The sequence below is a fragment of the Oncorhynchus mykiss genome, chromosome 23 (assembly GCF_057628025.1).
Source record: "Oncorhynchus mykiss isolate SJ-2025 chromosome 23, ASM5762802v1, whole genome shotgun sequence".
NCBI classification, from domain to species: Eukaryota; Metazoa; Chordata; class Actinopteri; order Salmoniformes; family Salmonidae; genus Oncorhynchus; species Oncorhynchus mykiss.
The window spans coordinates 54,431,408-54,503,247 of record NC_143044.1 but is presented as its reverse complement, the minus strand read 5'-3'; the positions used below and the strand labels follow the sequence as shown (position 1 = coordinate 54,503,247).

The 71,840-nt window shown below is 45.6% G+C and overlaps 3 protein-coding genes across 12 annotated transcripts in view; 2 read left to right on the top strand and 1 right to left on the bottom strand.

Moving 5' to 3' along the window:
- The first annotated feature begins 23,242 nt into the window (after positions 1–23,242).
- Positions 23,243–31,598, top strand: pex13 (peroxisomal biogenesis factor 13). The gene is made up of 4 exons (XM_036959994.2): positions 23,243–23,679; positions 24,183–24,946; positions 25,224–25,346; positions 29,909–31,598. Exons 1-4 carry the CDS (start codon positions 23,603–23,605, stop codon positions 30,313–30,315), a joined length of 1,371 nt encoding a protein of 456 aa, XP_036815889.2. The 5' UTR covers positions 23,243–23,602; the 3' UTR covers positions 30,316–31,598.
- A 547-nt stretch (positions 31,599–32,145) lies between these two features.
- On the top strand, positions 32,146–55,629 carry sanbr (SANT and BTB domain regulator of CSR). 2 transcript variants are annotated; one of them, XM_090217709.1, is made up of 22 exons: positions 32,148–32,494; positions 32,643–32,719; positions 33,857–34,008; positions 34,643–34,820; positions 37,877–37,967; positions 38,431–38,672; positions 38,913–38,971; positions 40,409–40,569; positions 40,647–40,733; positions 40,930–41,040; positions 44,169–44,292; positions 44,389–44,541; positions 45,190–45,344; positions 47,552–47,660; positions 48,237–48,269; positions 48,537–48,636; positions 53,520–53,608; positions 53,690–53,718; positions 53,795–53,868; positions 54,093–54,181; positions 54,603–54,694; positions 54,846–55,629. In XM_090217709.1, the coding sequence occupies exons 1-22, from the start codon at positions 32,424–32,426 to the stop codon at positions 54,880–54,882; spliced, it is 2,313 nt and encodes a 770-aa protein (XP_090073835.1). In that variant the 5' UTR covers positions 32,148–32,423; the 3' UTR covers positions 54,883–55,629. The 2 variants fall into 2 exon arrangements, with proteins under 2 accessions (XP_090073836.1, XP_090073835.1); XM_090217710.1 differs by lacking the exon at positions 32,643–32,719 and having other exon boundaries at positions 32,146–32,494.
- An 11,072-nt stretch (positions 55,630–66,701) lies between these two features.
- Positions 66,702–71,840, bottom strand: part of xpo1b (exportin 1 (CRM1 homolog, yeast) b) — a 75,624-nt gene continuing 70,485 nt past the window's right edge. For 8 of the 9 annotated variants that reach the window (XM_090217702.1, XM_090217699.1, XM_090217701.1 and 5 more), the window contains 3 exons: positions 70,992–71,151; positions 69,193–69,289; positions 66,702–68,270 (listed from right to left, as the gene is read on the bottom strand). In XM_090217702.1, the coding sequence (XP_090073828.1) occupies positions 68,124–68,270; positions 69,193–69,289; positions 70,992–71,151 (404 nt within the window). In that variant the 3' untranslated portion in view covers positions 66,702–68,123. Of the gene's footprint in view, positions 68,271–68,361; positions 68,437–69,192; positions 69,290–70,991; positions 71,152–71,840 lie in introns of those variants that run through there. The other variant, XM_090217705.1, reaches the window with a different exon arrangement.

Here is a 71,840-nt window from a genome sequence, read left to right as displayed (position 1 = left end):
GGCTTTCGGAGCCATCATCGACTCAGTGGGTTTTGTCCAACATGTCTCTGGACCCACTCACTGTCACAGTCATACGCTGGACCTAGTTTTGTCCCATGGAATAAATGTTGTGGATCTTAATGTTTTTCCTCATAATCCTGGACTATCGGACCACCATTTTATTACGTTTGCAATTGCAACAAATAATCTGCTCAGACCCCAACCAAGGATCATCAAAAGTCGTGCTATAAATTCACAGACAACACAAAGATTCCTTGATGTCCTTCCAGACTCCTTCTGCCTACCCAAGGACGCCAGAGGACAAAAATCAGTTAACCACCTAACTGAGGAACTCAACTTAACCTTGCGCAATACCCTAGATGCAGTTGCACCCCTAAAAACTAAAAACATTTCTCATAAGAAACTAGCTCCCTGGTACACAGAAAATACCCGAGCTCTGAAGCAAGCTTCTAGAAAATTGGAACGGAAATGGCGCCACACCAAACTGGAAGTCTTCCGACTAGCTTGGAAAGACAGTACTGTGCAGTACCGAAGAGCCCTTACTGCTGCTCGATCATCCTATTTTTCTAACTTAATTGAGGAAAATAAGAACAATCCGAAATTCCTTTTTGATACTGTCGCAAAGCTAACTAAAAAGCAGCATTCCCCAAGAGAGGATGACTTTCACTTTAGCAGTGATAAATTCATGAACTTCTTTGAGGAAAAGATTATGATTATTAGAAAGCAAATTACGGACTCTTCCTTAAATCTGCGTATTCCTTCAAAGCTCAGTTGTCCTGAGTCTGCACAACTCTGCCAGGACCTAGGATCAAGAGAGACACTCAAGTGTTTTAGTACTATATCTCTTGACACAATGATGAAAATAATCATGGCCTCTAAACCTTCAAGCTGCATACTGGACCCTATTCCAACTAAACTACTGAAAGAGCTGCTTCCTGTGCTTGGCCCTACTATGTTGAACATAATAAACGGCTCTCTATCCACCGGATGTGTACCAAACTCATTAAAAGTGGCAGTAATAAAGCCTCTCTTGAAAAAGCCAAACCTTGACCCAGAAAATATAAAAAACTATCGGCCTATATCGAATCTTCCATTCCTCTCAAAAATTTTAGAAAAGGCTGTTGCGCAACAACTCACTGCCTTCCTGAAGACAAACAATGTATACGAAATGCTTCAGTCTGGTTTTAGACCCCATCATAGCACTGAGACGGCACTTGTGAAGGTGGTAAATTACATTTTAATGGCATCGGACCGAGGCTCTGCATCTGTCCTCGTGCTCCTAGACCTTAGTGCTGCTTTTGATACCATCGATCACCACATTCTTTTGGAGAGATTGGAAACCCAAATTGGTCTACACGGACAAGTTCTGGCCTGGTTTAGATCTTATCTGTCGGAAAGATATCAGTTTGTCTCTGTGAATGGTCTGTCCTCTGACAAATCAACTGTAAATTTCGGTGTTCCTCAAGGTTCCGTTTTAGGACCACTTTTGTTTTCACTATATATTTTACCTCTTGGGGATGTTATTCGAAAACATAATGTTAACTTTCACTGCTATGCAGATGACACACAGCTGTACATTTCAATTAAACATGGTGAAGCCCCAAAATTGCCCTTGCTAGAAGAATGTGTTTCAGACATAAGGAAGTGGATGGCTGCAAACTTTCTACTTTTAAACTCGGACAAAACAGAGATGCTTGTTCTAGGTCCCAAGAAACAAAGAGATCTTCTGTTGAATCTGACAATTAATCTTAATGGTTGTACAGTCGTCTCAAATAAAACTGTGAAGGACCTCGGCGTTACTCTGGACCCTGATCTCTCTTTTGAAGAACATATCAAGACCATTTCAAGGACAGCTTTTTTCCATCTACGAAACATTGCAAAAATCAGGAACTTTCTGTCCAAAAATGATGCAGAAAAATTAATCCATGCTTTTGTCACTTCCAGGTTAGACTACTGCAATGCTCTACTTTCCGGCTACCCGGATAAAGCACTAAATAAACTTCAGTTAGTGCTAAATACGGCTGCTAGAATCCTGACTAGAACCAAAAAATTTGATCATATTACTCCAGTGCTAGCCTCTCTACACTGGCTTCCTGTCAAAGCAAGGGCTGATTTCAAGGTTTTACTGCTAACCTACAAAGCATTACATGGGCTTGCTCCTATCTATCTCTCTGATTTGGTCCTGCCGTACATACCTACACGTACGCTACGGTCACAAGACGCAGGCCTCCTAATTGTCCCTAGAATTTTTAAGCAAACAGCTGGAGGCAGGGCTTTCTCCTATAGAGCTCCATTTTTATGGAACGGTCTGCCTACCCATGTCAGAGACGCAAACTCGGTCTCAACCTTTAAGTCTCTACTGAAGACTCATCTCTTCAGTGGGTCATATGATTGAGTGTAGTCTGGCCCAGGAGTGGGAGGGTGAACGGAAAGGCTCTGGAGCAACGAACCACCCTTGCTGTCTCTGCCTGGCCGGTTCCCCTCTTTCCACTGGGATTCTCTGCCTCTAACCCTATTACAGGGGCTGAGTCACTGGCTTTACTGGGGCTCTCTCATGCCGTCCCTGGAGGAGGTGCGTCACCTGAGTGGGTTGAGTCACTGATGTGGTCATCCTGTCTGGGTTGGCGCCCCCCCCCCCCCCTTAAGTTGTGCCGTGGCGGAGGTCTTTGTGGGCTATACTCAGCCTTGTCTCAGGATGGTAAGTTGGTGGTTGAAGATATCCCTCTAGTGGTGTGGGGGCTGTGCTTTGGCAAAGTGGGTGGGGTTATATCCTTCCTGTTTGGCCCTGTCCGGGGGTGTCCTCGGAGTGGGCCACAGTGTCTCCTGACCCCTCCTGTCTCAGCCTCCAGTATTTATGCTGCAGTAGTTTATGTGTCGGGGGGCTAGGGTCAGTTTGTTATATCTGGAGTACTTCTCCTGTCCTATTCGGTGTCCTGTGTGAATCTAAGTGTGCGTTCTCTAATTCTCTCCTTCTCTCTTTCTCTCTCTCGGAGGACCTGAGCCCTAGGACCATGCCCCAGGACTACCTGACATGATGACTCCTTGCTGTCCCCAGTCCACCTGGCTGTGCTGCTGCTCCAGTTTCAACTGTTCTGCCTTATTATTATTCGACCATGCTGATCATTTATGAACATTTGAACATCTTGGCCATGTTCTGTTATAATCTCCACCCGGCACAGCCAGAAGAGGACTGGCCATCCCACATATGCTCTCTCTAATTCTCTCTTTCTTTCTCTCTCTCGGAGGACCTGAGCCCTAGGACCATGCCCCAGGAATACCTGACATGATGACTCCTTGCTGTCCCCAGTCCACCTGGCTGTGCTGCTGCTCCAGTTTCAACTGTTCTGCCTTATTATTATTCGACCATGCTGATCATTTATGAACATTTGAACATCTTGGCCATGTTCTGTTATAATCTCCACCCGGCACAGCCAGAAGAGGACTGGCCATCCCACATATGCTCTCTCTAATTCTCTCTTTCTTTCTCTCTCTCGGAGGACCTGAGCCCTAGGACCATGCCCCAGGAATACCTGACATGATGACTCCTTGCTGTCCCCAGTCCACCTGACTGTGCTGCTGCTCCAGTTTCAACTATTCTGCCTTATTATTATTCGACCATGCTGGTCATTTATGAACATCTTGACCATGTTTTGTTATAATCTCCACCCGGCACAGCCAGAAGAGGACTGGCCACCCCACATAGCCTGGTTCCTCTCTAGGTTTCTTCCTAGGTTTTGGCCTTTCTAGGGAGTTTTTCCTAGCCACCGTGCTTCTTCACCTGCATTGCTTGCTGTTTGGGGTTTTAGGCTGGGTTTCTGTACAGCACTTTGAGATATCAGCTGATGTACGAAGGGCTATATAAAATAAATTTGATTGATTGATTGATTGAGCAGGACTAATGACTACTACTAGTATTACTAGTATGAATATATAGACTAGAGCAGACTAATGACTACTACTAGTATGAATATATAGACTAGAGCAGGACTAATGACTACTACTAGTATGAATATATAGACTAGAGCAGGACTAATGACTACTACTAGTATGAATATATAGATTAGAGCAGGACTAATGACTACTACTAGTATGAATATATAGATTAGAGCAGGACTAATGACCACTACTAGTATGAATATATAGACTAGAGCAGGACTAATGAGTACTACTAGTATGAATATATAGACTAGAGCAGGACTAATGACAACTACTAGTATTACTAGTATGAATATATAGACTAGAGCAGGACTAATGACTACTACTAGTATTACTAGTATGAATATATAGACTAGAGCAGGACTAATGACTACTACTAGTGTGAATATATAGACTAGAGCAGGACTAATGACTACTACTAGTATTACTAGTATGAATATATAGACTAAAGCAGGACTAATGACTACTACTAGTATTACTAGTATGAATATATAGACTAGAGCAGGACTAATGACTACTACTAGTATTACTAGTATGAATATATAGACTAGAGCAGGACTAATGACTACTACTAGTATGAATATATAGACTAGAGCAGACTAATGACTACTACTAGTATTACTAGTATGAATATATAGACTAGAGCAGGACTAATGACTACTACTAGTATGAATACATAAACTAGAGCAGGACTAATGACTACTACTAGTATTACTAGTATGAATATATAGACTAGAGCAGGACTAATGACTACTACTAGTATGAATATATAGACTAGAGCAGACTAATGACTACTACTAGTATTACTAGTATGAATATATAGACTAGAGCAGGACTAATGACTACTACTAGTATGAATATATAGACTAGAGCAGACTAATGACTACTACTAGTATTACTAGTATGAATATATAGACTAGAGCAGACTAATGACTACTGGTAGTATGAATATATAGACTAGAGCAGGACTAATGACTACTACTAGTATGAATATATAGACTAGAGTAGACTAATGACTACTGCTAGTATGAATATATAGACTAGAGCAGGACTAATGAATACTACTAGTATTAATATATAGACTAGAGCAGGACTAATGACTACTACTAGTATGCGTTTGTACTTGCCTTTAACCAAAGCTAAAGTGTCAAATCCTTACATCTCTGAAGTTTACAAGCAATGTTATTCAATTCAACATGTATTGATATTTCAACTCTGTACGGCAGCGTGAATGTCTGACTGAACGTATATGAATGAGTCTGCTTTGAGCCACAGCTCGTAGCTTCGTTACAATCTAATCACAACATCGCGAGACATCGTGGTATCAAGACTCATCACGTCCAAGTGAAGATTCTTGTAGTATGTGCCCGCCGTCTGTGTCACATCGTTTAGTGTGCGCACCACTACGTTGGCAACAACACAGCAAACTACAGGAAAGACGTTAGTTTAAAGTGAGACGCTCAGTAATGTTTAAGATTTTTTTAAGTTGTGTCGTGTCCACCCGGTTTTAGAGACTGCTGCCCGTTGTACATAGCTATGGAACACTGGTCATTTTAATAATGTTTACATATTGATTTACCCACTTTATATGTATATATGCTGTATTCTAGTCAAGGTTCATCCTGTACAACTACTGCTGTACACATCTGTTCTATTCATATACTGTTCATACTGTCTATACACACCATCATCATACATATATATATTTAAATTCTGGACTCTGACGTTGCTCTTTCTGATATTTCTTAATTCCTTTCTTTTTATTTTGGGCATTTTTGTGTATTGTTAGGTATTGTTGCACTGTTGGAGCTAGAAACACCAGCATTTAGTTAGGTATTGTTGCACTGTTGGAGCTAGAAACACCAGCATTTAGTTAGGTATTGTTGCACTGTTGGAGCTAGAAACACCAGCATTTAGTTAGGTATTGTTGCACTGTTGGAGCTAGAAACACCAGCATTTAGTTAGGTATTATTGTACTGTTGGAGCTAGAAACACCAGCATTTAGTTAGGTATTGTTGCACTGTTGGAGCTAGAAACACCAGCATTTAGTTAGGTATTTGTTGCACTGTTGGAGCTAGAAACACAAACATTTAGTTAGGTATTGTTGCACTGTTGGAGCTAGAAACACCAGCATTTAGTTAGGTATTGTTGCACTGTTGGAGCTAGAAACACCAGCATTTAGTTAGGTATTGTTGCACTGTTGGAGCTAGAAACACCAGCATTTAGTTAGGTATTGTTGTACTGTTGGAGCTAGAAACACCAGCATTTAGTTAGGTATTGTTGCACTGTTGGAGCTAGAAACACCAGCATTTAGTTAGGTATTGTTGCACTGTTGGAGCTAGAAACACGCACATTTAGTTAGGTATTATTGTACTGTTGGAGCTAGAAACACCAGCATTTAGTTGGGTATTGTTGCACTGTTGGAGCTAGAAACACCAGCATTTAGTTAGGTATTGTTGCACTGTTGGAGCTAGAAACACGCACATTTAGTTAGGTATTATTGTACTGTTGGAGCTAGAAACACCAGCATTTAGTTGGGTATTGTTGCACTGTTGGAGCTAGAAACACCAGCATTTAGTTAGGTATTGTTGCACTGTTGGAGCTAGAAACACCAGCATTTAGTTAGGTATTGTTGCACTGTTGGAGCTAGAAACACCGGCATTTAGTTAGGTATTGTTGCACTGTTGGAGCTAGAAACACCAGCATTTAGTTAGGTATTATTGCACTGTTGGAGCTAGAAACACCAGCATTTAGTTAGGTATTTTTATTGACTTGACCAGATATATTGATATGGTGGACCATTCCATTCTTGTGGGCCGGCTCAGGAGTATTGGTGTCTCTGAGGGTCTTTGGCCTGGTTTGCTAAATACCTCTCTCAAAGAGTGTTGTTTATAAAGTCAGAACATCTGCTGTCTCAGCCACTGCCTGTCACCAAAGGAGTACCCCAACTCTCCAACCCTAGGCTCCACGCTCTTCTCAATTTAAATCAATAACATAGCTCAAGCAGTAGGAAGCTCTCTCACCCATTTATATGCAGATGATACAGTCTCAGCTGGCCCCACCCCAAATTTTATGTTAAACGCTCTACAACAAAACGTTGTTAGTGTCCAACAAGCTTTCTCTGCCCTTAACCTTGTTCTGAACACCTCCAAAACAAAGATCATGTGATTTGGTAAGAATAATGCCCCTCTCCCCACAGGTGTTATTACTACCTCTGAGGGTTTAGAGCTTGAGGTCACCTCATACAAGTACTTGGGAGTATGGCTAGACAGTACACTGTCCTTCTCTCAGCACATACTGTACCAAAGCTGCAGGCTAAGGTTAAATCTAGACTTAGTTTCCTCTATCGTAATCTCTCCTCTTTCATCACAGCTGTCAAACTAACCCTGATTCAGATGACCATGCTAGTTTACGGAGACATAATTTATACATAGGCAAGTAAGGGTGCTCTCGAGCGGCTAGATGTTCTTTACCATTCTGCCATCAGATTTGCCACCAATGCTCCCTTAGGAGACACATCACTGCACTCTACTCTATATTCCTCTGTAAACTGCTCATGCAAGACTCACTGGTTGATGCTTATTTATAAAACCCTCTTAGGCCTCACTTCCCTCTATCTGGGATATGTACTGCAGCCCTCATCCTCCACATACAACACCCGTTCTGCCAGTCACATTCTGTTAAAGGTCCCTGAAGCACACACATCCCTGGTTCGCTCCTCTTCTCAGTTCACTGCAGCTAGCGACTGGAACGAGCTGCAACAAACACTCAAACTGGACAGTTTTATCTCCATCTCGTCATTTAACGACTCAATCATGGACACTCTTACTGACAGTTGTGGCTGCTTCAGGTGAGGTATTGTTGTCTCTACCTTCTTGCCCTTTGTACTGTTGTCTGTGCCCAATAATGTTTGTACCATGCTGGTGCTGGTAGCTGGTGCTACCATGTTGTGTTGCTACTGTAACGGATGTGAAACGGCTAACTAGTTAGCGGTGGTGCAGCGCTAAATAGTGTTTCAATCGGTTACGTCACTTGCTCTGAGACCTTGAAGTAGTGGTTCCCCTTGCTCTGCAAGGGCCGCGGCTTTTGTGGAGCGATGGATAACGATGCTTCGAGGGGTGACTGTTGATGTGTGCAGAGGGTCCCTGGTTCGCGCCCGGGTATGGGCGGTCTAAAGTTATACTGTTACACTACCATGGTGTTGTCATGTGTTGCTGCCATGCTATATTGTTGTCTTAGGTCTCTCTTTATGTAGTGTTGTCTCTCTTTATGTAGTGTTGTGGTGTCTCTCTTTATGTAGTGTTGTGGTGTCTCTTTTGTCTTGATATGTATTTTGTCCTATATTTTTTATATATTTTTTTTTATCCCAGCCCCCGTCCCCGCAGGAGGCCTTTTGGTAGGCCGTCATTGTAAATAAGAATTTGTTCTTAACTGACTTGCCTAGTTAAATAAAGGTTAAATAAAAATATCAGCATTTAGCTAGGTATTACTGCACTGTTGGAGCTAGGAACACAAACATTTAGCTAGGTATTACTGCACTGTTGGAGCTAGAAACACAAGCATTTAGCTAGGTGTTATTGGACTGTTGGAGATAGAAACACCAGCATTTAGCTAGGTATTACTGCACTGTTGGAGCTAGAAACACAAACATTTAGCTAGGTATTACTGCACTGTTGGAGCTAGGAACACAAACATTTAGTTAGGTATTACTGCACTGTTGGAGCTAGAAACACCAGCATTTAGCTAGGTATTACTGCACTGTTGGAGCTAGGAACACAAACATTTAGCTAGGTATTACTGCACTGTTGGAGCTAGAAACACAAACATTTAGTTAGGTATTACTGCACTGTTGGAGCTAGAAACACAAACATTTAGCTAGGTATTACTGCACTGTTGGAGCTAGGAACACAAACATTTAGCTAGGTATTACTGCACTGTTGGAGCTAGAAACACAAACATTTAGTTAGGTATTACTGCACTGTTGGAGCTAGAAACACCAGCATTTAGTTAGATACTACTGCACTGTTGGAGCTAGAAACACCAGCATTTAGCTAGGTATTACTGCACTGTTGGAGCTAGGAACACAAACATTTAGCTAGGTATTACTGCACTGTTGGAGCTAGAAACACAAACATTTAGCTAGGTATTACTGCACTGCTGGAGCTAGAAACACAAACATTTAGCTAGGTATTACTGCACTGTTGGAGCTAGAAACACCAGCATTTAGCTAGGTATTACTGCACTGCTGGAGCTAGAAACACAAACATTTAGCTAGGTATTACTGCACTGCTGGAGCTAGAAACACAAACATTTAGCTAGGTATTACTGCACTGTTGGAGCTAGAAACACCAGCATTTAGCTAGGTATTACTGCACTGCTGGAGCTAGAAACACAAACATTTAGCTAGGTATTACTGCACTGCTGGAGCTAGAAACACAAACATTTAGCTAGGTATTACTGCACTGTTGGAGCTAGAAACACAAACATTTAGCTAGGTACTATTGGAGCTAGGACCACAAACATTTAGCTAGGTATTACTGCACTGTTGGAGCTAGAAACACAAACATTTAGCTAGGTATTACTGCACTGGTGGAGCTAGAAACACAAACATTTAGCTAGGTATTACTGCACTGTTGGAGCTAGAAACACAAACATTTAGCTAGGTACTATTGGAGCTAGGACCACAAACATTTAGCTAGGTATTACTGCACTGTTGGAGCTAGAAACACAAACATTTAGCTAGGTATTACTGCACTGTTGGAGCTAGAAACACAAACATTTAGCTAGGTATTACTGCACAGTTGGAGCTAGAAACACAAACATTTAGCTAGGTATTACTGCACTGTTGGAGCTAGGAACACAAACATTTAGCTAGGTATTACTGCACTGTTGGAGCTAGAAACACAAACATTTAGCTAGGTATTACTGCACTGGTGGAGCTAGAAACAAACATTTAGCTAGGTATTACTGCACTGTTGGAGCTAGAAACACAAACATTTAGCTAGGTATTACTGCACTGTTGGAGCTAGAAACACAAACATTTAGCTAGGTATTACTGCACTGTTGGAGCTAGAAACACAAACATTTAGCTAGGTATTACTGCACTGTTGGAGCTAGAAACACAAACATTTAGCTAGGTATTACTGCACTGTTGGAGCTAGAAACAAACATTTAGCTAGGTATTACTGCACTGTTGGAGCTAGAAACACAAACATTTAGCTAGGTATTACTGCACAGTTGGAGCTAGAAACACAAATATTTAGCTAGGTATTACTGCACTGGTGGAGCTAGAAACAAACATTTAGCTAGGTATTACTGCACTGTTGGAGCTAGAAACACAAACATTTAGCTAGGTATTACTGCACTGGTGGAGCTAGAAACACAAACATTTAGCTAGGTATTACTGCACTGTTGGAGCTAGAAACACAAACATTTAGTTAGGTATTACTGCACTGGTGGAGCTAGAAACACAAACATTTAGCTAGGTATTACTGCACTGGTGGAGCTAGAAACACAAACATTTAGCTAGGTATTACTGCACTGTTGGAGCTAGAAACACAAACATTTAGCTAGGTATTACTGCACTGTTGGAGCTAGAAACACAAACATTTAGCTAGGTATTACTGCACTGGTGGAGCTAGAAACACAAACATTTAGCAAGGTACTATTGGAGCTAGGACCACAAACATTTAGCTAGGTATTACTGCACTGGTGGAGCTAGAAACACAAACATTTAGCTAGGTACTATTGGAGCTAGGACCACAAACATTTAGCTAGGTATTACTGCACTGTTGGAGCTAGGACCACAAACATCCTGCTGCACCTGCAATAACATCTGCTAATATGTGTACGTGACCAATAAAATGTTATTTGATTTTGACATTACACGGCACCTGCTAAAACCACACATGACACATCATCATACGTCTCGCCAGGCTGTAAAGAAGAGCCGTGCTTCTTTCTTTGAGGTTACAGCGTCAGTCACTCCTCTTCACAATAGTCAAGCAGACCTCATGCACCACACACACACTGCATGGCTCACTTCTGCTTTTACTTCTACGGGAGCACTGTTAAAGGGGAACTACTGTACACACCACCATGGCTCTTCTGCACAACGACTAAAACACTTCTCTGGACAGTATTGTCTTGATTTTGCTTACAGCAAACTAAGTCAAATCGCAGTGTGACATTCAGAATACCATAAATAATACAATGATCTATGTTTTTTTTTTTTTTTAAATAGACCTCGTTTTATAGAAACAGGATGGAGATAATTTGACATGAACAATAAATCTGCTAAATGTTGATCAAATGTTTTGAATTGGGTCGTCTTAGTATTGATTCTGTCAGTCAAATACACCAATGGTTATTCTATCTAAATTGTGTATTTTCTCTCCCAGTTGAAAAAACTCCCCCACCTTTGATACTTCAGTATAATTTCCATCAGCCTCAGGGCGACCTCTACTGGCTGAAATGGAATAATGCAATGGAACCACATCCTTGATGGAACTGACATCCTCAAGAAAAGAAAAAAGAGAATCACTTCAGTGATTTTCAACTGGGAGAGACATTTTCTCAAGTACGTTGTACATTTTCAGAACTCTAAGGGCAAGAATCTAAGTAGATTATCAAAATGGCTCACATTTCAAAACTCCAAAGCACATTTTCAATTGACTGAGTAACAACAAACTAATTCACAATATCACTTGTTCACTGCACCAAATCACTCTTTCAATTTGAAAACACATTTGCACTTTTCAAAATGCAATATTCTTTTGACTTTTGATATGATTTTCTTGTCATTTGTTAATAATACATTTAACTGTCACTTAATTGATCTGCTCCAAATGGATACGCTACTGAACCAGGATTATGTATTTATTTTATTTAACCTTTATTTAACTAGTCAAGTCAGTTAACAAGTTCTCATTTACAATGACGACCTACCAAAAGGCCTCCTGCGGGGACGGGGGCCTGGGATTAAAAATTACAAATAAATACAATTTAAATATAGGATAAAACACACATCACAACAAGAGAGACAACACAACACTGCATAAAGAGAGACCTAAAGGCAACAACACATAGCAAGGCAGCAACACAACATAACACCAACATGGTAGCAACACAATATGGTAGGCAGCACAACATGGTAGCAGCACAAAACATGTTACAAACATTATTGGGTACAGACAACAACACAAAGGGCGACACAACGAGACAACAATACATCACACAAAGCAGGTAATCACAAGGTGAAGGGCAGAGAAAGCTTGTTGGACACATAGAAAGCTTTGTTGTAGAGTGTTTAACATAACATCCTGGGAGGGGCCAGCTGAGTATATAATCTGCATATTCATGGATGAGAGTGTGTAATCTGCATATTCATGGCTGAGAGTGTGTAATCTGCATATTCATGGCTGAGAGTGTGTAATCTGCATATTCGTGGCTGAGAGTGTGTAATCTGCATATTCATGGCTGAGAGTGTGTAATCTGCATATTCATGGCTGAGAGTGTGTAATCTGCATATTCGTGGCTGAGAGTGTGTAATCTGCATATTCATGGCTGAGAGTGTGTAATCTGCATATTCGTGGCTGAGAGTGTGTAATCTGCATATTCATGGCTGAGAGTGTGTAATCTGCATATTCATGGCTGAGAGTGTGTAATCTGCATATTCATGGCTGAGAGTGTGTAATCTGCATATTCATGGATTGAGCGTGTGTAATCTGCATATTCATGGCTGAGAGTGTGTAATCTGCATATTCATGGGTGAGAGTGTGTAATCTGCATATTCATGGCTGAGAGTGTGTAATCTGCATATTCATGGATGGGAGTGCCTAGTTTACGTATATAGTTTGATAACTGCTGAACACTGTAACGTTCAATATTTTTATATTTACATCAATTTATGTTAGAACTTTTCATACTAAATCATATATATTCCACACATTATCTGAATGTCATTGATACTCTATAAGCTGATTGATGTAGCCAAGCAGAGAGACAGCTGATACTCTATAAGCTGATTGATGTTGCCAAGCAGAGAGACAGCTGATCCTCTATAAGCTGATTCATGTTGCCAAGCAGAGAGACAGCTGATACTCTGTAAACTGATTCATGTTGCCAAGCAGAGAGACAGCTGATACTCTATAAGCTGATTGATGTTGCCAAGCAGAGAGACAGCTGATACTCTATAAGCTGATTCATGTTGCCAAGCAGAGAGACAGCTGATACTCTATAAGCTGATTCATGTTGCCAAGCAGAGAGACAGCTGATACTGTATTAGCTGTCAAGTCACATAGGAAAGATGATCTTGAACGATGGAATAGACACACCGTGCTACTCCAATGCTACACCAATACGTTACCCAACTGCTTTACAATACCCCCACAAACCCCCTTTATCTGACGGTTCTATGTATGTCCGTTATCATCATAATGAAACTGGAAGACTGACATACAACATGCTCATGATATGCCATCAGATACTAAAAATATGTTCTGCGTTTCAAGTTATAGCTAAATACTGACTAAACGATGTTCAACTCGAATGAATGACTCAGGGGTGAAATATGTGTTCAACTCTTCATGAATGACTCAGGGGTGAAATATGTGTTCAACTCTTCATGAATGACTCAGGGGTGAAATATGTGTTCAACTCTTCATGAATGACTCAGGGGTGAAATATGTGTTCAACTCTTCATGAATGACTCAGGGGTGAAATATGTGTTCAACTCTTCATGAATGACTCAGGGGTGAAATATGTGTTCAACTCTTCATGAATGACTCAGGGGTGAAATATGTGTTCAACTCTTCATGAATGACTCAGGGGTGAAATATGTGTTCAACTCTTCATGAATGACTCAGGGGTGAAATATGTGTTCAACTCTTCATGAATGACTCAGGGGTGAAATATGTGTTCAACTCTTCATGAATGACTCAGGGGTGAAATATGTGTTCAACTCGAATGAATGACTCAGGGGTGAAATATGTGTTCAACTCGAATGAATGACTCAGGGGTGAAATATGTGTTCAACTCTTCATGAATGACTCAGGGGTGAAATATGTGTTCAACTCTTCATGATTGACTCAGGGGTGAAATATGTGTTCAACTCTTCATGAATGACTCAGGGGTGAAATATGTGTTCAACTCTTCATGATTGACTCAGGGGTGAAATATGTGTTCAACTCTTCATGAATGACTCAGGGGTGAAATATGTGTTCAACTCTTCATGAATGACTCAGGGGTGAAATATGTGTTCAACTCTTCATGAATGACTCAGGGGTGAAATATGTGTTCAACTCTTCATGAATGACTCAGGGGTGAAATATGTGTTCAACTCGAGTGAATGCACAATCAAAGATTCTGAACATAAGACAAGGGGCTTTACAAGTGTTCTCAGTTTAGAGTTTTGTACTTACAGTTTTGAAAATATACTACTATACATCTGAAAAACGCCCTGAAGCGATTTAAATAAAACTGTTATTGACACCAAAATACTACAGCCAATGTTAATGTCAGAGAAGTGAAGCTTGCTCAGATGGATTACAAATACATTATCAGTGCTTTATTAAAGAATCCCTCCATGGCTTTGAGTAGGGAGATGGATCAACTGAAGTTGAGGATCCCTGGTGTCTGATACACGCCGTTTGGTGAGAAGCAGATCCTGTGGTGAGCACGAGACTGAGTAGACCATGTCTATTCTTTTGAATTTTGATTGAGTGTTTGCCTAATAAAGTCATGCTAGGAGATGTTAGTTATCTCATGAGACCGTTTGTTCCGTACCCCATATTGTGTTTCAGGTGCCAATGGTTATGGCCACTCATGTTGCAGCAGTGTGTAGGAGGGAGATTCCTAGATGTGAGAAGTGTGCCAGAGGGCATGGGACAAATGAGTGTGTAATTTCTGAGGAGAAAGTAGTTTGTTGCAATCGTGGTGGCAGACCATTTTGCTGAGTATCAGAAATGTCCTGTGCGAGTGAGACAGGTATTGGTTGCCTAGGCTATGAGACAGGTTGAGGTTGCCAGGGTTTGAGCAGAGCAGAACGTGACAGGGGTGATGGGCCAAGGGTGAGGGATCATGAGAGGATACCAGTAAGTAGTAGGCCAGGACTGAGTGACCCAGACAGTTTGTGTTTTAGCAAGGTTGGTTTAATTTTTATGATAATTAACTGTAGCCTACTGCACAGATGCAGGAAGTCACAGAAGATAAAAGTAGCAGCAGTAAAAAAGGTTATTGTGAGTGAAAGATTTTACGCAGGGCAGGCTACAGGCATAAGCGACATAAGCTGTCGCATAGGGCCCCCCCCCCCCGAAAATATATACACTGAGTGTACAAAACATTAAGAACACCCCCCTTTTTGCCCTCAGAACAGCCTCAATTTGTTGGTGTTGAAGGCATTCCACAATTTTGCTGGCCCATGTTGACTCCAGTGCTTCCCACAGTTGTGTAAAGTTGGCTGGATGTCCTTTGGGTGGTGGACCATTCTTGATACACACAGGAAACTGTTGCGTGTGAAAAACCCAGCAGAGTAGCAGTTCTTGACACAAACCGGGTCCCCCAACCAAATGATGGTATAATGCCAACAATGAAACACGGGTTTACAACCCTTATACCTAATGTCATGTACTGTCATGTTGTGTCTTGTCTCTGTCCTTTCCCTTCACCCTGTCTCCCTCTGCTGGTCGTTGTTAGGTTACCTTTTCTCCCCCGCTTTCCCCCAGCTGTTCCTTGTCTCCTCTAACTACCCATTCACCCCGTTTCCCACCTGTTCCCTTTTTCCCTCTGATTAGGTCCCTATATCTCTCTCTGTTTCTGTTCCTGTCCTTGTCGGATTCTTGTTTGTTGTGTTTCATGCCTGAGCCAGACTATCGTCATGTTTGCTGTAACCTTGTCCTGTCCTGTCGGAATCTGCCGGTCTATCTGAGCCTACCTATGTTTGGTTATTAAAGAAGCTCTGTTTAAGTTAGTTCGCTTTTGGGTCCTCATTCACTCACCGTAACAGAAGAATCCGACCAAGAATGGACCCAGCGACTTCGGATCCTCTCCACTCAGCCGTCGAGATCCAGGGAGCGATGCTAGGCAGACACGAGCAGGAATTGTCTGCTGCTCGACATGCCGTTGAGACCCTGGCCACCCAAGTCTCCAACCTCACAGAACAGGTTCACCATCTCCGCCTCGATCCACCGGCCACTTCCAGGGCTTTCGAATCTCCGGAGCCCAGAATCAATAACCCGCCGTGTTACTCTGGGGAGCCCACTGAATGCCGCTCGTTCCTCACCCAGTGTGATATTGTGTTTTCTCTCCAGCCCAACACTTACGCCAGGAGCACTGCTCGTGTCGCCTACGTCATATCTCTCCTTACTGGACGGGCTCGTGAGTGGGGCACGGCAATCTGGGAGGCAAGGGCTGAGTGTACTAACCAGTATCAGGACTTTAAGGAGGAGATGATACGGGTTTTTGATCGATCTGTTTTTGGGGAGGAGGCTTCCAGGGCCCTTTCTTCCCTATGTCAAGGCAATCGATCCATAACAGACTACTCTATTGAGTTTCGCACTCTTGCTGCCTCCAGTGGCTGGAACGAGCCGGCTTTGCTCGCTCGTCTTCTGGAGGGTCTCCGCGCAGAGGTAAAGGATGAAATTCTCTCCCGGGAGGTCCCTTCCAGCGTGGATTCCTTGATTGAACTCGCTATTCGCATTGAGCGGCGGGTTGATCTTCGTCACCGAGCTCGTGGAAAGGAGCTCGCGTTCTCCGTTGCCCCCCTCTCCGCATCACTACCATCTTCCTCTGCCGGCTCGGGAGCTGAGCCTATGCAGCTGGGAGGTATCCGCATCTCGACTAAGGAGAGGGAACGGAGAATCACCAACCGCCTCTGTCTCTATTGCGGTTCTGCTGGTCATTTTGTCACTTCATGTCCAGTAAAAGGCCAGAGCTCATCAGTAAGCGGAGGGCTACTGGTGAGCGCTACTACTCCTGTCTCTCCTTCAAGATCCTGCACTACCTTGTCGGTCCATCTACGCTGGACCGGTTCGTCAGCTTCCTGCAGTGCCTTAATAGACTCTGGGGCGGAGGGCTGTTTTATGGACGAGACCTGGGCTCGGGAACATGACATTCCTCTCAGACAGTTAAGGGAGTCCACGGCCTTGTTCGCCCTGGATGGTAGTCCTCTCCCCAGGATTCAGCGTGAGACGCTACCTTTAACCCTCACTGTTTCTGGTAATCATAGCGAAACCATTTCTTTTTTGATTTTTCGTTCACCTTTTACACCTGTTGTTTTGGGCCATCCCTGGCTAGTTTGTCATAATCCTTCCATTAATTGGTCTAGTAATTCTATCCTCTCCTGGAACGTCTCTTGTCATGTGAAATGTTTAATGTCTGCTATCCCTCCTGTTTCCTCTGTCTCTTCTTCACAGGAGGAGCCTGGTGATTTGACAGGGGTGCCGGAGGAATATCACGATCTGCGCACGGTGTTCAGTCGGTCCAGGGCCACCTCTCTTCCTCCACACCGGTCGTATGATTGTAGTATTGATCTCCTTCCGGGAACCACTCCCCCCCGGGGTAGACTATACTCTCTGTCGGCTCCCGAACGTAAGGCTCTCGAGGATTATTTGTCTGTAGCTCTTGACGCCGGTACCATAGTCCCCTCCTCCTCTCCCGCCGGAGCGGGGTTTTTTTTTGTCAAGAAGAAGGACGGGTCTCTGCGCCCCTGCATAGATTATCGAGGGCTGAATGACATAACAGTTAAGAATCGTTATCCGCTTCCTCTTATGTCTTCAGCCTTCGAGATCCTGCAGGGAGCCAGGTTTTTCACTAAGTTGGACCTTCGTAACGCTTACCATCTCGTGCGCATCAGGGAGGGGGACGAGTGGAAGACGGCGTTTAACACTCCGTTAGGGCACTTTGAATACCGGGTTCTTCCTTTCGGCCTCGCTAACGCTCCAGCTGTCTTTCAGGCATTAGTCAATGATGTCCTGAGAGACATGCTGAACATCTTTGTTTTCGTTTACCTTGACGATATCCTGATTTTTTCACCGTCACTCCAGATTCATCTTCAGCACGTTCGACGTGTCCTCCAGCGCCTTTTAGAGAATTGTCTTTTTGTGAAGGCTGAGAAGTGCACTTTTCATGCCTCCTCCGTCACATTTCTCGGTTCTGTTATTTCCGCTGAAGGCATTAAGATGGATCCCGCTAAGGTCCAAGCTGTCATTGATTGGCCCGCCCCTAAGTCACGCGTCGAGCTGCAGCGCTTTCTCGGCTTCGCGAACTTCTATCGTCGTTTCATCCGTAATTTCGGTCAGGTGGCAGCTCCTCTCACAGCCCTTACTTCTGTCAAGACGTGCTTTAAGTGGTCCGTTTCCGCCCAGGGAGCTTTTGATCTCCTCAAGAATCGTTTTACATCCGCTCCTATCCTTGTTACACCTGACGTCTCTAGACAGTTCGTTGTCGAGGTTGACGCGTCAGAGGTGGGCGTGGGAGCCATTCTTTCTCAGCGCTCCCTCTCTGACGACAAGGTCCACCCATGCGCGTATTTTTCTCATCGCCTGTCCCCGTCGGAACGTAACTATGATGTGGGAAACCGCGAACTGCTCGCCATCCGGTTAGCCCTAGGCGAATGGCGACAGTGGTTGGAGGGGGCGACCGTTCCTTTTGTCGTTTGGACTGACCATAGGAACCTTGAGTACATCCGTTCTGCCAAACGACTTAATGCGCGTCAGGCGCGTTGGGCGCTGTTTTTCGCTCGTTTCGAGTTCGTGATTTCTTATCGTCCGGGCTCTAAGAACACCAAGCCTGATGCTTTATCTCGTCTCTTCAGTTCTTCAGTAGCCTCCACTGACCCCGAGGGGATTCTCCCTGAGGGGCGTGTTGTCGGGTTGACTGTCTGGGGAATTGAGAGGCAGGTAAAGCAAGCGCTCACTCACACTCCGTCGCCGCGCGCTTGTCCTAGGAACCTTCTTTTCGTTCCCGTTCCTACTCGTCTGGCCGTTCTTCAGTGGGCTCACTCTGCCAAGTTAGCCGGCCACCCTGGCGTTCGGGGTACGCTTGCTTCCATTCGCCAGCGTTTTTGGTGGCCCACCCGGGAGCATGACACGCGTCGTTTCGTGGCTGCTTGTTCGGTCTGCGCGCAGACTAAGTCCGGTAACTCCCCTCCTGCCGGCCGTCTCAGGCCGCTTCCCATTCCCTCTCGACCGTGGTCTCACATCGCCTTAGATTTTGTCACCGGACTGCCTTCGTCAGCGGGGAAGACTGTTATTCTTACGGTTGTCGATAGGTTCTCTAAGGCGGCTCATTTCATTCCCCTTGCTAAGCTTCCTTCTGCTAAAGAGACGGCACAAATCATCATCGAGAATGTTTTCAGAATTCATGGCCTTCCGTCAGACGTCGTTTCGGACAGAGGTCCGCAATTCACGTCTCAATTTTGGAGGGAGTTTTGCCGTTTGATTGGGGCTTCCGTCAGTCTCTCTTCCGGCTTTCACCCCCAGTCTAACGGTCAAGCAGAACGGGCCAATCAGACTATTGGTCGCATCTTACGCAGTCTTTCTTTTCGCAACCCTGCGTCTTGGTCAGAACAGCTCCCCTGGGCAGAATACGCCCACAACTCGCTTCCTTCGTCTGCGACCGGGCTATCTCCTTTTCAGAGTAGCCTCGGGTACCAGCCTCCGCTGTTCTCATCTCAGTTCGCCGAGTCCAGCGTCCCCTCCGCTCAGGCTTTTGTCCAACGTTGCGAGCGCACCTGGAAGAGGGTCAGGTCTGCACTTTGCCGTTATAGGACGCAGACTGTGAGGGCTGCTAATAAGCGTAGAACTAAGAGTCCTAGATATTGTCGCGGTCAGAGAGTTTGGCTCTCCACTCAGAACCTTCCCCTTAAGACGGCTTCTCGCAAGTTGACCCCGCGGTTCATTGGTCCGTTCCGTATTTCTCGGGTCATTAATCCTGTCGCAGTTCGACTTCTTCTTCCGCGATACCTTCGTCGCGTCCACCCGGTCTTCCATGTCTCTTGTATTAAGCCCGTTCTTCGCGCCCCCGCTCGTCTCCCCCCCCCCCCCCCCCATCCTTGTCGAGGGCGCACCCATCTACAGGGTCCGCAGGATTTTGGACATGCGTCCTCGGGGCCGTGGTCACCAGTACCTCGTTGATTGGGAGGGGTACGGTCCTGAGGAGAGGAGTTGGGTTCCCTCTCGGGACGTGCTGGACCGTGCGCTGATCGAGGATTTCCTCCGTTGCCGCCAGGTTTCCTCCTCGAGTGCGCCAGGAGGCGCTCGGTGAGTGGGGGGGTACTGTCATGTACTGTCATGTTGTGTCTTGTCTCTGTCCTTTCCCTTCACCCTGTCTCCCTCTGCTGGTCGTTGTTAGGTTACCTTTTCTCCCCCGCTTTCCCCCAGCTGTTCCTTGTCTCCTCTAACTACCCATTCACCCCGTTTCCCACCTGTTCCCTTTTTCCCTCTGATTAGGTCCCTATATCTTTCTCTGTTTCTGTTCCTGTCCTTGTCGGATTCTTGTTTGTTGTGTTTCATGCCTGAGCCAGACTATCGTCATGTTTGCTGTAACCTTGTCCTGTCCTGTCGGAATCTGCCGGTCTATCTGAGCCTACCTATGTTTGGTTATTAAAGAAGCTCTGTTTAAGTTAGTTCGCTTTTGGGTCCTCATTCACTCACCGTAACACCTAAACCTGGTAAAGATGATATATAAAGACAATCTGCTCCCTGTGACTTTAATGTAGATGACTTAATGTAGATGACAAGGTGTTCACCCACGTGATAGATAACAGACTGAAAGAGGGCATGATATTATTAGTGATACTCAATCTGACCTATTAGATTACAGACATATGATTGATGATGGATTTATTTTTAATTTAATTTATTTTTATAAAGCTTTTGATAAGATTGAACACCCGTGTATGTTATAAACACATGAATATGTAGATTTAGGTGAAAACAGTGCAAAGGTGATTGGAATGTTATATGATGGTAATAATAGTTCAGCATCTCTTCAACATGGAACATCTAAATGATTTGAGTGAAGAGAGGAACTCGTCAAGGATGTCCCAGCACACCATTACTGTTCATTCTTGCTGCTGAGTTATTAGCTATCCTTATAAATGTTAGTCTGAAGAACAAATCTTACTGCAGAGCGTTTCCCTTCACCTTTGAAAATGAAATATCTTACAAGACTTCACTAGTTGTATGGTCAGAATAAGAACTAGATCAGTTTCCTTTTTCACCTAAAGCGAAAGAACTTGATCTCAAAACAATGAATGACATTTACCCATGTAATGATTTCATAAGACAGAGATTCAACTTTGATTTTAACCATTGTGTGTTTTGTAAATCAGATATTGAAACGGCAGAATTATTTCCCCCCATGTCCATCTTCTAAAGTATTTTTGGGATGCATTTCAGTACTAAATCACATAATGATCTATTCATACGCACTTTAACGTTTATCCGTTTGGTTTTCTAATGGAGGACAGGAAAGGTGAATGTACAGTATGTATAACTTGATCATAATTGGTTTTCTAATGGAGGACAGGGAAGGTGAATGTACAGTATGTATAACTTGATCATAATTCCTGAATGTTTGTACAAGTTTGCTCAGTCTGTTTATTGAAATAAATGTTCTTTCTACATGTGAATTATGTCTGTTTGATTTTTAAAATGTCTAGGAAAACAAAACACTTCTCTGGACAGTATTAGTATTGTCTCGATTTTTTGCATCGTTAAAATAGCAGTCTGACATTCAGAATATCATAAATAATACAATGATCTATGTTTTAAAAAAATAGACCTCGTTTTATATTTTTGTTAAATGTAACGATTGAGATCATTTGACATGGACAATAAAATACATATTTAGGCATAACCATTACATAGGATCAAAAGTCTAGAGGCTTACTAAATTTTAACCCTCTTATTAAAAATACCCAAAAGAAGCTAAATCAATGGCTACAGAGGGACTTATCTTTAAAAGGTAGAGTCCTAATAACCAAGGCTGAAGGTATCTCTAGACTAACATATGGTGCTCTATCTTTATATCTTGACAGTAAAATAAGCAAGGAGAAAGACCAGATGCTTTTCAACTTTCTGTGGAGAAACCGTACCAATTACATTTGGACAACTGTTGTAATGAACACTTATGAGAATGGTGGGCTGAATTTTCTGGACTTAACTACTTTAAATAATACTTTTAAGATCAATTGGATAAAACAATTCCTAAGAAGACCCACTTCTATCTGGAATGTTATTCCTCATCATGTCTTCTCTACTTTTGGTGGTCTTAACTTCATGTTGTTTTGCAATGATAATATTGACAAAGTTCCAGTGAAACTTTCTGCTTTTCATCGGCAGGTTTTCTTATCATGGTCCTTAATTTATAAACACAATTTTTCTCCACACAGATATTATACATGGAATAATCGGGATATATTGTATAAAAATACTTCTTTGTTTTTAGAATATTGGTTCCGAAATAATATCCTATTGGTGAGCCAACTGGTAAATGCAGAGGGTCTTCTACTCAGTTATAAGGAATTCTTATTTGTTAACAAAAATTTCCTTTAAAATTATTCATGAATATTATCCTGCTAACCACTATATGAAGAAGTTTAAGGAAAACATCAACTCAAATTGCTCCTTTGGTAATGACCACCCAGAAACAGTGTTGCATCTTTTTTGGCATTGTGTTCATGTAAGAAAACTGTGGCAAGACATCAGTAGATTTATAATTGAACACATTTATGAAGATTTTACACTATTGTGGAGAGATGCTCCGCTTGGATTCTTTACATACAATATAAATAAGCTGAAACATTTTTATGTAATTAATTTCATTATTCTTTTGGACAAATTTCATTACACAAATGTAAATGTACAAACAAAAAAACACTTCCTTACCCTGCAAAAATTATTTGAACTGTATTTTAAGACAGTTAAATACTCTACTAACAAAAAAACACTTCCTTACCCTGCAAAAATAAATTGAACTGTATTTTATGACAGTTAAATACTCTACTAACAAAAAAACTGTTAGAATTGTAAGTATATGCATGTCCCTTAAGGTTCTTGTGTAATTGTAATGTGATATTGTACCCCCTAGCTCGATTGTCCATTGTTTATAATCTATATATACTTATGTTCCCTCATGTACTTTCTGAATTGATTTGTTTAAAAAAAGACATGGACAATAAATGTGGTAAATATTGTATTAGTATTGGTTCTGTCAGTCAAATACACCAATGGTGTTGCGTATTTTCGCTCCCAGTTCTCTCGGTTGAAAAAACTGTCCCACCCCATCTTTGATACTTTAGTTTTATCTCCATCAGCCTCGGGACGACTTGGAACGGAATAATGCAATGGAGACGAAGCCTTCTAGGCTCTACTAATCAACGCCGAAAAGATACAACAAAGTTGCTGACTTCAGAGACGTTAAACTTGCCCAGTAAGAATGCAAATACAATATAAAATGCGTTATAAAAGAAATCCTCTCTGGCTTTATGCTTTTAAACCAATTATGTATTGTTTCAAACGTTTTCCGTATCGTCTTATTGATTATTTTGGTCTGGCACACAGGAGCCAGCCATGGAGCTAGATATGTAGCAATTTGCTAGTTACTACGTGGGGAAGTGAAGGGAAAACGGTTAAAAACGGTGTAACTTCAGACAATTTGTACGATGGCATCGCAGCCTCCTCCTAAACCGTGGGAAAGGCGGATTCCAGGAGCAGCCATGAGTGCACCAGTTAACTATCGGTAAACAAGTTATTGCTTACTTGACGAGTTGTCTATGGACTAACTATGTATGAGTTAGCTAGCTAGCGTTAGCCTCTAATATAGGCCCAGGCCCTAACTAGGTCGGAGCTTGTTGTTTTGCGTTTGCCTAGCGGACAGAACTAGCTAGATTTCAATATTTGACAATAGTTTAGTATTGGACTGTTATTGGATAATAACTCAACCAAAAGTGCTCACCGAGTTCCAATGTAGTTAACGTTGTAACGTTAGTAGCTAGCTAACGTCGTTACCTTTGACTGGCATGTCGTTTGTTTTGTTATCTAGCTAAGGTTAGCTAATAGAGACGTAACCCATTGCAACACTCCTAGATTGCTTAGACTTCTCTTTAACTACGAAACCAAAGGAAACTAGTTTTGAGGCGTTTAAAAAAAATTAAATACAAATTACGTTTTGACAACACGAACACGTGATTGAATTGAATGTTCACTGTTTTATAAGTTATGCCCCTCTTTCCAATCCACCAGGTCGACTGACTTTGCCCCACCAGGTCCCTCCACCCCGGGCCTCTCTGGTCCCGCCGGTCCTCCCGTCTTGACCCGCATGGTGCCCCCCGTCCCCCCTCGCCCTGTCCAGTCCATCCAGTCCTACCGTCCCTCCTACGGCTCCTTCCCTGGCTCCTCCTACAACCCCTATGGTAGCTCCAGCCTCTACGGTGGAGCATACAGCCCCTACAGTCCCTACAGTGGTGGCTATGGCATGGGAGGGGGGCTCGGTGGGAGCCTGGGCTACAGCCGCTTCGGCCAAACCGGTGGTGAAGACGTGGCGCCCAGTCGGTTTGTCCAACAGGCAGAGGAGAGCAGCCGCGGCGCCTTCCAGTCCATCGAGAGCATCGTCCAGGCCTTCACCTCGGTCAGCATGATGATGGACGCCACCTTCTCGGCCGTCTACAACAGCTTCCGAGCCGTGCTGGATGTAGCCAACCACCTGACACGGTTACGGATGCACTTTACCAAGGTTCTGTCGGCCTTTGCCCTGGTGCGCACCCTGCGCTACCTGTACCGCCGCATACAGAGGATGCTGGGGCTGAGGCGGGACGGTGAGGTGGAGGACCTGTGGGCAGACAGTGAAGGGGCTGTTCTGGCGACCAGAGGTGCTGGAGCCGCAATGGAAGACCCCAGAGCCGGAGCGGTCAAGTCGTGGCCCATCTTCCTTTTTCTGGCCGTGGTCCTAGGAGGGCCCTATCTCATCTGGAAGCTGCTGAGCTCTGCCCAGGGGCCCGAGGAGAGCGGTGAGGCTCCTTACTGTCTGTGTGTGGGCTCTCCTGAATGTCCTTTGTCTCTCTGACTGCCTGTCTGTTAACCACAGTTTCGCAACCTCAAACAGATGGGTCATGGTTTATCTGAACATACACTGCTAATCTGGCTCTGTGTATGCTCATAACAAAGATGAGTGTGCTACATACATTTTTTGTTTGTTACGTTAATCAGCACCTTACATTTTTACTTCATTAATATTCCCTACAAGGACTATATAATTACATTCTGATTGATTAAATCCCTATGCAGCCACCAACTGGGCTAGTGGGGAGGATGACCATGTGGTTGCCAGGGCGGAGTATGACTTCACAGCTGTGTCGGAGGAGGAGCTCTCACTGAATGCTGGAGACATGCTCAACCTGGCTCCTAAAGGTAAGAAACTAGGAGGAGAGAGGGGGGAATCCAACCAGCACCCTGCTCTAACCTAGTGTTTCTCAACTCCAGGCCTCCACTACTCCCAACAGTTCACCTGTTTTATTGTAGCCCCGGACACCTCATTCAACTAGTTAGCTAGTCGTCAAGCCTTCGATGAGTTGAATCGGCTATGTTTGTCCGTAACCTCACATCGACGTAGTTGAGCGGAGACGAGAGTGGGCGGAGTGTACCCCTTGACTACATCTAGTCGCTGTCAGTCGATACGAGGAAACGGTCGGTGGTTGTATTAGATTAACATTTTATTATAAAGGTAAGGGTTTTAAGAATTTTCATTTTTGCAGGTATCAACTGTCAGCAACTCAATGTAGTCGAGTACAGTGGTGATGAGACTTGTCTTGTTTGTGCCTGTGAGGTGGAGGGCTGCAGTCCAAACCCACTCAGTCCTCGCGCTAGCCACTTTCCTCAGGGGAATCGCTGTCGAAAACAGATGCAGTTTGATTGCCATCTTAAGTGGAGGTCCAATTCACAAACGTTACCCCCTCGGCCATTGATTTTTAGCTTGAGGGAGCGAGTGAACTACTTTGATCACTTTTGGGGTGTTATGATATGATATGACCCACAATTCAATGCAAACTGTAGTCACGTGTCAAATTCTGGTGGCCTCGTAGTGTCATTTTAGGCAACATAGCTGAGGTACACTCGGCTGTGACGATGTAAAATGTCATTCAAAGGCTGAGGGTTTAGGGCTGAGGGTTTAGGGCTGAGGGTTTAGGGCTGAGGGTTTAGGGCTGAGGGTTTAGGGCTGAGGGTTTAGGGCTGAGGGTTTAGGGCTGAGGGTTTAGGGCTGAGGGTTTAGGGCTGAGGGTTTAGGGCTGAGGGTTTAGGGCTGAGGGCTGTCTACTTTGTGTTTGGACTCCAACCATAGTCTGACTAGTATCCCTAGCAGTTGAAACTCCAACATAGAATAACAACCTAGCTTGTGAACAAAACAATGTAAATAGCCAAGAAAACACAAGGACAAAGTCTCACTTCAGTAGACTTTAGTTTCGAGTAAATTAAACTTTTATGCCCGTGTGCAACGCTTCTAAAAAAACGAACCTGTCATTCACCTCTTCACTTGCAACACCCAGACAGGAAGTGTTGCAGCGCGAGGCAGAAATGCGTTGCACATTTTACAGTGTGCATTCTGTTCAGGTGAGAGAGAGAGAGAGAGAGACATATTCTCTAGAATATCATAGGTGACCCCGTTTCAGGAAACTAGATGTATGTCGCGGGTCACTACTTCACAGGAGAGCCGTTTGATCATAAACTTTTTTTTTTTAAATAAAGAAAAAACATTTTTTTTTTTGGTGGGGGAGGCAGAAATGCTGTCTCAAACGTGAACTTTCATGTACCTTTAATAACGAAGTTGTATGCCATCTGTAAATACGAATACGACTATTAAATTAGTCAAGGTAAACGACACAGGACGTCTTATTTAATGAGGGGTTGCAGTCTGCCGTGAAGCGTTCATCCACGTATACGGATCGAGTCCAGCTATAGTTTCAGATATAAGTTTCTAATTTTGGCAAAGTTGTTTTCATTGCAAGTTAAAGCTTACTGTTAGCTAGCTAGCTGACGTTAGACGGTTGGCTCACCAGTTAACATTACGTTTATGATCTGTGTGTAGTTATGTTGCAACCATGCTCTCGACGGTGCAGCTGTCGAGGACCGATGCTAAAGGTCTTACACACACCGGCTACAGAGAGCCTGATCACACAGTTGTCCGGAACAGCTGGTGCTCTCATACATGCCTCAGTGTTGCTTGCCTCAAAGCAAGCACAAAAGGAATTTAGCCTGTCTGGTAGGCTCGCGTCACTGGGCTACTTGTGGCTGGGTTTCTCTTTGTAGTCCGTGGCAAGCCGTGCCACATCAGATGCGCGTCAGAGCCGGTGTAGTAGGATTCAATCTCAGTCCTGTATTGACGCTTTGCCTGTTTGTTCATCTGAGGGCGTACCGGAGTTTGTTTTTAAGTGTACGAATTAGTGTCCTGCTCCTTGAGAGCGGCAGCTCTAGCCTTTAGCTCGGTGTGGAAGTTGCCTGTAATCCATGGCTTCTGGTTGGGATATATACGTACGGTCACTGTGGAGACTGTCATCGATGCACTTATTGATGAAGCCGGTGACTGATGTGGTATACTCCTCAAAGCCATTGGATGAATCCCGGGAACATATTCCAGTCTGTGCTAGCAAAACAGTCCTGTAGCTTAGCATCTGCGTCATCTGACCATTTCCATATTGAGCGAGCCACTGTTCCTCCCTGCTTTAGTTTTCGCTTGTAAGCAGGATCAGGAGGATATAATTATGGTCAGATTTGCCAAATGGAGGGCGAGTAAAGGTTTAAAAAAAAAAAAAAAAAAAAAATTTGTTTGGTTGCACATTTGACATGCTGGTAGAAATGAGGTAGAATGGATTTAAGTTTGCCTGCGTTAAGGTCCCCGGCCAAGGTAGCGAAGTGCAAGAAGTATAAATGCCCAGACTTCTGCAGACTTCTACTTTTTATTGCATCAAATGGTTGTTTTATACAACAATAGAGTATTATTATAACTATTGTGTGTGTTCTACTGAGGATGGGCCTCTGGGAGATAACACTGACAGGAGATTTACAATGTATTTTGGGTGATAAAACCTAAAGAGCATTCCAGAGCATGAGTAAATGTATCTGTTCTATACCGTACCAGGAAGAGACACTCCAGACACTCGTCTCTACACAATAAACTGTTTTCACAACAGATACTGTCTGCTGTGAATTATAGGTTTCTTTCACAAATCTTAACCTTGTGATCCATTCTATATATCTGTTCGTCATGTAGGTTGAAAGGGTTGTAATCTTAGCTAATGAAGACCTTTGTACTTTTCTCTCGGGGGGGGGGGGCTCAACAAATCACCTGAGGGTGATTCGTCGACCAGCCATCGCTATTGCAAAGCTCTCACTAATAAAGATTTAGTTTGTGTAACTCTGTGTTTGTCTCCTCATTTGATAATCCAGAAAGGAACCACCACACCATGCAGCATCTTTAAATGTTCATTCTAAAGGGTCTATTTGCCCAACGTTGGAATGACTTTCTATTATTTCCATAACCTAAATAATTGGTATATGTGATGCCTAGCGAACCATATCATTGTTTGAAACCTGGATGTTTTCCATAGCCCTTCCTTTTTAATAGCCAACAGAAACAATCTGTCCATATATCAGGAAATCATAGATTATTTTTCTGTCAGTGAAACCAGCATTTCTTCTTCTACTGTCCAAAGGCAGTAAGACACAATCCACCTTCAGATATTCCCTCCTTTCTAAGTTTCTACCATTAGGCTGAATATCTATGTCTGTCGCTTTATTAGAAACCGTTGGCATCAGGTGCCCGTTTGAGAACGGTGTTCTCCTGTAATGCAGTAGTGCGTTGGAGCGTATCTTACAAGACATCTACCCTTAACACCTTCTCTGTAGTCCATAGTAGCAGAGTGTTTGGGCTCTGACATGGGGCACGTGGGAGGTTCCCCCAGCCTCACACGCAGGTAGTGCTTAGATACAACCCACAGACTCTTAGACCTACTCATCCACACACAGAGATATAGGTCCCCCACCCCACACACACCCACACACACACACATACACATACATATACACATGCATTAACGGTTTTGACAGCCCAAAAGTGTCACACCCCCACACACGCGTACGGTGACCATGTTTAACATCAGCCCACACTTTCTCTCTTTCTGCCTCTCTCGCTCTCTTTGTGTGTCTCTCTCTCTCTCTATTCAAGGGGCTTTATTGGCATTGGAAACATGTTTACATTGTCAAAGCAAGTGAAATAGATAATAAACAAAAGTCAAATAAACAATTGAAAATGAACAGTAAACATTATACTCTCTGGGTTCTCTCTCTCAGGATTCTCTCTGAGGCCATCCCTCCTACAGTGTCACCATTGTGATGTCACCACAGGTGGAAATATCTGTGTGTGTGTGTGTGTGTGACGCAGACTTGAGAAACGAGATTGTCAGGGTTCTGACTCAAGGGGGGGGGGGGGGGGGGTTGACGTAGACTGCAGCCCTGGTAAAACCACAATGACGAGATAACAAGGAGGTAGGGTCCACACTTAGAGACGATTTACTAGAGTTTGTTTAATTTTGCAGTAGGCCTAGATCAATTAGTTACCAAAGACATCTTAAATCGATGAGTTTTTGATTTTCTACTGTGCGTATACCGGTATGATTTATCTACTACATTGTTGGCCACTTTTTTTTTTCTCATGTGCTCTGGTAGCTCAGAGCCCCCTCCTTGTCTCTGCACTCACTTTTGTTCCGGAATCTTCTGATTTAGAAATGAAGTACTGTGGTTACCACAATATATTTTATCAGGGGGAAAGAGAGCTGGAGGCCTTGGGAGGAAGAAAGCTAACACTGTAGCAGGCAGGTCAACAGAATGCCATTCAGAATGGGTTACATATTGAATGTGTTCCTGTTAACTAAGTCTGCTAAATGACCATGTTATATCCTCTCTCTCTCCCCTGTGTGCAGAGCATCAACCCAGGGTGCGTGGGTGGCTGCTGGCCAGTGTAGACGGCCAGACCACAGGCCTCATACCTGCCAACTACGTCAAAGTCCTGGGGAAGAGGAGAGGCAGGAAGCACGCTGAGCTGGAGAGGCTGGCCCAGGTTCAGGCCCAGCCAGGGAACCCACTGGGCACCACCCTTCAAGCCCCACAGCCTAACCTGGCTACGGGCCCAGTGCCAACTGTATCCCCAGGCTTGGTTTCAGGCCTCGGCCCATTAGAAGCCGTCCCAGTAACTATCCCAGAGGAGCTGCTGGAGAGCGTGTACAGGGAAACGCCAGCCGGTTACAGCAGCCTGGGTCTGGGTGTATTGCCCAGCACCACGACAGCTTCGAGCACAGTGCTCACCATACCAGAGAAGATTGACCTGTGATGTCTGACTTTGTGTTTTCCCACACGTCCGTTGAGGCTGTACGTGGTTTGTTGATGAGCTGTTCTGTAGAGCTCGGTCACGTCCAGCAGTGGGGAAACACATGATTTACATCCAGAAGGTGATTCATGTTCACAATTCAGTGGCTTTGGTTTGACATTTAATCTGCCTGGAATCAATTAGTGAGGTTGGTACATGAGGTATTGAGTACCTGGATAAAAGAGAAGTGGGTATCTGTCAGACATCTGGATATGAGTGTTTCCAGAACATTATCTAGATATGAGTGTTTCCAGGACACTGTCTTGGTTTGGCTGTCTTGTCAGTGGTTATCTAGACCAACCTATACCTATCCTGTACCAGTCAGTACGGTTACACTACATTTTAGCTCAATAATGATGCATATTTAAATGTTTTTGATATAGATTTATTTAATTAACAGTGAATGAGTACATTAAGATCAAATGAAGCACGCTAAGAGATTATGTGAAAATATTGCATCGTTTGATGCTGACGGGACAAAGCCATAATATTATGTTTAACCTTTTTGTTCCAAGTTAATGTCGATGGTTTGATATTTAAAGATAAATTCATAGGAATAGAAGCTCTAACCCTGGCAAGTTGACTGGTACACTCACAATGGCTGCCTGATTGTGACTCAATCGTTTCCATGGTATTTTGGAATGTTCTATCAACTGCTGGGTTGCCACGGTAATGTGAAACATTTATTCAAATGATGCTAACTGATGTGGCTCATACAATGGCATGTGTTGAGTTGACATCACAGCCCCAATTGAATGGTACACTTCCTACTTGTACTTCCTGGCATGGGTCTAGGTTGAAGATGGGAATATTTTAAAACCTAGACATGGGTACACTCGATGTCTACCAGTCCACGTATTATGTCATCATTGACTTGGAGACTATTTCTATGGATAAATTACTATCAAGGTTCAGATTTGGTTCTAATGGAAGGATGGGACTTGGTTTTTAAATCGGTGTTAATATGGTTGTAAAATGTTGTTTGAAATTCGGGAATGGTCCAACTATATCTTGAATGTTCTGTAAAATGTCCTAAATAATTCAAAGTGAAGTTTTGAACTTGGAAAATTGAACTATCCAATATCAAGATATATTAACTCAAGAAGTTTTGTTGAATGCATCTGTAAGATCTGAAATAGCCAGTCCTCATCTTGGTGTTTCAGTGGCATTTTAAGTCCTCACTCACCTGCAAAACTGTAATTATGTAAATACAATTATTTTGGAAATAAACATTTTCAAAACCTGAAGTGTCCTTTGGCTTTTTCTTACTAAGAAATGAAAAACGCATTATACACATTACATGGAAAATGAATTGGTAACTTAAATAAAACTAAAGCGGTTAAATCATTGGATGTTAATTGTTTTGAAAATGTAATGCATCCATTATAACAAGGTTAAACACGTGGTTACACACCAAGGCTTGTTGCAGTGGAGGAGGGTGATGATGGGGAGGAAGAGGAGGACAACTAAGATGTGGAATGAGAATTTCCCTACATTATCTGGACAAAGATGTTAGTTCAAATGCAATGATAGTCTAAAGATCTATATGTTATTACATTCTACATCTTATAAATCAGTTGAGAAGCTCGACAGACGCCTAATGAAATGCATGTCTCCAAGAGGGAGATATATCTCAACGTGTGTAATATGTCAATTTAACAATATGTCTATTCAGTTTGCTTTTAATAAATTTGTGGAAAGTTGTGGGGGAAAAAAAAACAAAAAAACACGTGGTGACCCACCTGCTGGATACAAAATAATTTCCCTTAATTTGATTTATCCGAAAAGGGCCCTTCTGTCGCTAAGCAACCCCGGGACGCGGGACCACTGCACCAGCTGCTGCACTGCGGCACCGGAAAAAGCGGAATCAACGCAACAATATTTTTTTTGGGGGAGGGGACGTTACAACGACCGGCGGTTCGTTATCTAAACGTCATTACCGAGCGTTTTAGGGTGTTTCCATCCCGTATGCCATGCTGATTGAATGTCTTGTCTGTCCATCAACTCGTCCCCGGGATGATACTGCAGAGAGAGTGCCGCTAGCTCGGTAGTAGCATTAGCGTTAAACGTGGATGACGGCTACTGTACACCGGAACGTCCTATCATCCGGACCACAGAAGAATCAGCTGTCATCATTGAATCAGTAAGATGCAAGATAACCGTACAGCCAACTAGATACTATAATACAAACGTATTGTATTTAGCTTCTTGTACAGTGATGTGCACTATAGGTAGCTAGCTTGCTAGAATAAGCTGTTGACAAAAAATGCCATTACATTTGCGTTGGACAGTTCGACTACAGCCAAAAGGGCCTTCCAAGGGACGACAAGCCATCCTCGTTACAAGAAGATAATCGACGTTGCCAAAAGTATGTGTGCGCTGTTCACCGCGTATGCTATTTACAGTCAGCTTTTCAATGACAACGGTGGGACAAAGTAGGAGAAGCCTATTCCAGAATTTGGCTTAGAGATGCTGTTGGATTGTCAAGGCTTTCTATACATGCTCGTGTTATTCTTCTGTATCTATGTCAAGTAGACCGTCCCATTTACTATTGTCGATTGAAGAAACCGCAGCTTTCTGTGCGCATAAAGTCGCCTCCACCCTTGTATGATGGTGTCATATCATTGAGTCTACCTTTAACAGAATAATGCTCTGATCTCTCTCACCCTTCAGACGTAATAATGTATGATGGTGTCATATCACTGAGTCTACCTTTAACAGAATAATGCTCTGATCTCTCACCCTTCAGACGTAATAATGTATGATGGTGTCATATCATTGAGTCTACCTTTAACAGAATAATGCTCTGATCTCTCACCCTTCAGACGTAATAATGTATGATGGTGTCATATCATTGAGTCTACCTTTAACAGAATAATGCTCTGATCTCTCACCCTTCAGACGTAATAATGTATGATGGTGTCATATCACTGAGTCTACCTTTAACAGAATAATGCTCTGATCTCTCACCCTTCAGACGTAATAATGTATGATGGTGTCATATCATTGAGTCTACCTTTAACAGAATAATGCTCTGATCTCTCACCCTTCAGACGTAATTATGTATGATGGTGTCATATCACTGAGTCTACCTTTAACAGAATAATGCTCTGATCTCTCACCCTTAAGACGTAATAATGTATGATGGTGTCATATCACTGAGTCTACCTTTAACAGAATAATGCTCTGATCTCTCACCCTTCAGACGTAATTATGTATGATGGTGTCATATCATTGAGTCTACCTTTAACAGAATAATGCTCTGATCTCTCACCCTTCAGACGTAATTATGTATGATGGTGTCATATCACTGAGTCTACCTTTAACAGAATAATGCTCTGATCTCTCACCCTTAAGACGTAATAATGTATGATGGTGTCATATCACTGAGTCTACCTTTAACAGAATAATGCTCGGATCTCTCTCTCACCCTTCAGACGTAATAATGTGTGATAATGTCATATCGCTGAGTCAACCTTGATCTCTCACCCTTACCTGCTGACAGACATGAGTCGTTACTGCACCCTGAACAACAACTTTCCCAATGACAACAACCTCCTGGCCCTGGACATGGTGCTGAGCTCTCTCTGGAGCATTCCACAGCCCATCAACTGGGACAACGTGGCCATGCTGGTCCCTGGCTTCACACCCAAGGAGGTAAGCTCTACATGCACTGCACATTGGGACAATAAACGTATTGATTGATTGAAGCTATAGTAGCTAACGGCTACAGTGCGAACCCGGGTCTCCCAGTCTGTAGGCAAGCTTGCTAACCACTGCTCCCACTAAGGAGAGATCGTAAAAGGCTATTAGCCTGGTCTGAGATCTGTTGTCTTACCAACTCCCTATGGTCACTGTTTGGCGTGACGGGTAGCCTCGAGGTAAGAGTTTTGAGCCAGTAATCTAAATTTAGAATCCTAGAGCCGACAAGGTGAACAATCTGCCGCTGTGCTCTTCAGCAAGGCACTTAACCGCAATTGTTCCAGGGGCGCTGGAAAATGGTGACCCTAGACTTGACCCCACGGTCCACGTCTGTTTCAGGGGGAGTTGGGATATGCCAGAAACACATTTCCATTGCACTTGTACACGTGTGTCACATGATAAATAGAAACGCCCACCAATCTCTGTTGTCAGCTATACTATAGCTTAGTTTAGTTTGGACTGCTGTTGAATGTTACCGGAACCCTGGGTTCCGGGGTTACCGGAACCCAGATGATGTGGTCTGAGGGTTGTTGTTATCATGGTATAGTAGTGACATGGTTGCCATGGTGTTTGTCGTGCCTACCTTCAGTGTGCGCAGAGGTTCGAGGAGCTGAAGAGCACCGGAGGGTTCCATCACGTGGACGACCAATGCAACGCGCTGACGGCAGGAGGCTCCTCCCCTGTGGACTACATCAAATCCACACTATTGGACACCACGGGAGACGTGGGGGAGACGCGGACCAATCAGAGCTCCATCTCAGTGACAGGTGAGGCTGACTGGTGTTGATGTGCTAGTGCATATGTAGTGGTTTGGGGAACTATGTCTGTGATGATGAGCCTGCCTAACGTAGGAGCTGCTGGGGGTCAGCCTGCCTAACGTAGCAGCTGCTGGGGGTCAGCCTGCCTAACGTAGCAGCTGCTGGGGGTCAGCCTGCCGAACGTAGGAGCTGGTGAGGGTCAGCCTGCCTAACGTAGTAGCTGCTGGGGGTCAGCCTGACTAACATAGGAGCTGCTGGGGGTCAGCCTGCCTAACGTAGGAGCTGCTGGGGGTCAGCCTGCCTAACGTAGGAGCTGCTGGGGGTCAGCCTGCCTAATGTAGGAGCTGCTGGGGGTCAGCCTGCCTAACGTAGGAGCTGCTGGGGGTCAGCCTGCCTAATGTAGGAGCTGCTGAGGGTCAGCCTGCCTAATGTAGGAGCTGCTGAGGGTCAGCCTGCCTAACGTAGGAGCTGCTGGGGGTCAGCCTGCCTAATGTAGGAGCTGCTGAGGGTCAGCCTGCCTAATGTACCAGTACCCCTGTATTATTATAATAATGAGACTATATACAAGGAGTACCAGTACCCCTGTAGTATTATAATAATGAGACTATATACAAGGAGTACCAGTACCCCTGTAGTATTATAATAATGAGACTATATACAAGGAGTACCAGTACCCCTATAGTATTATAATAATGAGACTATATACAAGGAGTACCAGTACCCCTGTAGTATTATAATAATGAGACTATATACAAGGAGTACCAGTACCCCTGTAGTATTATAATAATGAGACTATATACAAGGAGTACCAGTACCCCTGTAGTATTATAATAATGAGACTATATACAAGGAGTACCAGTACCCCTGTAGTATTATAATAATGAGACTATATACAAGGAGTACCAGTACCCCTGTAGTATTATAATAATGAGACTATATACAAGGAGTACCAGTACCCCTATAGTATTACAATAATGAGACTATATACAAGGAGTACCAGTACTCCTGTAGTATTATAATAATGAGACTATATACGGTGGGGAGAACAAGTATTTGACACACTGCCGATTTTGCAGGTTTTCCTACTCACAAAGCATGTAGATTTCTGTAATTTTTATCATTAGGTACACTTCAACTGTGAGAGACGGAATGTAAAACAAAAATCCAGAAAATCACATTGTATGATTTTTAAGTAATTAATTTGTATTTTATTGCATGACAAGTATTTGATACATCAGAAAAGCAGGACTTAATATTTGGTACAGAAACCTTTGTTTGCAATTACAGAGATCATACGTTTCCTGTAGTTCTTGACCAGGTTTGCACACACTGCAGCAGGGATTTTGGCCCACTCCTCCATACAGACCTTCTCCAGATCCTTCAGGTTTCTGGGCTGTCGCTGGGCAATACGGACTTTCAGCTCCCTCCAAAGATTTTCTATTGGGTTCAGGTCTGGAGACTGGCTACGCCACTCCAGGACCTTGAGATGCTTCTTACGGAGCCACTCCTTAGTTGCCCTGGCTGTGTGTTTCGGGTCGTTGTCATGCTGGAAGACCCAGCCACGACCCATCTTCAATGCTCTTACTGAGGGAAGGAGGTTGTTGGCCAAGATCTCGCGATACATGGCCCCATCCATCCTCCCCTCAATACGGTGCAGTCGTCCTGTCCCCTTTGCAGAAAAACATCCCCAAAGAATGATGTTTCCACCTCCATGCTTCACGGTTGGGATGGTGTTCTTGGGGTTGTACTTATCCTTCTTCTTCCTCCAAACACGGAGAGTGGAGTTTAGACCAAAAAGCTCTATTTTTGTCTCATCAGACCACATAACATTCTCCCATTCCTCTGGATCATCCAGATGGTCATTGGCAAACTTCAGACGGGCCTGGACATGCGCTGGCTTCAGCAGGGGGACCTTGCGTGCGCTGCAGGATTTTAATCCATGATGGCGTAGTGTGTTACTAATGGTTTTCTTTGAGACTGTGGTCCCAGCTCTCTTCTTCTCTTCTTTTATACAGGTAACGAGTTCAAACAGGTGCAGTTAATATAGGTAATGATTGGAGAACAGGAGGGCTTCTTAAAGAAAAACTAACAGGTCTGTGAGAGCCGGAATTCTTACTGGTTGGTAGGTGAACAAATACTTATGTCATGCAATAAATTGAAAATTAATTACTTAAAAATCATACAATGTGATTTTCTGGATTTTTGTTTTAGATTCTGTCTCTCACAGTTGAAGTGTACCTATGATAAAAATGACAGACCTCTACATGCTTTGTAAGTAGGAAAACCTGCAAAATCGGCAGTGTATCAGATACTTGTTCTCCCCACTGAACAAGGAGTACCAGTACCCCTGTAGTATTATAATAATGAGACTATATACAAGGAGTACTGGTACTGAGTCAATGTGCAGGGATACGAGGTAGTTGAGGTAATATGTACATGTAGTTAGGGGTAAAAGTGACTAGACAATCAGGATAGATAAGTGTGTGTGTGTGTAGGTAGGTAGTCCAGTGAGTGTGCACAAAGCCAGTGTAAAAGGGTCAATGCAAATAGTCCAGGTAACCTTTTGATTACCTGTTCAGCAGTCTAATGGTTTTGGGGGTCGAAGCTGTTCAGGTACCTCAGGTGCTCCGGTAATGAGAGAACAGTCTATGGGCTGGGGTATATAGGTCCTGGATGGCAGCACCACCCTCTGTAGCAGAGAGAACAGTCTATGGGCTGGGGTATATAGGTCCTGGATGGCAGCACCACCCTCTGTAGCAGAGAGAACAGTCTATGGGCTGGGGTATATAGGTCCTGGATGACAGCACCACCCTCTGTAGCAGAGAGAACAGTCTATGGGCTGGGGTATAGAGGTCCTGGATGGCAGCACCACCCTCTGTAGCGTCGTTGTGATCGAGGGCGGTGCAGTTGCCATACCAAGAGGTGATGCAGCCAGTCAAGATGCTAAAGTTCTGCATCCTATGTAGCAGGCAGTAAGACGTGAAGACTCTTCATGTCTGAATATCTAGGCTTTAGTTCAGGGTCAGGGTTAGTACACAGTCTTGTTTGGTGCCTCCACTCTCCAGGCCTGGCGGTGAACCCTTCCAGAGGAAGCTCGGTGGAGAAAGAGAGCAGGGAGTCTGCAGAGGAGGGCGAGAAGCCCCAGGAGGGGAAAGGGTGAGTGCCTGGTCTAACTACCGTCAAACAGAAATGCACTGTTAACCAGTCCTGCTCGTGTCAAGGTGATCAAAGAGTTTCATAGAGCAGGATCAAGAACTTATTCTGCTAACAAATTCTCAAATGTACTCTAAATACAAAAATCAAGAGTTATTCCTCTCTGTGTCTCTGTGTGTGTCTGCCTGCCTGTCTGCCTGCCTGTATCTCTCTCCCCACGCAGGCCCAATATGGTGATCCACGTGTGTGACGAGGCTGCCCGCCTGTATCTCTCTCCCCACGCAGGCCCAATATGGTGATCCACGTGTGTGACGAGGCTGCCTGCCTGTATCTCTCTCCCCACGCAGGCCCAATATGGTGATCCACGTGTGTGACGAGGCTGCCTGCCTGTATCTCTCTCCCCACGCAGGCCCAATATGGTGATCCACGTGTGTGACTGCCTGCCTGTTTCTCTCTCCCCACGCAGGCCCAATATGGTGATCCACGTGTGTGACGAGGCTAAGAACCTGAAGCAGGACTTCATGTGTCCCCGTGACCTTCTGATCAACGAGATGCGTTACTTTGCCGAGTACCTCTCTGTTGACACCCAGCGCTGGGAGGAGGTGGACATCTCTGTGCACTGTGACGTGCAGATCTTCGACTGGCTCATGAACTACGTCAAGAGGCACAAAATGGCCGCCGATGGCAACCATGACAAACCCAAGCTCGGTAAAGAGTTGAATATCTGCTCTCGCATCATAGCTACATACACTGATGCCTGTACAGTACCATACCATCACTTACCTGGGCGTGGCAAATGATAACCATGGAGACCACAGTGATGTGTCCTCACTAATAGCGGTGTGCTTGTTGGTTGGCCTGGCAGTGTGTTTGGTCAGTATGTGTTGTTTGTTGGTTGTGTGTTAACATTGGTTGGTTACGTGGTGTTTGTTGGTTGTGTGGTTACAGAGCCCAGCAATGTGATCTCAATCCTCATCTCCTCCGAGTTCTTGAAGATGGACACGTTAGTAAGTGTTGTAATGGCGGGAGCTGGGGTTGCTATGGCAGTTCCAATGTACCGTACGTTTCGGGGGCCCCTGGTTTTCTGTTGTAGTTGAAGAACGAACGCAAAGTGGTTGAACTGAGGTTGGGGAAAAGGCTATTGGGAACCTTTTACAACAAAATAAAATATGTTGGACTGATTTTTGGCGAGGAGTGAAACCTCTGGCTTCGCCTCTTCCTCTCTGCTACAGTAAATGAACCAGCAAGCTCTTGTTAGTCATTGAATAAAATGGCACTCACGAACAACACAGGAAACCAATCAGCTAATAGGCTTCTCTCTTCACTTTAGTCTGAAACAGAAAACGAAGGGCCTTTGGAACGCTTCACTTCCTGTTGCATGGTTACAGAAAACGAAGGGCCTTTGGAACGCTTCACTTCCTGTTGCATGGTTACAGAAAACGAAGGGCCTTTGGAACGCTTCACTTCCTGTTGCATGGTTACAGAAAACGAAGGGCCTTTGGAACGCTTCACTTCCTGTTGCATGGTTACAGAAAACGAAGGTCCTTTGGAACGCTTCACTTCCTGTTGCATGGTTACAGAAAACGAAGGTCCTTTGGAACGCTTCACTTCCTGCTTCACTTCCTGTTGCATGGTTACCGTTACAATTGTTTTTAGAAGTGTAACATGTTACTTTTATTGCAAGTGACACAGGACTTCCAAGGCATTGAACAAACTCAATGACCTATTTATGTCAACCTGTCTTTCAGCTGTATACTGTACTGTCACATGTTGACCTCTCATAGGTAGAGTGCATTCAGCCACATGTTGACCTCTCATAGGTGGAGGAGTGTATTCAGTCACATGTTGACCTCTCATAGGTAGAGGAGTGCATTCAGTCACATGTTGACCTCTCATAGGTGGAGGAATGCGTTCAGTCACATGTTGACCTCTCATAGGTGGAGGAGTGTATTCAGTCACATGTTGACCTCTCATAGGTAGAGGAGTGCATTCAGTCACATGTTGACCTCTCATAGATGGAGGAGTGTATTCAGTCACATGTTGACCTCTCATAGATGGAGGAGTGTATTCAGTCACATGTTGACCTCTCATAGGTGGAGGAGTGTATTCAGTCACATGTTGACCTCTCATAGGTGGAGGAGTGTATTCAGTCACATGTTGACCTCTCATAGGTGGAGGAGTGTATTCAGTCACATGTTGACCTCTCATAGATGGAGGAGTGTATTCAGTCACATGTTGACCTCTCATAGGTGGAGGAGTGCATTCAGTCACATGTTGACCTCTCATAGGTGGAGGAGTGTATTCAGTCACATGTTGACCTCTCATAGGTGGAGGAGTGCATTCAGTCACATGTTGACCTCTCATAGGTGGAGGAGTGCATTCAGTCACATGTTAACCTCTCATAGGTAGAGGAGTGCATTCAGTCACATGTTGACCTCTCATAGGTGGAGGAGTGCATCCAGTACTGTCACAAGCACATGAGTGCCATCGTGGCCACACCCTGCAACATGAACTGCATCAACAGTAACCTGGCAGCGGACATGTCTGACCTGTTCAGCCACAACGAGGCAGACGACATCACGGACAGAAAAGACAAGTTCAAAAGGTAAGACCTAGTGATGTTGTCCTGGGAGACGGATCATTCTGCTTCAGCCAACACCTTTCTTTTCTCCCTTTCCTCAGTAAGTTATTCCAGAAGAAAATTGAGAGTCTCTTCGATCCTGACTATAAGAACCGGGACTCCCCAGGCAACGCATCAACTTTGTACAGGTGTGTGGCAGCTCTGGGATGCACATCGGTCTGTCTGTCATTGGTCTTATTTCATTTGGACACACAACAGAAAACATTTTCATCACAAAACGAAAAATGAGCGCTTCTTACTGGCCTAGTGTAGGTAGAGCCTTACCTGTTTCATGACCTCATGTTAACCTGGCCTGACCACCGAACTGCAACTTGTCTTTCCCAGGTGTGGTCTGTGCCTGAAACTGCTGACCAAGGACACAGAGCGGAAGATCTCCTGCATCCCAGGGAAGATCAACATCAACCCTCGAGGAGACATCACCTACACTCACAGCAGGTCCTGTACCACCCAGTTTACACCTTGGTTGTGGGTTCGATTCCCTCTGTGGCCACCCATAGGTAAAATGTAAGCGTGCATGACTGTAAAGGGTCTATCAGAGTATCACATTTGGACGCCATACAGTGTTCTAGAATATTGGACCGTTGTCTTTCATGCTTTTTGAGTTCTCAGCGCAGCTCAAGCGATTTCTCCAACTGTCAACACATTCCATTGAATAGAGGACGTGTACCGGAAAGTTGTTGGTTGGGATTTTTGGGGAGGTGCACGTTCGGGAGGTGCTTGGCCCCGCGGATGATGGTCTCCTAGCTGCGTAGCCATGTCCCAATGGGACCAACACCTCTCAGCGTCTGTGGACTGTGATTTACGGTTGTCGCTTTGGATAAAAACTGATGCTGTATTTATTTTTGTACCTTTATTTAACTCGGCAAGTCAGTTAAGAACAAATTCTTATTTTCAATGACGGCCTAGGAACAGTGGGTTCAGGGGCAGAACGACAGATTTGTACCTTGTCAGCTCGGGGGATTTGAACTTGCAACCTTCCGGTTACTGGTCCAACGGCAGGCCACCCTGCCGTCCCTACACTCTAACCGCTAGGCCACCCTGCCGTCCCTACACTCTAACCACTAGGCCACCCTGCCGTCCCTACACTCTAACCACTAGGCCACCTTGCCGTCCCTACACTCTAACCACTAGGCCACCCTGCCGTCCCTACACTCTAACCACTAGGCCACCCTGCCGTCCCTACACTCTAACCACTAGGCCACCCTGCCGTCCCTACACTCTAACCACTAGGCCACCCTGCCGTCCCTACACTCTAACCACCCTGCCGTCCCTACACTCTAACCACTAGGCCACCCTGTCGTCCCTACACTCTAACCACTAGGCCACCCTGCCGTCCCTACACTCTAACCTCTAGGCCACCCTGCCGTCCCTACACTCTAACCACTAGGCCACCCTGCCGTCCCTACACTCTAACCACTAGGGCACCTTGCCGTCCCTACACTCTAACCACTAGGCCACCCTGCTGTCCCTACACTCTAACCACTAGGCCACCCTGCCGTCCCTACACTCTAACCACTAGGCCACCCTGCCGTCCCTACACTCTAACCACTAGGCCACCCTGCCGCCCCTACACTCTAACCACTAGGCCACCCTGCCGCCCCTACACTCTAACCACTAGGCCACCCTGCCGTCCCTACACTCTAACCACTAGGCCACCCTGCCGTCCCTACACTCTAACCACTAGGCCACCCTGCCGTCCCTACACTCTAACCACTAGGCCACCCTGCCGTCCCTACACTCTAACCACTAGGCCACCCTGCCGTCCCTACACTCTAACCACCCTGCCGTCCCTACACTCTAACCACTAGGCCACCCTGTCGTCCCTACACTCTAACCACTAGGCCACCCTGCCGTCCCCACACTCTAACCACTAGGCCACCCTGCCGTCCCTGCCGTCCCTACACTCTAACCACTAGGCCACCCTGCCGTCCCTACACTCTAACCACTAGGCCACCCTGTCGTATCTACACTCTAACCACTAGGCCACCCTGCCGTCCCCACACTCTAACCACTAGGCCACCCTGTAGGCAGAAGAGATGGGAGGTCCATGATCTATCACTACCTCTGGTCTGTAGGCAGAAGAGATGGGAGGTCCATGATCTATCACTACCTCTGGTCTGTAGGCAGAAGAGATGGGAGGTCCATGATCTATCACTACCTCTGGTCTGTAGGCAGAAGAGATGGGAGGTCCATGATCTATCACTACCTCTGGTCTGTAGGCAGAAGAGATGGGAGGTCCATGATCTATCACTACCTCTGGTCTGTAGGCAGAAGAGATGGGAGGTCCATGATCTATCACTACCTCTGGTCTGTAGGCAGAAGAGATGGGAGGTCCATGATCTATCATTACCTCTGGTCTGTAGGCAGAAGAGATGGGAGGTCCATGATCTATCACTACCTCTGGTCTGTAGGCAGAAGAGATGGGAGGTCCATGATCTATCACTACCTCTGGTCTGTAGGCAGAAGAGATGGGAGGTCCATGATCTATCACTACCTCTGGTCTGTAGGCAGAAGAGATGGGAGGTCCATGATCTATCACTACCTCTGGTCTGTAGGCAGAAGAGATGGGAGGTCCATGATCTATCATTACCTCTGGTCTGTAGGCAGAAGAGATGGGAGGTCCATGATCTATCACTACCTCTGGTCTGTAGGCAGAAGAGATGGGAGGTCCATGATCTATCACTACCTCTGGTCTGTAGGCAGAAGAGATGGGAGGTCCATGATCTATCACTACCTCTGGTCTGTAGGCAGAAGAGATGGGAGGTCCATGATCTATCACTACCTCTGGTCTGTAGGCAGAAGAGATGGGAGGTCCATGATCTATCACTACCTCTGGTCTGTAGGCAGAAGAGATGGGAGGTCCATGATCTATCACTACCTCTGGTCTGTAGGCAGAAGAGATGGGAGGTCCATGATCTATCATTACCTCTGGTCTGTAGGCAGAAGAGATGGGAGGTCCATGATCTATCACTACCTCTGGTCTGTAGGCAGAAGAGATGGGAGGTCCATGATCTATCACTACCTCTGGTCTGTAGGCAGAAGAGATGGGAGGTCCATGATCTATCACTACCTCTGGTCTGTAGGCAGAAGAGATGGGAGGTCCATGATCTATCACTACCTCTGGTCTGTAGGCAGAAGAGATGGGAGGTCCATGATCTATCATTACCTCTGGTCTGTAGGCAGAAGAGATGGGAGGTCCATGATCTATCACTACCTCTGGTCTGTAGGCAGAAGAGATGGGAGGTCCATGATCTATCACTACCTCTGGTCTGTAGGCAGAAGAGATGGGAGGTCCATGATCTATCACTACCTCTGGTCTGTAGGCAGAAGAGATGGGAGGTCCATGATCTATCACTACCTCTGGTCTGTAGGCAGAAGAGATGGGAGGTCCATGATCTATCACTACCTCTGGTCTGTAGGCAGAAGAGATGGGAGGTCCATGATCTATCACTACCTCTGGTCTGTAGGCAGAAGAGATGGGAGGTCCATGATCTATCACTACCTCTGGTCTGTAGGCAGAAGAGATGGGAGGTCCATGATCTGTCACTACCTCTGGTCTGTAGGCAGAAGAGATGGGAGGTCCATGATTACATGACAGGACTGTATGAGGAGCTGAAGTCCTGGGTGCTGGTCTACTGGAGGATCTGGGGAACCATCAACCACCTCACCTGTTCCCACTGCCAACAGGTAAGGGGGGGGGGGGGGCTGTTTGTGTGTATGCATGCATACTCCAGGCATTGTGTAATGCATCCAGAACAAGACCGTGTGTGTGTGTGTCTCCAGGTGTTTGTGTGTGCGGAGCTGTCCCACTGTCGGTATCACCCAGAGGTTGTGTTGTACCCAGGCATGGGGACAGAGCAGGGCTGGCACGGGACGGGCATCTACCCCTGCTGCAACCAGAGGACGCTACGCTTTGACCCCACCGGCATGCCCAAGGTAGGACCACACTGACCCCACCGGCATGCCCAAGGTAGGAATACACTGACCCCACCGGCATCCCCAAGGTAGGAACACACTCACACACTGACCCCACCGGCATGCCCAAGGTAGGACCACACTGACCCCACCAGCATGCCCAAGGTAGGACCACACTGACCCCACCAGCATGCCCAAGGTAGGAATACACTGACCCCACCGGCATGCCCAAGGTAGGACCACACTGACCCCACCAGCATGCCCAAGGTAGGAATACACTGACCCCACCGGCATGCCCAAGGTAGGACCACACTGACCCCACCAGCATGCCCAAGGTAGGAATACACTGACCCCACCAGCATGCCCAAGGTAGGAATACACTGACCCCACCGGCATGCCCAAGGTAGGACCACACTGACCCCACCAGCATGCCCAAGGTAGGAATACACTGACCCCACCGGCATGCCCAAGGTAGGACCACACTGACCCCACCAGCATGCCCAAGGTAGGACCACACTGACCCCACCAGCATGCCCAAGGTAGGAATACACTGACCCCACGACATACCCAAGGTAGGAACACATTCACACACACTTGAATCTTGTCAAAACGGTGTCTGTCTGTCTGTCTGTCTGTCTGTCTGTCTGTCTGTCTGTCTGTCTGTCTCAGGGCTGTAAGATGCGGGACCACATAGTGAATGCGTCAGACAGTGGAGACTGTACTGGGGACCACCAAGTAAACTCAGCCCAGACCAGACTGCTCAACGACCTGCTACTACACAGAGAGACAGTGTGTGTACCCAACACACCCCTACCAGAGACCGGGTAAGAGACGGTGTGTGTACCCAACACACCCCTACCAGAGACCGGGTAAGAGACGGTGTGTGTACCCAACACACCCCTACCAGAGACCGGGTAAGAGACGGTGTGTGTACCCAACACACCCCTACCAGAGACAGGGTAAGAGACAATGTGTGTACCCAACACACCCCTACCAGAGACAGGGTAAGAGATGGTGTGTGTACCCAACACGCCCCTACCAGAGACAGGGTAAGAGACAATGTGTGTACCCAACACACCCCTACCAGAGACAGGGTAAGAGACAATGTGTGTACCCAACACACCCCTACCAGAGACAGGGTAAGAGACAATGTGTGTACCCAACACACCCCTACCAGAGACAGGGTAAGAGATGGTGTGTGTACCCAACACGCCCCTACCAGAGACAGGGTAAGAGACGGTGTGTGTACCTAACACGCCCCTACCAGAGACAGGGTAGGAGACGGTGTGTGTACCCAACACACCCCTACCAGAGACAGGGTAAGAGATGGTGTGTGTACCCAACACGCCCCTACCAGAGACAGGGTAAGAGACGGTGTGTGTACCTAACACGCCCCTACCAGAGACAAGGTAAGAGACAGTGTGTGTACCCAACACACCCCTACCAGAGACCGGGTAAGAGACGGTGTGTGTACCCAACACACCCCTACCAGAGACCGGGTAAGAGACAGTGTGTGTACCCAACACACCCCTACCAGAGACAGGGTAAGAGACGGTGTGTGTACCCAACACGCCCCTACCAGAGACAGGGTAAGAGACGGTGTGTGTACCCAACACGCCCCTACCAGAGACAGGGTAAGAGACAGTGTGTGTACCCAACACACCCCTACCAGAGACAGGGTAAGAGACAGTGTGTGTACCCAACACACCCCTACCAGAGACAGGGTAAGAGACAATGTGTGTACCCAACACACCCCTACCAGAGACAGGGTAAGAGACAATGTGTGTACCCAACACACCCCTACCAGAGACAGGGTAAGAGATGGTGTGTGTACCCAACACGCCCCTACCAGAGACAGGGTAAGAGACAATGTGTGTACCCAACACACCCCTACCAGAGACAGGGTAAGAGACAATGTGTGTACCCAACACACCCCTACCAGAGACAGGGTAAGAGACAATGTGTGTACCCAACACACCCCTACCAGAGACAGGGTAAGAGACAATGTGTGTACCCAACACACCCCTACCAGAGACAGGGTAAGAGATGGTGTGTGTACCCAACACGCCCCTACCAGAGACAGGGTAAGAGACAATGTGTGTACCCAACACACCCCTACCAGAGACAGGGTAAGAGACAATGTGTGTACCCAACACACCCCTACCAGAGACAGGGTAAGAGACAATGTGTGTACCCAACACACCCCTACCAGAGACAGGGTAAGAGATGGTGTGTGTACCCAACACGCCCCTACCAGAGACAGGGTAAGAGACGGTGTGTGTACCTAACACGCCCCTACCAGAGACAGGGTAGGAGACGGTGTGTGTACCCAACACACCCCTACCAGAGACAGGGTAAGAGATGGTGTGTGTACCCAACACGCCCCTACCAGAGACAGGGTAAGAGACGGTGTGTGTACCTAACACGCCCCTACCAGAGACAAGGTAAGAGACAGTGTGTGTACCCAACACACCCCTACCAGAGACCGGGTAAGAGACAGTGTGTGTACCCAACACACCCCTACCAGAGACAGGGTAAGAGACGGTGTGTGTACCCAACACACCCCTACCAGAGACAGGGTAAGAGATGGTGTGTGTACCCAACACGCCCCTACCAGAGACAGGGTAAGAGACGGTGTGTGTACCTAACACGCCCCTACCAGAGACAAGGTAAGAGACAGTGTGTGTACCCAACACACCCCTACCAGAGACCGGGTAAGAGACGGTGTGTGTACCCAACACACCCCTACCAGAGACCGGGTAAGAGACAGTGTGTGTACCCAACACGCCCCTACCAGAGACAGGGTAAGAGACAGTGTGTGTACCCAACACACCCCTACCAGAGACAGGGTAAGAGACAGTGTGTGTACCCAACACGCCCCTACCAGAGACAGGGTAAGAGACAGTGTGTGTACCCAACACACCCCTACCAGAGACAGGGTAAGAGACAGTGTGTGTATTTTTGTATCTTATGGTAGGTTTTGCGTTTTAGTGATACTCCCCTGTTCTCTCTCTGTGTATCTATGTGCCAGGCCTGTAGACTCCCCCTCCAGTGGGTCAGAGAGAGGGGAGCGGGTACTGGACTGTGACATCCTGGTAGAGCCGGGGCTTCTGGGACTTCAGAGAGTAGAGGGCACCACCGTGAGTTTACAACAATTTATCTATTTATCCAGGCAAGTCAATTGAGATCTAATTCATACTTGCAACTAGAATGATATGTTTTAAGAAACTTTAGTGTGTTTGCTCAAACTTGTTTATTTACAATGACAACCAGACCTCATTGATAGTCCTATCTGGCTACACATCTGTCTACTAGCTACATTACTACAGAACATCTGATTTTTAAACCTAACCACACTGCTAACCCTAATGCATAAAATCAAACAAACTTTAAATTAAGGCCAAAAAGCAAATTTTTTTGTTTTAAAGAATTTTTACAATATAGCCAATTTTGACTTTACAGCTGGCCCATCTTCAGAAATCACTCAGTTCTGCCTCCAGGGCAAGATTGATGACAATAAACGTCGACCTGCGCTTGATTTGTGGAGTCATAGATATATGCCTATAGTCTAACTCAACCTATATCAAATAGACTATAGTCTAACTCAACCTATTTCAAATAGACTATAGTCTAACTCAACCTATTTCAAATAGACTATAGTCTAACTCAACCTATTTCAAATAGACTATAGTCTAACTCAACCTATTGCTTTGCAGTTTTCCCTGTTGAAAAACTGGAGCCGGCAACTGGTAAGATCAACGTTTACTGTTTCCAAATGTAACTGTGCTGCAGTGTCCGTATCTGTTTACTTGTGTTTGTGTGTATATATGACGTAACATATCACAGTAGTGACATAGTATACCGTTGTACCACCAGAAGCCTGAGGGCCAGTCTGTTTGTGCTGTCATGCCAACTCCTCATGCTTAGTTAATGATCAATGGTGTTAGTCTAGACACCAAACAGATCTGGGACCAGGCTATCTAAACCCTGATATGCCCTCCTTTGCCCTGTGTCAGAGGCAGCAGACGCTGCTGTCTGAGGATGAGGAGTATACCACGGGGTCAGAGGTCACTGAGGATGAGGTGGGGGATGAAGAGGAGGCCAGCAAGAAACAAGGTAGAGTAATTAGGCTCTCTAATTGGTTTATACTCTAATTGGAAAAACTGTAATGGCTGAGAGGGATGAGGCAAAGGAAATAGCAAATACGTCTGACAACACAGCAGACTGGTAAACATAGAAATCACATAACTAAACAAAAAGAAGAAACTATACTATGAAAAAATAAACAAGTACATTTAATGAAATTCTTGGCAAAAAAAAGTAAACTCATCTGTCATTGAGGCAGAGGACTTGTTCATAACAAAACCCTTTAATATTACCAACCACTTTAATATTACCAACCACTTTAATATTACCAACCACTTTAATATTACCAACCACTTTAATATTACCAACCACTTTAATATTACCAACCACTTTAATATTACCAACCACTTTAATATTACCAACCACTTTAGTATTACCAACCACTTTAGTATTACCAACCACTTTAGTATTACCAACCACTTTAATATTACCAACCACTTTAATATTACCAACCACTTTAATATTACCAGCCACTTTAATATTACCAGCCACTTTAATATGACCAACCACTTTAATATTACCAAACACTTTAATATTACCAACCACTTTAATATGACCAACCACTTTAATATTACCAACCACTTTAATATTACCAACCACTTTAATATTACCAAACCCTTTAATATTACCAACCACTTTAATATTACCAACCCCTTTAATATTACCAACCCTTTAATATTACCAACCACTTTAATATTACCAACCACTTTAATATTACCAACCACTTTAATATTACCAACCCTTTAATATTACCAGCCACTTTAATATTACCAACCACTTTAATATATTACCAACCACTTTAATCACTTTGTTGTTGACGAGATTAGCAAACTTAGACATGACTTGCAAATAACAAATGCTGAGCCTTCATATTCACGCTAGTGGTTAGAGTGTAGGGACGGCTGGGTGGCCTAGTGGTTAGAGTGTAGGGACGGCTGGGTGGCCTAGTGGTTAGAGTGTAGGGACGGCAGGGTGGCCTAGTGGTTAGAGTGTAGGGACGGCAGGGTAGCCTAGTGGTTAGAGTGTAGGGACGGCAGGGTGGCCTAGTGGTTAGAGTGTAGGGGCGGCAGGGTGGCCTAGTGGTTAGAGTGTAGGGGCGGCAGGGTAGCCTAGTGGTTAGAGTGTAGGGACGGCAGGGTAGCCTAGTGGTTAGAGTGTAGGGACGGCAGGGTGGCCTAGTGGTTAGAGTGTAGGGACGGCAGGGTGGCCTAGTGGTTAGAGTGTAGGGGCGGCAGGGTGGCCTAGTGGTTAGAGTGTAGGGGCGGCAGGGTGGCCTAGTGGTTAGAGTGTAGGGACGGCAGGGTGGCCTAGTGGTTAGAGTGTAGGGACGGCAGGTAGCCTAGTGGTTAGAGTGTAGGGACGGCAGGGTGGCCTAGTGGTTAGAGTGTAGGGACGGCAGGGTGGCCTAGTGGCTAGAGTGTAGGGACGGCAGGGTGGCCTAGTGGTTAGAGTGTAGGGACGGCAGGGTGGCCTAGTGGTTAGAGTGTAGGAACGGCAGGGTGGCCTAGTGGTTAGAGTGTAGGGACGGCAGGGTGGCCTAGTGGTTAGAGTGTAGGGACGGCAGGGTGGCCTAGTGGTTAGAGTGTAGGGACGGCAGGGTGGCCTAGTTGCTAGAGTGTAGGGACGGCAGGGTGGCCTAGTGGTTAGAGTGTAGGGACGGCAGGGTGGCCTAGTGGTTAGAGTGTAGGGACGGCAGGGTGGCCTAGTGGTTAGAGTGTAGGGACGGCAGGGTGGCCTAGTGGTTAGAGTGTAGGGACGGCAGGGTGGCCTAGTGGCTAGAGTGTAGGGACGGCAGGGTGGCCTAGTGGTTAGAGTGTAGGGACGGCAGGGTGGCCTAGTGGTTAGAGTGTAGGGACGGCAGGGTGGCCTAGTGGTTAGAGTGTAGGGGTGGCCTAGTGGTTAGAGTGTAGGGACGGCAGGGTGGCCTAGTGGTTAGAGTGTAGGGACGGCAGGGTGGCCTAGTGGTTAGAGTGTAGGGACTGCAGGGTGGCCTAGTGGCTAGAGTGTAGGGACGGCAGGGTGGCCTAGTGGTTAGAGTGTAGGGACGGCAGGGTGGCCTAGTGGTTAGAGTGTAGGGACGGCAGGGTGGCCTAGTGGTTAGAGTGTAGGGACGGCAGGGTGGCCTAGTGGTTAGAGTGTAGGGACGGCAGGGTGGCCTAGTGGTTAGAGTGTAGGGACGGCAGGGTAGCCTAGTGGTTAGAGTGTAGGGACGGCAGGGTGGCCTAGTGGTTAGAGTGTAGGGACGGCAGGGTAGCCTAGTGGTTAGAGTGTAGGGACGGCAGGGTGGCCTAGTGGTTAGAGTGTAGGGACGGCAGGGTGGCCTAGTGGTTAGAGTGTAGGGACGGCAGGGTGGCCTAGTGGTTAGAGTGTAGGGACGGCAGGGTAGCCTAGTGGTTAGAGTGTAGGGACGGCAGGGTGGCCTAGTGGTTAGAGTGTAGGGACGGCAGGGTGGCCTAGTGGTTAGAGTGTAGGGACGGCAGGGTGGCCTAGTGGTTAGAGTGTTGGACTAGTAACCGCAAGGTTGCAAGTTCAAACCCCCGAGCTGACATGGTACAAATCTGTCGTTTTGCCCCTGAACCCACAGTTAACCCACAGTTAACCCACTGTTCCTAGGCCGTCATTGAAAATAAGAATTTGTTCTTAACTGACTTGCCTAGTTAAATAAAGGTTAAAAATAAAAATGCATAACGGACCAAATAATGAAAGACAAGCACTGTAGTTTTCAGTTCCACAAAGTGGGTGTGGAAGAGGTGAACAAAATGGTTGCTAATCTATAAATAAGGACAAACCACCTGGTACCGACTAACTGGATGGTAAATTGCTAAGATTTGCAATGGAATACATTGTGACTCCTGTTGGCCACATCTTCAATTTAAGTCTAGAAGACGGTGTGCCCTCAGACATGGAGAGGGGGGCAAAGGTCATTCAGCTACCCAAGAATAGCAGTACCCTTTTAATGGTTCAACCAGCCGATCAATCAGTCTGTTTAGAAGTGCTTAGCAAACTTTTGGAAAAAATTGTCTGACCAAATACAAAGAAATTTTACAGAAAATGAATTAACAACAGACTTTCAGCATGCTTATAGGGAAGGGTACTCAACATGCACTGACACAAATGACTGATGCTTGGCTGAAATAAATTGATAGTAAGAAGATTGTGGGAGCTGCTCTGTTCGACTTCAGTGCAGCTTTTGATGTCATTGATCGTAACCTATTGCTGAAAAAAAAACGTAGGTGTAATGGATTTGCATCCTCTGCCTTATTATGGATTGAGAGTTACCTATCGAATAGAACAGAGTTTTCGTTAATGGAAGCCTCTCTCATGCAAATTCAGTTGACCGTGGTGTTCCGCAGGGCAGCCGACTAGGGACATTATTGTTTTCCATTTTTACTAATGACCTTCCACTGATTTTGAATAAAGCCTGTGTGTCTATGTACGCTGACGACTCAACCGTATACCCGTCGGCTGCAACGGTAAAATAAATAACTGACACCATTAACATAGAGCTACAGTTAGTTTTAGAACGGGTAACTAGCAATAGGCTGGTGATAAAAAATCAAAACATATGTAAAGCAGTGTTTTTGGGACAAATCACTCTCTCAACGCTAAACCTCATTTAGATTTATTATTGAATAATGTGTCGATTTAGCAAGTTAAGGAGACTAAACTGCTGGGTGCCACTCTACATAGCAAGCTGTCATCAAAACATATAGACTCACTGGTTGCTAAAATGGGAAGAGGCCTGTCCGTGATTGCGCGTTGCTCTGCCTTCTTGACATCTCAGTCGACCAGACAGGCCCCAGTTTTGTGGCACCTGGACTACTGCCCAGCTGTGTGGTCATGTGTGGTGAAGGACATAGGTCAATTACAGTTGGTCCAGAACAAAACTGCAAGTATAGCACATCGATGGTCACGGAGGGCAATTGGCATGCATGTTACTGACAATCTCTCCTGGCTCAAAGTAGAGGAGAGATTGACTGCATCACTATTGGTCTTTGTGCGAGGTGTTGAAGGTACAACAGAACTGTCTGTTCAAGCAGTTGCCAGAGATCTCTTCAACAGTCCCCAGGTCCAGAACAGAGGCCTGGAAACACACAGTATTAAATAGAGCCATGACTACATGGAACTCTCTGGTAACCCAGGTAACTCTAGCTAGCAATAAAACCAGATAAAAGAACACCTTACATCACAAAGGGGCCTGTGAAGAGACACAGCCATTTCATATATCTTGTATTGTAATTGCACAGTACTATGTATTAGACCTAGATATTGTGTGTATCTACTGATATGTAGGCTATGTGTGATGTTTTAAATGTAGTTCAGTCCTCTAATAATGATCTGTATTATGTCATGTCTCGTGGACCCCAGGAAGAGTAGCTGATACTTTGGCAGCGCCTAATGGGGATCCTATTAAATGCCATTTAGCAAAGAGGCTTTGAAACGGGGGATATATATAAATTGTGTCCTCTCTCCTCACCTTCTGAAATCCAATTGGATGAGAAGGTCAGAGGGGAGGGACCTCTGACCTCATCTAATGGGTTTTTGAGAAGGAGGCAAGGATGCAAGGACACAAATCTAGATTCTCCCGATGTCATAAGACCACACTGTGTGTCATGATGAATCCCCACTGTGTTTATTGAAATAAATAAATCTAAATAAAGGTGGGAGTACCCCACTATAGCCAGCAGGTGGCAGTGTCGTATTGGTACATGGGCTGCTCATTTTGAAATTGCATTGGGTTTGTGGACATCTGTCTACAGCTGTGAACTATCAGTTGTAAGTGAATCATGAATGTATGTGTACACTGCTTATGGTTGTAACCACATATGGGTTTTCTATGTGTTCATTGTTAGCTGCTAAGAAGGCCAAGAAGTTGAGCAAACCTTTGAAGAGGCAGATGTCCTCACCCAATTTCCCTCGCAAAGAGAAAGCAGTGGAGAAAGTGAGTGTACTTCACTCGTTTATCTGAGACTTAAATAATTGCAATTTTCTTACTTTTCCAAATTCTGTTGGTCGTTTACAGACGCCTTCGAGGGACAACACTCCATTCAGGTGAGCTCAACTTCATCAACTACATGCTTCTTCATCCATTTCACCACTGTGTCTCTGAAATGGTTTGTGTTTCCAGAGTGAGTGCCCAGAAGAGTAAATGGGACAGCTCTCGCTCCATTCGCTACAACCAAGACGCCCAAAGAGAGGAAGGTAACACAGGCCTCAGTTAACTTTGTGTGTGTTCCGATAGTTGTGTGCATTCTAATTGTTCTCTCCCCCCCCCCTCTCTCTCCCTCCCCCCCTCGCTCTCTCTCTCTCTCCCCCCTCTCTCCCCCCCCCCCCCTCTCTCTCTCTCTCTCCCTCCCTCCCTCTCTCCCCTCCCTCCCTCCCTCCCTCCCTCCCTCCCTCCCTCCCTCCCTCCCCCCTCCCCCCAGACCAGCGGCGTATGGTGGAGATCATTGGTCATCTGACTAAGATTAGGTTCGGAGATCAGGAACAGAGGAAGTCCAAGGACACTAAAGACGTGTGTTTTACTGAGTCGATTACAACTTTATTTTTAGTAGGGGATAAAACACTAGAAAGTTGAAACTTCATTTACATGTGTATAGTGTGGTTGTCACTGGTGTACCCCGCCCCCCCCCCCCTGTTGTGGTTGTATAATGTGTGGTTGTGGTTGTATAATGTGTGGTTGTATAATTTGTGGTTGTATATGTGTGGTTGAATAATGTGTGGTTGTGGTTGTATAATTTGTGGTTGTATATGTGTGGTTGTATAATGTGTGGTTGTATAATGTGTGGTTGTGGTTGTATAATGTGTGGTTGTGTAATGTGTGGTTGTATAATGTGTGGTTGTATAATGTGTGGTTGTGGTTGTATAATGTGTGGTTGTATAATGTGTGGTTGTGGTTGTATAATGTGTGGTTGTATAATGTGTGGTTGTTCCAGCGTGCAGCAGGGATCTACTCCAGGCTAGAGGCCCAGTTCAAGTCCTCCTCCCAGGCCAGGGGACGACAGAGTGGCCCTGAGAAAACCCTCAGGTACGTACTTACACACACAGTGTCTCCCCCTACCCTCCTCTGTTTCCCCCTACCCTCCTCTGTCTCCCCCTACCCTCCTCTGTCTCCCCCTACCCTCCTCTGTCTCCCCCTTTTCTGAATTAGTTGTCCCCCCTTTCTTGTCTTCTTTTAGAGTGAAGCCACGTTTCAGCCAAGCTCGAACCACATAGATATTGGAAAGAGGAAGACAAGAGGAGGAGGGAAGGAGGAAGACAAGAGGGAGAAGAGGAGGAGGGAAGGAGGACGACAAGAGGAGGAAGGAAAAGGGAGAGGAAGAGAGCAGAGGAGGAAGAGGGAGGAAATCAGTGGAGCAAACTGACCCAAATGGGTACTGGCAACCTGGCAGCAGCTAACCCTCTCAACCCCATCTTGCTCCAATGTGCCCCTGTTAAATATTTGTGCCTGTATTCATAAAGAGCCTAAGAGTAGGAGTGCTGATCTAGGATCAGTTTGTCCTCTTAGAATATACTGAATGGACAGGGGAGACCTGATCCTAAATCAGCCCTCCTCCTCTGAGACACTTGATAAATACAGGCCCTGGTCCTGCATTGGTCGTCTTTAGTTCAGAAGGCCTGGTTTTGCCGTAGGCCTTTCTAGCCCACTTAGAACCCAGTCCAGCCCGTCAGCCTGACTCAGGTGACTTTGTATCGATCACATCTCCTCCTACCTCCCATTAACTCTATATTACAATGCAATAGGTCACCTAGGTCTAAACCTGTACGCCATAGAATATAATATACTTTAACATAGAAGCTACCTTGTGGTGAGTAATAGGAGTGGTGAGCAGTAGGTAGATGATGGTTTAATGAAATGCCCGTTGTTTCTATATCTGTCTGTGTTGGCCGTATCGCACACTACTGGGACTAAGAGGACATGGGTGGACGAGGCAGTCAGAAATTAAAGTTACATTCCCACCATTTATCTGCCCGAGCAACTTTTCTGTGTCTTGCATGAGTGTCATCTCTCTCCATTAGATGTCATTATATCACAGAAGAAAATTAATCAGTTATTCTTTGTTCGTGGTAAGTTCTGTACACAGGTCATTATAGTGGGTTCCCAGAGTGATGCAGCGGTCTGAAGAACTGCATCTTAGTGCTAGCGGCGTCACTACAGACCCTGGTTCCATTTCCAAGCTGTATCACAACCGACCGTGATTTGGGAGTCCCATAGGGCAGCGCACAATTGACCCAGCGTCGTCTGGGTTTGGCCGCGGTAGGCCGTCAGTTAATTGTTCGTGGTAATAAGTTCTGTACACTGGTTATTATTAAAATGCCATTATTGTCCATTAGATGGCAGCATTGTCTTTCACATTGACAACAGAACAGTTTCTGCCTCCTGTCGAATCCACTTTACCCCACTGACCCCACCAAGGACACCTACCTCACCTAGATTGCATGGAATTTTTTTGACTATTGTTTGTGCTGTTCATTCGGTCCGTCTTGCCCTCAGAGAAAGAAAATTAGAGACAAAGGGAGAATATGGGCTGTTGATAAGAAGGGTAACGCATATTATTAAAACCTCTAGGTCTTTTATTTAACTAGTCTAGTCAAGGTCTTAAATCTCAATATCTACTAAAGGAACATATGGAATTGTTTTAAGGTGGATCATTTAGCCATTTTGATTTGGAATTTTAGGATGAATATATTTTTTAAATCATTTTATGAAACATTGCTATAGCCAATAGAAACGCAATGAATAGCACATTTGTACATGGGCAAAACAGACAAGTCATAAAATGTATAATCAGGTTGAAGTGTCTGTCCTATATCTCTGAGAGAGAAGAAAACTCTGGGAAATAAAACCAGTAGAACCATGTTGGGTCACGTTGTTCATATTAGTTTGTTACGGAAACGGTTGGGGTTTTATAGATCATTTCGTGAAGATTTTATTTTCCGGATCCTCTCGTGTGTAGAAAAAGACTGCGCTCACAAAGCCCCGTGTTATGGAATAGGCGCAAACTTTATATCGGACGAAAGAGGGGATCGAGCTGCAGCCACTACAAGAAACGGCAAGTCTAGTTTCAACACAAAAGTTGTTCTTGGAAAGACGAGACAGGGTGAGTAAAAATAGGAACACTGGGGCATGAGTTTGTGTGGGGGTTCATTCTCTCCTTCCCATACAGCATGGGTACTGGGGTCTCTCTTACGCTCCTTCTCGCCATGTGGCTGGCCAGCTGGTTGGTTTACGTAGGTAACAGGCTTCCTCCACAACTCTGAGAAGTCTATATTTATAACCTCAGCATGGAGCCATGTGCAAGGGGGGGGGGGGGGGGGGGGGGCTAGGATTTTGTACCAAATGGCGCCCTATTCTCTATATAGTGATAGTGCACTATATAGGGATTAGGATGCCATTTGGAGTGTATCTGGGCACCTTCCCAGCGGTGCTGTGAGCTCTTCAAAAGGGATGCCATACCAGGGCTGTGGCTCACTGGAAGCAGACCTGGGTTCAAACACTACTCAACATCTTTCAAATGTGAAATGTTTGCTCTCGTCTTCCTGGAGTGGCAGGTGGGAAGGGTTTGCACTTCTAAAACTAATTAATTGGTTCCATTCAGCCAGGCAAGCTCAACCAAGCACCTACACAGTATTTCAAATAATTTTGATTAGTATTTGAACCCAGGTTTGTTCCCTGGAAGTGGGTCATAGGGGAGAGGGTCTCTGGTTACCCCCAGAGAACTGCCCCCTGTGTGAGATGGGTTTAATGATCATTTCAGCACAAGCTCTGCGTTCGTGAATTATTACCAAAAAAGTTGTATGGCTGACTTAATCACTAAAAACAAAACATGGCTGAACCCTGTCAGCAGCATGGGGCTGTAGTACTTCTAATGGAGATGAGGTCAGCAGAATGGGGCTGTGGTACTTCTAATGGAGATGAGGTCAGCAGCATGGGGCTGTGGTACTTCTAATGGAGATGAGGTCAGCAGAATGGGGCTGTGGTACTTCTAATGGAGATGAGGTCAGCAGAATGGGGCTGTGGTACTTCTAATGGAGATGAGGTCAGCAGAATGGGGCTGTGGTACTTCTAATGGAGATGAGGTCAGCAGAATGGGGCTGTGGTACTTCTAATGGAGATGAGGTCAGCAGAATGGGGCTGTGGTACTTCTAATGGAGATGAGGTCGGCAGAATGGGGCTGTGGTACTTCTAATGGAGATGAGGTCGGCAGAATGGGGCTGTGGTACTTCTAATGGAGATGAGGTCGGCAGAATGGGGCTGTGGTACTTCTAATGGAGATGAGGTCAGCAGAATGGGGCTGTAGTACTTCTAATGGAGATGAGGTCGGCAGAATGGGGCTGTGGTACTTCTAATGGAGATGAGGTCAGCAGAATGGGGCAGTAGTACTTCTAATGGAGATGAGGTCGGCAGAATGGGGCTGTGGTACTTCTAATGGAGATGAGGTCGGCAGAATGGGGCTGTGGTACTTCTAATGGAGATTCTCTATCTAAACGGTTCTGTGTATAGCTGGAGCTTGTGCTTGTCACAGGCATCCATGATATAGAGGACTGGACCTCCCTCCATAAACAGAGTATTTTGTTTCAGTGTGAGACAGTCAGCGTAACCTTTAGTGGAATACCACTAGGTTATCAGTGATTAGTTGGGGGGGGGGGGGGTCGTTTTACTGCAGCCCAACCTTGGCCAAAGACGTTAAAATGGAAATTGACACGCCACAGGAATATCTAGTGTGTGTTGTGAGAGAGCTGAGGGCAGAGTGACGCAGTGACACATCATCAGCCTCATGTTTCACTAGAAATCAGTTGGTGTGTTCACCTCAGCCAGAGAGAGGGGAAGTGGGCAAGATTCTGCCAGCCTGTCAGTATAGAGAACAGGAGACGGGGCCTGTAGCCAGTGATGGTTCCTAGAACAGTCGTATATCAGAGCAGTTACCACCATCCCTCAGTTCTCTATCAGAGCAGTTACCACCATCCCTCAGTTCTCTATCAGAGCAGTTACCACCATCCCTCAGTTACCACCATCCCTCAGTTCTCTATCAGAGCAGTTACCACCATCCCTCAGTTCTCTATCAGAGCAGTTACCACCATCTCTCAGTTCTCTATCAGAGCAGTTACCACCATCCCTCAGTTCTCTCTCAGAGCAGTTACCACCATCCCTCAGTTCTCTATCAGAGCAGTTACCACCATCCCTCAGTTCTCTCTCAGAGCAGTTACCACCATCTCTCAGATCTCTATCAGAGCAGTTACCACCATCCCTCAGTTCTCTATCAGAGCAGTTACCACCATCTCTCAGAGCAGTTACCACCATCCCTCAGTTCTCTATCAGAGCAGTTACCACCATCCCTCAGTTCTCTCTCAGAGCAGTTACCACCATCTCTCAGTTCTCTATCAGAGCAGTTACCACCATCTCTCAGAGCAGTTACCACCATCCCTCAGTTCTCTATCAGAGCAGTTACCACCATCTCTCAGTTCTCTATCAGAGCAGTTACCACCATCCCTCAGTTCTCTATCAGAGCAGTTACCACCATCCCTCAGTTCTCTATCAGAGCAGTTACCATCATCCCTCAGTTCTCTATCAGAGCAGTTACCACCATCTATCAGAGCAGTTACCACCATCCCTCAGTTCTCTATCAGAGCAGTTACCACCATCTCTCAGAGCAGTTACCACCATCCCTCAGTTACCACCATCCCTCAGTTCTCTATCAGAGCAGTTACCACCATCCCTCAGTTCTCTATCAGAGCAGTTACCATCATCCCTCAGTTCTCTCTCAGAGCAGTTACCACCATCCCTCAGTTCTCTCTCAGAGCAGTTACCACCATCTCTCAGTTCTCTATCAGAGCAGTTACCACCATCCCTCAGTTCTCTCTCAGAGCAGTTACCACCATCCCTCAGTTCTCTATCAGAGCAGTTACCACCATCCCTCAGTTCTCTCTCAGAGCAGTTACCACCATCTCTCAGTTCTCTATCAGAGCAGTTACCACCATCCCTCAGTTCTCTATCAGAGCAGTTACCACCATCCCTCAGTTCTCTATCAGAGCAGTTACCACCATCCCTCAGTTCTCTATCAGAGCAGGTACCACCATCTCTCAGAGCAGTTACCACCATCTCTCAGTTCTCTATCAGAGCAGTTACCACCATCCCTCAGTTCTCTATCAGAGCAGTTACCACCATCTCTCAGAGCAGTTACCATCATCTCTCAGTTCTCTATCAGAGCAGTTACCACCATCCCTCAGTTCTCTATCAGAGCAGTTACCACCATCTCTCAGAGCAGTTACCACCATCCCTCAGTTCTCTATCAGAGCAGTTACCACCATCCCTCAGTTCTCTCTCAGAGCAGTTACCACCATCTCTCAGTTCTCTATCAGAGCAGTTACCACCATCTCTCAGAGCAGTTACCACCATCCCTCAGTTCTCTATCAGAGCAGTTACCACCATCCCTCAGTTCTCTATCAGAGCAGGTACCACCATCCCTCAGTTCTCTATCAGAGCAGTTACCACCATCTCTCAGTTCTCTATCAGAGCAGTTACCACCATCCCTCAGTTCTCTATCAGAGCAGTTACCACCATCCCTCAGTTCTCTCTCAGAGCAGTTACCACCATCCCTCAGTTCTCTATCAGAGCAGTTACCATCATCCCTCAGTTCTCTATCAGAGCAGTTACAAACATCTCTCAGAGCAGTTACCACCATCCCTCAGTTCTCTATCAGAGCAGTTACCACCATCTCTCAGAGCAGTTACCACCATCCCTCAGTTACCACCATCCCTCAGTTCTCTATCAGAGCAGTTACCACCATCCCTCAGTTCTCTATCAGAGCAGTTACCACCATCCCTCAGTTCTCTCTCAGAGCAGTTACCACCATCCCTCAGTTCTCTCTCAGAGCAGTTACCACCATCTCTCAGTTCTCTATCAGAGCAGTTACCACCATCCCTCAGTTCTCTCTCAGAGCAGTTACCACCATCCCTCAGTTCTCTATCAGAGCAGTTACCACCATCCCTCAGTTCTCTCTCAGAGCAGTTACCACCATCTCTCAGTTCTCTATCAGAGCAGTTACCACCATCCCTCAGTTCTCTATCAGAGCAGTTACCACCATCTCTCAGAGCAGTTACCACCATCCCTCAGTTCTCTATCAGAGCAGTTACCACCATCCCTCAGTTCTCTCTCAGAGCAGTTACCACCATCTCTCAGTTCTCTATCAGAGCAGTTACCACCATCTCTCAGAGCAGTTACCACCATCCCTCAGTTCTCTATCAGAGCAGTTACCACCATCTCTCAGTTCTCTATCAGAGCAGTTACCACCATCCCTCAGTTCTCTATCGGAGCAGTTACCACCATCCATCAGTTCTCTCTCAGAGCAGTTACCACCATCCCTCAGTTCTCTATCAGAGCAGTTACCATCATCCCTCAGTTCTCTATCAGAGCAGTTACCACCATCCCTCAGTTCTCTTGAGAGCAGTTACCACCATCCCTCAGTTCTCTATCAGAGCAGTTACCACCATCCCTCAGTTCTCTATCAGAGCAGTTACCACCATCTCTCAGAGCAGTTACCACCATCCCTCAGTTACCACCATCCCTCAGTTCTCTATCAGAGCAGTTACCACCATCCCTCAGTTCTCTATCAGAGCAGTTACCATCATCCCTCAGTTCTCTCTCAGAGCAGTTACCACCATCCCTCAGTTCTCTCTGAGCAGTTACCACCATCTCTCAGTTCTCTCTCAGAGCAGTTACCACCATCCCTCAGTTACCACCATCCCTCAGTTCTCTATCAGAGCAGTTACCACCATCCCTCAGTTCTCTATCAGAGCAGTTACCATCATCCCTCAGTTCTCTCTCAGAGCAGTTACCACCATCCCTCAGTTCTCTCTCAGAGCAGTTACCACCATCTCTCAGTTCTCTATCAGAGCAGTTACCACCATCCCTCAGTTCTCTCTCAGAGCAGTTACCACCATCCCTCAGTTCTCTATCAGAGCAGTTACCACCATCCCTCAGTTCTCTCTCAGAGCAGTTACCACCATCTCTCAGTTCTCTATCAGAGCAGTTACCACCATCCCTCAGTTCTCTATCAGAGCAGTTACCACCATCCCTCAGTTCTCTATCAGAGCAGTTACCACCATCTCTCAGAGCAGTTACCACCATCTCTCAGTTCTCTATCAGAGCAGTTACCACCATCCCTCAGTTCTCTATCAGAGCAGTTACCACCATCTCTCAGAGCAGTTACCATCATCTCTCAGTTCTCTATCAGAGCAGTTACCACCATCCCTCAGTTCTCTATCAGAGCAGTTACCACCATCTCTCAGAGCAGTTACCACCATCCCTCAGTTCTCTATCAGAGCAGTTACCACCATCCCTCAGTTCTCTCTCAGAGCAGTTACCACCATCTCTCAGTTCTCTATCAGAGCAGTTACCACCATCTCTCAGAGCAGTTACCACCATCCCTCAGTTCTCTATCAGAGCAGTTACCACCATCCCTCAGTTCTCTATCAGAGCAGGTACCACCATCCCTCAGTTCTCTATCAGAGCAGTTACCACCATCTCTCAGTTCTCTATCAGAGCAGTTACCACCATCCCTCAGTTCTCTATCAGAGCAGTTACCACCATCCCTCAGTTCTCTCTCAGAGCAGTTACCACCATCCCTCAGTTCTCTATCAGAGCAGTTACCATCATCCCTCAGTTCTCTATCAGAGCAGTTACAAACATCTCTCAGAGCAGTTACCACCATCCCTCAGTTCTCTATCAGAGCAGTTACCACCATCTCTCAGAGCAGTTACCACCATCCCTCAGTTACCACCATCCCTCAGTTCTCTATCAGAGCAGTTACCACCATCCCTCAGTTCTCTATCAGAGCAGTTACCACCATCCCTCAGTTCTCTCTCAGAGCAGTTACCACCATCCCTCAGTTCTCTCTCAGAGCAGTTACCACCATCTCTCAGTTCTCTATCAGAGCAGTTACCACCATCCCTCAGTTCTCTCTCAGAGCAGTTACCACCATCCCTCAGTTCTCTATCAGAGCAGTTACCACCATCCCTCAGTTCTCTCTCAGAGCAGTTACCACCATCTCTCAGTTCTCTATCAGAGCAGTTACCACCATCCCTCAGTTCTCTATCAGAGCAGTTACCACCATCTCTCAGAGCAGTTACCACCATCCCTCAGTTCTCTATCAGAGCAGTTACCACCATCCCTCAGTTCTCTCTCAGAGCAGTTACCACCATCTCTCAGTTCTCTATCAGAGCAGTTACCACCATCTCTCAGAGCAGTTACCACCATCCCTCAGTTCTCTATCAGAGCAGTTACCACCATCTCTCAGTTCTCTATCAGAGCAGTTACCACCATCCCTCAGTTCTCTATCGGAGCAGTTACCACCATCCATCAGTTCTCTCTCAGAGCAGTTACCACCATCCCTCAGTTCTCTATCAGAGCAGTTACCATCATCCCTCAGTTCTCTATCAGAGCAGTTACCACCATCCCTCAGTTCTCTTGAGAGCAGTTACCACCATCCCTCAGTTCTCTATCAGAGCAGTTACCACCATCCCTCAGTTCTCTATCAGAGCAGTTACCACCATCTCTCAGAGCAGTTACCACCATCCCTCAGTTACCACCATCCCTCAGTTCTCTATCAGAGCAGTTACCACCATCCCTCAGTTCTCTATCAGAGCAGTTACCATCATCCCTCAGTTCTCTCTCAGAGCAGTTACCACCATCCCTCAGTTCTCTCTGAGCAGTTACCACCATCTCTCAGTTCTCTATCAGAGCAGTTACCACCATCCCTCAGTTCTCTCTCAGAGCAGTTACCACCATCCCTCAGTTCTCTATCAGAGCAGTTACCACCATCCCTCAGTTCTCTCTCAGAGCAGTTACCACCATCTCTCAGTTCTCTATCAGAGCAGTTACCACCATCCCTCAGTTCTCTATCAGAGCAGTTACCACCATCTCTCAGAGCAGTTACCACCATCCCTCAGTTCTCTATCAGAGCAGTTACCACTCCCTCAGTTCTCTCTCAGAGCAGTTACCACCATCTCTCAGTTCTCTATCAGAGCAGTTACCACCATCTCTCAGAGCAGTTACCACCATCCCTCAGTTCTCTATCAGAGCAGTTACCACCATCCCTCAGTTCTCTATCAGAGCAGTTACCACCATCCCTCAGTTCTCTATCAGAGCAGGTACCACCATCCCTCAGTTCTCTATCAGAGCAGTTACCACCATCCCTCAGTTCTCTATCAGAGCAGTTACAAACATCTCTCAGAGCAGTTACCACCATCCCTCAGTTCTCTCTCAGAGCAGTTACCACCATCCCTCAGTTCTCTCTCAGAGCAGTTACCACCATCCCTCAGTTCTCTATCAGAGCAGTTACCACCATCTCTCAGTTCTCTATCAGAGCAGTTACCACCATCCCTCAGTTCTCTATCAGAGCAGTTACCACCATCCCTCAGTTCTCTATCAGAGCAGTTACCACCATCCCTCAGTTCTCTATCAGAGCAGTTACCATCATCCCTCAGTTCTCTATCAGAGCAGTTACCACCATCTATCAGAGCAGTTACCACCATCCCTCAGTTCTCTATCAGAGCAGTTACCACCATCTCTCAGAGCAGTTACCACCATCCCTCAGTTACCACCATCCCTCAGTTCTCTATCAGAGCAGTTACCACCATCCCTCAGTTCTCTATCAGAGCAGTTACCATCATCCCTCAGTTCTCTCTCAGAGCAGTTACCACCATCCCTCAGTTCTCTCTCAGAGCAGTTACCACCATCTCTCAGTTCTCTATCAGAGCAGTTACCACCATCCCTCAGTTCTCTCTCAGAGCAGTTACCACCATCCCTCAGTTCTCTATCAGAGCAGTTACCACCATCCCTCAGTTCTCTCTCAGAGCAGTTACCACCATCTCTCAGTTCTCTATCAGAGCAGTTACAAACATCTCTCAGAGCAGTTACCACCATCCCTCAGTTCTCTCTCAGAGCAGTTACCACCATCCCTCAGTTCTCTCTCAGAGCAGTTACCACCATCCCTCAGTTCTCTCTCAGAGCAGGTACCACCATCCCTCAGTTCTCTATCAGAGCAGTTACAAACATCTCTCAGAGCAGTTACCACCATCCCGCAGTTACCATCTCTCAGAGCAGTTACCACCATCCCTCAGTTAACTCTCAGAGCAGTTACCACCATCCCTCAGTTCTCTATCAGAGCAGTTACCATCATCCCTCAGTTCTCTATCAGAGCAGGTACCACCATCCCTCAGAGCAGGTACCACCATCCCTCAGTTCTCTATCAGAGCAGTTACCACCATCCCTCAGTTCTCTATCAGAGCAGTTACCACCATCCCTCAGTTCTCTATCAGAGCAGTTACCACCATCCCTCAGTTCTCTATCAGAGCAGGTACCACCATCCCTCAGTTCTCTATCAGAGCAGTTACCACCATCCCTCAGTTCTCTATCAGAGCAGTTACCACCATCCCTCAGTTCTCTCTCAGAGCAGTTACCACCATCCCTCAGTTCTCTATCAGAGCAGTTACCAACATCCCTCAGTTCTCTCTCAGAGCAGTTACCACCATCCCTCAGTTCTCTATCAGAGCAGTTACCACCATCCCTCAGAGCAGTTACCACCATCCCTCAGTTCTCTATCAGAGCAGTTACCAACATCCCTCAGTTCTCTCTCAGAGCAGTTACCACCATCCCTCAGTTCTCTCTCAGAGCAGTTACCACCATCCCTCAGTTCTCTATCAGAGCAGTTACCACCATCCCTCAGAGCAGTTACCTCCATCCCTCAGTTCTCTATCAGAGCAGTTACCACCATCCCTCAGTTCTCTTGAGAGCAGTTACCACCATCCCTCAGTTCTCTATCAGAGCAGTTACCTCCATCCCTCAGTTAACTCTCAGAGCAGTTACCACCATCCCTCAGTTCTCTATCAGAGCAGTTACCACCATCCCTCAGTTCTCTATCAGAGCAGTTACCACCATCCCTCAGTTCTCTATCAGAGCAGTTACCATCATCCCTCAGTTCTCTCTCAGAGCAGTTACCACCATCCCTCAGTTCTCTCTCAGAGCAGTTACCACCATCCCTCAGTTCTCTATCAGAGCAGGTACCACCATCCCTCAGTTCTCTATCAGAGCAGTTACCAACATCCCTCATTTCTCTCTCATAGCAGTTACCACCATCCCTCAGTTCTCTATCAGAGCAGTTACCACCATCCCTCAGTTCTCTATCAGAGCAGGTACCACCATCCCTCAGTTCTCTATCAGAGCAGTTACAAACATCTCTCAGAGCAGTTACCACCATCCCGCAGTTACCATCTCTCAGAGCAGTTACCACCATCCCTCAGTTCTCTATCAGAGCAGTTACAACCATCCCTCAGTTCTCTATCAGAGCAGTTACCACCATCCCTCAGTTCTCTATCAGAGCAGTTACCACCATCCCTCAGTTCTCTATCAGAGCAGTTACCACCATCCCTCAGTTCTCTATCAGAGCAGGTACCACCATCCCTCAGTTCTCTATCAGAGCAGTTACCACCATCCCTCAGTTCTCTCTCAGAGCAGTTACCACCATCCCTCAGTTCTCTATCAGAGCAGTTACCACCATCCCTCAGTTCTCTATCAGAGCAGTTACCACCATCCCTCAGTTCACTCTCAGAGCAGTTACCACCATCCCTCAGTTCTCTCTCAGAGCAGTTACCACCATCCCTCAGTTCTCTCTCAGAGCAGTTACAAACATCTCTCAGAGCAGTTACCACCATCCCTCAGTTCTCTATCAGAGCAGTTACCACCATCCCTCAGTTAACTCTTGCTCTGAAGGAGCTGAAGGATTTCTAGGTTTTTGTTACAGCCCAACACTGAAACACTTTTTATTCAACAATCCAGGTATTGATTATTAGTTGATCAGGGTCATGTGTTTTAGTGCTTGGCTCTCTCTCAGGAGAGAGAAGTTACTACAGACAGACCAGGGTTGGTGACCGTTACTTTAGAGAACATGAATATTTAAATAAATATAAAAGTTACACTTACTGCCACCACAAAGAAAAGTGAAGTATGAAAAATAAATAGAGGCCAGAGGCATCGGTTATAAAATCCTCAACTTTAATCAGGTCAAAAAGTTTCACAACAACCGTAACGAGTAGAGAAGGGGAACTATTTGCCATTTTACAGATTGAGTTTGGATTAGGAATTATACTTTTTGTTGCTTAATCAAACTATTGGCAACTAATTATTTCCCTCTGGAATTAAAAAGCCTTTTGTTTTATTTTGGATAGAAGACATGTTATAAAGATCCAAATAAACAATGCAAAAATACAAAATGAAATGTAAACCGAGTTGTTTTATTTTTGCTCGTCTTCTAGGTAGTGTTGCTGAGGCACTACTAGCATGGTAAACAATGTCCATTAGTTCCAATTCAGAATCTCAACAGCCGACTGACAGAAGTTAAACGGGAGTTTGTTATATAAAGAAGCAGCCATTTTGAACCCATAAATAAAACGTGAATAACCGCTTCTTCTTCTTTCTGTTAAAGGTCCATTTGAATGAAGAGCTCTCCAGGGAGCAACGATCCTCACAGAGGAAAACTAAACGCCCATGTCGTCTAGGCGACAGCACACGCACTCAACACACCCACAAAAAATAATAATGATGTTCCCATGGTAATTCATGTGCTATAGAATTGGGATGATATGCACATAATCTGTCTTGCTCCGATGATGCTCCTTCCTGTCTTCCTAGTTCCCGCCTCCCGTCACAGCCGGGCGACCAAACACAGTAGGTTTCTTTCAGTTGGGCGGAGGTTCAACCAATGAGCACGGCCGCTAGCCTGACCACCTGACACACAAAGCAGCAGCATCTCTGACTTCCTTCCTTCATAGTCCGCTAACTTCACATTCTAACCACAATGCATTGGGTTGGGAATCAGACGCAGGGTGCACACACACACACACTTCTAGAACACCACTTCATTCCTTCCAGTCTGTCACATCATAGTTCAGGAAAGCCTCTTTGCTGAGAACTGTTTTACACATATGCATTGTTGCACAAAAACTCTCCTGTCTCATATATGTGTGTGTGTGTGTGTGTGTGTGTGTGTGTGTGTGTGTGTGTGTGTGAGAGAGATAACATGTGGAGGGAGGAAACAAGTGAAGTTCAGAAATCTTCCCATACGTCTGCTTCATGTCATGCAGCTAGGGGGGGTGATGACCCCTGACCCCTGACCAAATAAACAGTGGAAACATATGACACAAGTTTCCATATAAAACAGGTGTAACGGGCCACGGGGTGACGCTGTACGTCGTCAGTTACATATTGACATGGTTTTTGGTGGACAGAACAGCTGATGGATGAGGACGGGCGTGTCTGCTCTCTCCGTTCCTCAGCAACGTGACCTGGGGCCTCCCACCTCTCTTCGTTCCTTCTGTTCGGGTTAGTTTTGTGTGTTTGTTGGTATGCCTGTATGTACAGTAACAGCAGTTTGGTTCATGTGGCGCAGTGGCTGGACGTCTCAATCACACATCTCCTCGGGTATTTCGTGTGGGTTGAGGATACCGGGAACTGACATCTGCAGCTTGTGTTTCTCCTCCTGCGCCTGACGCAGCGACGCCTCCCGCTCCTCTAGGAACAGGTCTGTGGTGTCCTCCCCTGCAAACTCCTACAGGAGGAGAGAGAGAGACATTACCACACATACAGACAGACAGACAGCAACAGGTCTGTGGTGTCCTCCCCTGCAAACTCCTACAGGAGGAGAGAGAGAGACATTACCACACATACAGACAGACAGACAGCAACAGGTCTGTGGTGTCCTCCCCTGCAAACTCCTACAGGAGGAGAGAGAGAGACATTACCACACATACAGACAGACAGACAGCAACAGGTCTGTGGTGTCTTCCCCTGCAAACTCCTACAGGAGGAGAGAGAGATACATTATCACACAGACAGACAGACAGCAACAGGTCTGTGGTGGCCTCTCCTACAGGAGGAGAGAGAGACATTATCACACAGACAGACAGACAGCAACAGGTCTGTGGTGGCCTCTCCTACAGGAGAGAGAGAGACATTATCACACAGACAGACAGACAGAAACAGGTCTGTGGTGGCCTCTCCTACAGGAGGAGAGAGAGACATTATCACACAGACAGACAGACAGCAACAGGTCTGTGGTGGCCTCTCCTACAGGAGGAGAGAGAGACATTATCACACAGACAGACAGACAGACAGCAACAGGTCTGTGGTGGCCTCTCCTACAGGAGAGAGAGAGACATTATCACACAGACAGACAGACAGCAACAGGTCTGTGGTGGCCTCTCCTACAGGAGAGAGAGAGACATTATCACACAGACAGACAGACAGCAACAGGTCTGTGGTGTCCTCTCCTACAGGAGAGAGAGAGACATTATCACACAGACAGACAGACAGAAACAGGTCTGTGGTGGCCTCTCCTACAGGAGAGAGAGAGACATTATCACACAGACAGACAGAAACAGGTCTGTGGTGTCCTCTCCTACAGGAGGAGAGAGAGAGACATTACCACACAGACAGACGGTTGGAGGTTGGAGGTGGAGGAAAAGGCTCACCTTAATCTGTACCAGGAAGTCCCTCAGGTGTTCCTTGAAGGCTGCAATGTCCTGGTTTAGACTGAACAGTCCTGTTACGAACACCTTGACCTGGGCACTGAGGGACAAGACAATGTAGAAGACATAGATAAACAGGACAACGGTGTTGTGGTCGTACGTGTTCTATGTAGTGAATCTGTTATTCAATGTGTTTCTATTGGCTAATAGCAGTAAGGACTATCTGTTCTATGTAGTGAATCTGTTATTCAATGTGTTTCTATTGGCTAATAGCAGTAAGGACTATCTGTTGTTCTATGTAGTTAATCTGTTATTCAATGTGTTTTATGGGCTAATAGCAGTAAGCAATGTTCCCTCTAAGGTGCGTGCGTGTGCATGCAGCTCCCCTGGGAGACTGCCGCACAGAAGAAATATCAGCCCGTGCAGAGATGCGTGAGATTAAACTTCACTCAACTTTATAGAGTTTTCCCCTTTAGTTAAAACTATCAACGTTTTTACTGTGGGAATTGTGATTGAATCAACGCAATATTCACCTCATTCAATTCAACATACAGAAACTAAACTAACTATACAAGACTTAGTATGCAAAACGAATTATGCAAGAGATGTTGTTATAGGCAGAACGCATCGGAGTAGGATTCTATTGCATTAACAGGCACGACTCAGGCCCGTACTCTACACAGACCGGTGTACCATAACCAATCAGAGCTGCAGTAGGCCTATATGCAAATAGACCATTGCCATATATGGATTTGTGCAGCGTTATCCTTTCTGTTTTCCATGAGTTCATCTACAACTCCAGCACCTGCTAAAAGTACCTGGATGTGACAACGTTCTTCAGCTTTTGTCCATATATGGATTTGTGCCATTCACTTTGAACTGGACTGTGTTTACAGCATGAGCCGTCATGAGTAGATGCACTTGTTTTGAGATCAAAGCGAGAGCAGCATGTTGCCACTTGTGCACATTTTGTTAATTTCCTTTGCTAGTTAGTGAGTTACTAGCCCAGTTATAGATCATTAGTAGTCAGCAATAGGGGAGTGATTACTAGTTAGTGAGTTATTGATCATTAGTAGTCAGCAATGGGGAGGTGATTACTTGTTAGTGAGTTATTAGTCCAGTTATAGATCATTAGTAGTCAGCAATAGGGGAGTGATTACTAGTTAGTGAGTTATTAGTCCAGTTATAGATCATAATTAGTCAACAATAGGGGGGTGATTACTAGTTAGTGAGTTATTAGCCCAGTTATAGATCATTAGTAGTCAACAATAGGGGAGTGATTGTTAGTGACTTATTAGCCCAGTTATAGATCATTAGTAGTCAACAATAGGGGAGTGATTGTTAGTGACTTATTAGACCAGTTATAGATCATAATTAGTCAACAATAGGGGGGTGATTACTAGTTAGTGAGTTATTAGCCCAGTTATAGATCATTAGTAGTCAACAATAGGGGGGTGATTACTAGTTAGTGAGTTATTAGCCCAGTTATAGATCATTAGTAGTCAACAATAGGAGAGTGATTGTTAGTGACTTATTAGCCCAGTTATAGATCATAATTAGTCAACAATAGGGGGTGATTGTTTCCTAAAAGAACACAAAACATGTACATTTCTAGACATCTCTGAAAAGCAAGTCAAGTAAAGAGCTTTTTTTTTTTGTCTTAAAGAGGCAGTGTTGTATTTTGAGACAGGATTGAGTAAGATAAGTAGCCAATAGGCAGAGGGTAGCATCATTTTCCTGATTCTCTGTAATAATGGAATGTAAATAATGATGCATTTTATTTACTTCATAAAGGTACTTACTCCTGTAGATGTGGGAAAGCAGTTTTGAGCAGGTTGGCCACGTACTCCTGTATGAAGACCTGGTTGTTGCCGGGGTTGGAGGGGTTGAGCTGGGTGTTGATCTTCCCTTCCTCCACCAGGTTAAACATGTAGGTCAGGATGGAGGCATGCATCGTCAGGCCTGGGGGAGAGGCAGAGAGACACACACAACCAGACATGCACAGTTAGGTGATATGGATTTATACAAATGGTAAAACAGAACAAGAGACGTGTGCTCTTACCGGAAGTTTGTGCGTGTGTGTCCCAGCAAGCACATAACGTTCTGAGAACCATAGTTTTCTTAGAGCTTAGTGAGGGCGTGGTTGTTCTATGGTTATTTAGCATACAACCTTCCCACAACTTCCTGGGAATGACGCAGGATAGTTGTTTGTCCTTGGAACATTCTCAGCACATTTAACTTGACAAAACAAAAAAACGCTATTTGCTTTGTATATCATTACTTTAACAAAACACTTCCTAAAAGTTAAAACATTTACATGGCTACAATTTTGGTAATGTTCTAGGAACGTTCTCCAACTGGTTTGACATTGGGAATGTTCTCAAATAGTTCAGAGAACATTAAGAAACAAAGTTATTCTGTGGGAATTTCAGTAATTCAGCATAACATTTCCTACAGGTTTCCTCGTGGTTCTATTTAAAATCATGTTCTCAATTTGTTCCAAGAACGTTAAGGAAAAGTTCCATTAAAAAAACACAAGAAAACATTAGTAACGTTCAGAGAACGTTCTAAGAATGTAATTGGAAAAAATATACATTCTCAGAACGTGAAGAAAACATTCTGTAAACTTTAGTAACGTTCTAAGAATGTTA

Bases quoted from the DNA above. Each gene is read 5' to 3' on its own strand.
- sanbr (XM_090217709.1), top strand. From the start codon at position 32,424: ATGACGGCTACTGTACACCGGAACGTCCTATCATCCGGACCACAGAAG. The intron at 34,821-37,876 runs GTGAGGCTGACT...TCCACTCTCCAG, and splicing joins GAGCTCCATCTCAGTGACAG to GCCTGGCGGTGAACCCTTCC. The intron at 40,570-40,646 runs GTAAGACCTAGT...CCCTTTCCTCAG, and splicing joins AGAAAAGACAAGTTCAAAAG to TAAGTTATTCCAGAAGAAAA.
- pex13 (XM_036959994.2), top strand. From the start codon at position 23,603: ATGGCATCGCAGCCTCCTCCTAAACCGTGGGAAAGGCGGATTCCAGGA. The intron at 23,680-24,182 runs GTAAACAAGTTA...CCAATCCACCAG, and splicing joins AGTGCACCAGTTAACTATCG to GTCGACTGACTTTGCCCCAC. The intron at 24,947-25,223 runs GTGAGGCTCCTT...ATCCCTATGCAG, and splicing joins CCAGGGGCCCGAGGAGAGCG to CCACCAACTGGGCTAGTGGG.